At 36.7% G+C, this 72,089-nt stretch overlaps 3 protein-coding genes and 2 pseudogenes across 4 annotated transcripts in view; 1 reads left to right on the top strand and 4 right to left on the bottom strand.

Moving 5' to 3' along the window:
* LOC143636653 (MMS19 nucleotide excision repair protein homolog) overlaps positions 1-4,950 on the top strand; it is a 5,560-nt gene extending 610 nt beyond the window's left edge. The window contains exons 3-16 of the mRNA XM_077104193.1: positions 75-129; positions 236-333; positions 1,082-1,240; positions 1,326-1,385; positions 1,464-1,652; positions 1,740-1,790; positions 1,872-2,960; positions 3,061-3,134; positions 3,233-4,136; positions 4,229-4,340; positions 4,418-4,494; positions 4,575-4,655; positions 4,747-4,826; positions 4,911-4,950. Coding sequence (XP_076960308.1) covers positions 75-129; positions 236-333; positions 1,082-1,240; positions 1,326-1,385; positions 1,464-1,652; positions 1,740-1,790; positions 1,872-2,960; positions 3,061-3,134; positions 3,233-4,136; positions 4,229-4,340; positions 4,418-4,494; positions 4,575-4,655; positions 4,747-4,826; positions 4,911-4,944 — 3,063 coding nt within the window. The 3' untranslated portion in view covers positions 4,945-4,950. The remainder of the gene's footprint in view (positions 1-74; positions 130-235; positions 334-1,081; positions 1,241-1,325; positions 1,386-1,463; positions 1,653-1,739; positions 1,791-1,871; positions 2,961-3,060; positions 3,135-3,232; positions 4,137-4,228; positions 4,341-4,417; positions 4,495-4,574; positions 4,656-4,746; positions 4,827-4,910) is intronic.
* Positions 4,951-11,046: 6,096 nt separating this feature from the next.
* Positions 11,047-13,575, bottom strand: LOC143636627 (protein PAF1 homolog; annotated as a pseudogene). Its single transcript, XR_013154272.1, has 9 exons — positions 12,756-13,575; positions 12,593-12,661; positions 12,231-12,338; positions 11,958-12,141; positions 11,789-11,862; positions 11,591-11,709; positions 11,417-11,522; positions 11,241-11,327; positions 11,047-11,148 (listed from the first exon to the last, which is right to left on the bottom strand). The product of XR_013154272.1 is annotated as a protein PAF1 homolog (transcript).
* Positions 13,576-15,072: 1,497 nt separating this feature from the next.
* On the bottom strand, positions 15,073-20,543 carry LOC143636625 (histidine-containing phosphotransfer protein 4-like). The gene is made up of 6 exons (XM_077104173.1): positions 20,332-20,543; positions 19,922-20,052; positions 19,695-19,835; positions 19,536-19,608; positions 17,777-17,816; positions 15,073-15,245 (listed from the first exon to the last, which is right to left on the bottom strand). The coding sequence occupies exons 1-6, from the start codon at positions 20,392-20,394 to the stop codon at positions 15,073-15,075; spliced, it is 621 nt and encodes a 206-aa protein (XP_076960288.1). The 5' UTR covers positions 20,395-20,543.
* An 8,980-nt stretch (positions 20,544-29,523) lies between these two features.
* Positions 29,524-30,395, bottom strand: LOC143636624 (putative protein phosphatase 2C 68). The gene is made up of 5 exons (XM_077104172.1): positions 30,315-30,395; positions 30,023-30,134; positions 29,720-29,936; positions 29,639-29,672; positions 29,524-29,535 (listed from the first exon to the last, which is right to left on the bottom strand). The coding sequence occupies exons 1-5, from the start codon at positions 30,393-30,395 to the stop codon at positions 29,524-29,526; spliced, it is 456 nt and encodes a 151-aa protein (XP_076960287.1).
* Positions 30,396-31,096: 701 nt separating this feature from the next.
* On the bottom strand, positions 31,097-35,946 carry LOC143636623 (protein phosphatase 2C 56-like; annotated as a pseudogene).
* Positions 35,947-72,089: the final 36,143 nt, after the last annotated feature.

Raw genomic sequence — 72,089 nt, 5'->3', positions numbered from 1 at the left:
ACGCTAATTTAATTTGTATGTTAACTTTTGCCAATGTTGATATTAGTTAACTATTGTTTTTAACTTTCTTTTAGGTTAGGGAAATGGAGATGTATTTAACTACTACGGATAATATTATTCGTGCTAGAGGTGATTTATATATTTATTTATTGCTGTTTAATTGCACAATTTAGGTTTATTTTTTATTTATTGAGCTTGTGATTGATGCTAGTTTTTTATTTACCTTGCTGTTTAGGCATACTTCTGCTTGCGGAGTTGTTGACGCGAATGTCATCGAAACGGTTGGAGAGTAATACAATTCATAGTTTGATTGGGTTTTTTGCTGATAGATTGGTGAGTTTAATAGAGTATTACTAAATTACGGGTGGAAATGAGCTGAGTCGCTCGCGAGCTACTCGAGATTAGATAGATAAAAATCTTGAGATAAGCGTGAGGCTCAAATGAAGCTCGTTCAGTTATCGATCCCGCTCTCGAGCCTTGTGTGTGCTTAAGTTTTACCTCTTGTGGATTTCTATGCATTAATTTCACAATGCACAGCCGAGTTCGAACTGAACTTGGCTTGTTTAAGGTACCATACGAACTCGAGCTGAGTATTGGTTCGATTAAGGCTTTCTCAAAATATATATAAAATATATAAAAACATGTAAAAATTAATGTAAACGAGCTAAACCTGGCTTTAAAAAAGACCCACGAACTGAACTCGAGCTTACATAAGTCAACGAGCTGAACTCTAGATTATTTGAGATCAGGCTCAGCATTAACTAATAAGTAATAAACAAACCGACCCCGAACTTGAAAAAACGACCCACAAGCTTGAGCTTAATTGAGATTTGAGGTCAGGCTCAGCATTAACTAATAAGTAATAAACAAACCGACCCCGAACTTGAAAAAACGACCCACAAGCTTGAGCTTAATTGAGATTTGAGATCAGGCGCAACTTGGCTCGTTTACACCCTTATCCCTAATTTAGATTTGACTAGCAAGTGTATACCACAATTTATATTCAAACACATTAATATTGTTTGTTGTCTTATACTGTGGTTTCACTATAGTATATAATATAAATCTCTAATATTATCAGTCAGATTGGCGAGCATTGCGTGGTGCCCTTGTGGGCTGTTTGGCTCTAATGAGGAGGAAAAGTGACATTGGTGCAATTAGTGGCAGTGATGCAAATGCAATTGCTCAGTCGTTTATGCAGAATCTGCAAGTTCAATCTTTAGGACAGCATGACAGGAAGGTGATACATATGCACCAATTTTCATCCTTTAATCTTCACTGGCTTGACCTTTTGAATCTTTATATAATGCTTGTTATTTCTTCAGCTTTGCTTTGAGATTCTGGAATGCCTTATAGATTCTTATCCTGATACAGTGACGTCGATGGTAAACCTAAGTTATTCAGGATTTACCTTTTGCTTAACTATACGTTTCTTATGTGGTTCTAATATATTAATTGTGTAGGAGGATGAATTTGTTTATGTAATATGTGAAGCTATAGATGGTGAAAAGGATCCACAATGTTTGTTGCTCACATTTCATCTTGTGGAAAGATTGGCACAAGTGTATCCGGAATCTTCTAGTTCATTATCAAGCTATGCTGAGGATCTTTTCAACATTTTGGGATCTTATTTCCCTATTCATTTTACACACGTAAGCCTACTTAAAAATCTTTTAATTTACAAAAACACCCGTTCTGAGCATCATACTATCATCTCATGTTTATCTTTTCATTTTCAGCCAAAAGGTGAGGATGAAGTGAAAAGGGAGGAGCTTTCGAGGGCATTAATGGTATTACGCCGTTACTTAGTATTTTTTAACCGTTATAAATGTTTTTGTTTTACGGTTTATAACTTGTTTAATCTATTTCAGCTGGCTTTTGCATCTACGCCCCTCTTTGAGCCATTTGCTATACCCTTGCTTCTAGAAAAACTTTCTTCATCTCTTCCATCATCAAAGATTGAATCCTTGAAGTATCTTAACAATTGCATGGATAAATATTCTGGCAATGGAATTCATGAGCAAAATGAAGCTCTTTGGTCATCATTAAAAGATATAATATTGACTTCTGCACCGTCTTTATTGACTTTTGGCCCAGGACACCAGGAGAATAAAGTTGCAGATGAAGCTCTTGTTGTTGTACAAAAGCTTATTCAGAAAGATAATGACTCAGTTTCGTTTCTAAAGTTGATTTTGAAGGATGTGGACGTAAACACGACTCTAAACAACCTTTCAAGTTATAGTAATTATGATAATATTACCGTGACAGATAAGCAAAGATTAAACGCAGTTAGTCGAATTCTACATGTGTCGGCTGCAGCTTCTGTTGCTTCTTGTAATGCAATATTTCAAAGTTTTTTCTCGGCATTAGTAACTGGTTTGCAATCAGCTTCTGGTGGACCTAAGTTCGGGCACCTTTATGTATGGGTTGACTTACTTACCGCTTGCAGAACTTTGGTCAATCCTGCAGAAAAAACCGATCTTGACAAAGAGACATGGTGCACCATGCTTTATAACTTCTGTCCTTTGTTAACTTGTTCATTTGTCAAAACTATGAAAGAAAGCACTCATGATATTGCAGTTACTGGTTTAAAGATTTTGGCTTCATTTCCAGGAAGTTTCTTGCCTGTGTCAAAGTCAACGTTTGAGGAAATTTTGGTGGAATTTACTTCAATTATTATTTTCAAGTTTAGTAATGCATCTAGTTGGAGATCTGTACTAAATGCATTAGTTGAAATTGGCTCACTTATTGAGAAATCTGATGATTTTGAGAAAATGGCAAGCTTTGATATTATTGTTGTAGAGAGAATGTTGACTTTATTTTCTTATGATGATTTATCAATGCCATTTTCACTCAAAGTGGAAGCAGTATCCAAAATTGGTACGACTAATTTGAAATATATGCTGAAAATTGTCCAAAAGTTTAACATAGCTATTTCTACCGACTTACAAAAATATTGGGTATGTAACTATGTATTAAATCCTATACTTTATGGTTTAACAGAATTTCTTTTATTCATTTATTTTTTCGTTGTTTTATTAATGCATTTTGTTATTATAGCTTGATGGAAACTCAAACTCAGCTGAACATGCAATGCTTCTTTTGGAGTGCTATGTTGACAAGGTGTTTCCGTGGTAAGTTTTTTTTTCCCTTTTCATAATGCCCTTTTTATAGTATATGTTTGACTTTGTTGACTTCTGGAAGTAACATGAAGCAATGATTCAATGACTAGGTTTCAGAATATGAAAGACACAAACAACGTACCTACGCAATTTGCATTAAAAATTTGGAGTGAAATAGAACACAACACACGGTTTTGTAACAGCCTCAACGAAAAAGTAAGTATGTTGTATAAGAAGCTTATAGAAACAACCATGAACGGAATGAAGCACGCAGTAGCAAGTTGTTCAGAGGATAGTCAAAGCATGATTCTTGATAAAGCCTTTAGCATATTTTCTTCAAGCACAAGTTTTCAAGTCAACGGATCCACACAACCTGTTGACTTTTCTTGCAGAGACGAGTGGGTTATATCATTATTCAATTCAGTAATAATCGCACTTAATCCAAAAACACAAGTAAAGAACACGAAAGAAATATTACATAATATCATGAGAGCTCTTTCAAATGGGCATATTCCATCAGCTCATGCATTGGGATCTTTATTCAACAAGATGCAGTATTTTAGTTTGGAAGAAGCCATGGATATTACATTTAACAAGTACATAGCGGGTAATTTAAGAATAAGCAATGATATTATTATTGGATTAGCCTGGGTCGGGAAAGGGTTACTTATGCGGGGCCATGAAATAGTGAAAGACATGATCAAGTTTCTTCTCAATTTCTTGATTTCAAATGAAAGCATAAGTTTGTTTGAAGACCGTGAAGACCTAATGAGAGCTGTTGCAGACTCGTTTAATATTATAATGAGTGATTCTGAAGCTTGTTTGAACAAAAAGTTTCATGCAACCGTTAAACCACTTTATAAGCAACGTCTTTTCAATATGGTGATGCCAATATTACTGTCGTCAATAGTGAAATCGGATTCATCAGTACGTTATAAAGCCGTTGTGCATCGAGCGCTTGCACATGTCATATCTAATACTCCACTGAGTGCCATTCTTGGTGAAGCTAAGAAAGTAAGTTTATCTTTTATTTATATAATATTGCTTAGTTTTACTTTGATAATGCTTAGTGCAATGAGCTAATGATGGGATTTTTAATTTTGCAGCTCATTCCGTTGATGGTAGATGGTTTAACGTGCCTGAGTGAAGATGTTGAAAACCGAGACATTGTCTATAGCCTCCTACTTGTTTTATCAGGAATATTGACTGATAAAAATGGTGAGACTTCTTATATGTTCTTTTTAATATTAATTAAACTGGGAGTTTGTTTATTTATATATTCTTTGCATGTGCAGGTCAAGAAATTATTGTGGAAAATGCATATATGATTATTATGTGCCTCAATAAACTTATATTCTACAAGCACATGATGGTATGACATTTGCTTTCGACTTGTTTTGAAGGCCTAATCTATTTTTATAATTAAAATTTATTTGTTTGTGACATGTGCAGTTGGTACGTGAGACGGTGGTTCAGTGTCTGACTGCAATGTCTGAGCTGCCCTATTCTAGGGTATATTGGTTCAGGCCAGAGGTTGGATTCTGTTACTAATCACTAACTGACTACTGTCAAATTATACATTTTTGTAATGTTTCATCAAACATGAATTTGTTTATATTTTCAGGTGCTACAAGCATTATCTCGAGCACTTGACGACCCAAAAAGAAGTGTCAGGCAAGAAGCGGTTAGATGTCGGCATGCATGGTAATATATATTAATATTATACTTGATAATTTGTTTTTTAAGATTAATTCAGAGATATAATTGTTTCTGTTATTCGTTAATCAGGGCCTCAATCTCATCTAGAAGTCTTCATATTTAAAACTTGGGTAAGATTTTCTATCCTTCATAGACAGCCCGCAGATCCCAAACTCACCGGACAATGTACATAATTCATTCTGTTATTAAATGCTGCAGGCTCATCATCTAATACTGAAATGTACATAACTCATGCATCTAGCTATAACAAATTTGGAGGGTATCTGTTGCTGCATATTCGTTTCCTATTTATGTAATTTCAACTTAGATTCTTTATTTTTCCCAACTATTTTTTTTTGAGTTTTAGCTTTGAGTGAATTATTGTTTTTGTTCGAGTCATTTGTGTTGGTTCTCGTATTAAAATCAAAACACATGCGTTGTTTGCCTGTTTTGTTTGTGTTGTGCGTTTGTTTCCGCAAAATGACTTCTTTCATGAATAGTATTAAGGGTTATAAACGAGCCAAACCCGCACTTGACTAAACTTAAGTTCAACTCGTTCAACTTGAGAGCCCGAACCTGACCATGTCTGAGCTCAACTTCTGACCACAAGCCATCTCTACCTACTTTACGAACTTGATTCAACTTAATTACTTTTCATGTAAATTACCTAATTATTTATAGTTAGAAAATTGACTATAGTTGTTTGGCATTGAACTAAATGGTGGTTTGTATTGATATGTTTTCGAGCTGTCGAGTGACAATTGATCCATCTATTAAGAAAGGACGTGGGGGCCTGCTTTATAATAAAGGGGGCACTTTTTTCTCTTATGTGCACTATATTGTTGTGTTTTATTCCTGAAGGAGTGATCTGTGATTAGGCCACGTGACGACACCTGCCAAGGCCCTTTCATACGGATTGTAGTACGAAAATAGTTCTTCAGCATCTGAAAATCTAGTGAATCGGGTTCCATACTCATGAAAAGTGGGGTTGAAGCATGTTATGCAACTAAAACAACTTATCTTAATCTTACTAATACCATTCAAGACCTATAAACAGAAGCTTATCAACCTACCAAATATCACTCGTAGCAAAAGCTAATGGTAATTTTTATCATAGATTAAACATACTTACATTTGTATTTGTAAACTAGATTGTAATATTTGAGCTTGATTCAACTTTTAAGATTGTAGCAAGCTATGTAGACCCGCAATGGGTACGAGACATGGGTACGGTGACGATATGGGTACGGTGAATGACAAAACACAATAATCTAAGATACGGATACGACAAAGGTATGACAAGAAAAATAAAAATAAAATAAAATAAAAATATATTAAACTAAACAAAGTCCAAAATAGATATATATTGATGTAAAGTGCAAAGTGTAAAGTCCAAAAACACTATATCAAGCATAGGTAATTAATTATCAATAATCAAATCATTTTCAAATTCTGGTTCATCTAGCGAGAGATTGGCAACCTCCAAAAACCCAACATCTTCCATTGAATCAAAAGCATCTCCACCCACATCCCACATCTTTACATCTTCATTTGGATTCCTTGACAAAAGTATTGTGGATGTATACCAAGTCATGAGCATGAATTGTAGTCAACTTGTTCCTCCTAAGCGAGTGAATAAATGCATTAGTACTCCAATTACGCTCAACACAAGAAGAAGAACTAGGTTGTCCAAGTAATCTAAAAGCAAAGTCTGGAGAAAAGGAGTTTGGGCATCAAAGTTAACCCACTAATTCTTGGGTTCCATATTACCCATTTGTGTAATACTTGTTAAATCCTCAAAAGGACCAATCTTCATTGAAATCATTGCTTACTTTTAGAATCCTCAAGTAACTATGCATCACTATAATATCTACAACATTCAGAAGTCGAAACGTAAGTAAATAATAGAAATCAAGAAGCATATAGTTTTAAATCATATACCTTGGATTTAAAGAGTGAGCTAAACAATGTAAGGGAGTGTTATTCTTCGCCCATCGAGCCTGTAAATATAATGTGCATCATAAAAGAGACTTAATTGAGATGCTGGGCGTTCTTTCTTATAGGTCTCAATCTTCACATTCTCAACCATCGAATCCCACATCTCATACACCAAGGGTAAACATGGCTTGTCGATGTCACAAACTCTAATCATCTCATATATAGGTCCAGTGAAACTAAGAATATATGATACTTTTTCCCACCATTCATCATCCACAATCTTTTCTTAAACAAAGTTTGCTTTTATAGTGTCATCTTCTCTATAAGAAGATCATTCTTCGCTTGTGACCATAGCTTGAAGACCCATTTTGATAAGTTTCAATCTCTTAAGCATCACAATGATGGAGGCAAAGCGAGTATCGACAACCGAAAGCAGTCTAATAAGAGAAAACTTGGTGAAAATTGAGAGTCTCATGTCATGGTTCATGATGAAATTTTTTATTGCAAACGCATCTGCAGGAACTTCTTTATCCATTTGCACACTTCACATGGTGTTGCATTTGTTTCCACATACGTTGGTGAACAAATGTTCTTCAAAGCAAGATTAAGCGTTGTAAGGCCCCCGACCCTAGGTGCCCTACCTTAGTGTTGGATTTACTCATAAACTCAGTTTGTTACAGCGGAAGTCTATACAAATCGCAACGGAAATTTAAAATTTTTATATAACAACTTCCTTCTCTATCTATTCTTCAATATAGATAGCCTCGTACGCGCCTCGAGCTTGTCACGTCATCACAATATATGCATGCATACTAAAAGTCAGCTATACGCTGAGTGAGTTCTAACGTTTCTTTACTTTTCATAACATACGATTTGCAAATACATCACATCTTTCATACATTTACACATAGCATAACGTTTATAATCTTTATTACTTTCTCTATGTCTGTCTATCAATCATTTCATAACTATATTCATATGCGCTTGCTCCTAAACGAGCCTCCTACTCTTGATCATAACTAAGCCTCCTATTCTTGCTCATAACCGAGCCTCCTATTCTTGCTCATAACCGAGGCATATAAAGTTAGAGGGATTTTTCATCCTAACTTATTGTGCATGCATGAGGCCCGAAGGCTCTACGCATGAATGTATACACATTCTTCTATACATAGCATTCATACTCATTGATATTCATGTAATATTCCACGCAAGCATTAGTAGGATTTGTTCCCTAACTCTTTCTATTCTATCAGCTATCATTCAAACCTTCAAATATATATTAATAACTTACTATATAAACACGCTCCTACAAGATATATGCCATTAACTAAAGTTACATATATCTATTCTTTCACATTCGAGTATGCATACAGCCCTGAAAACGTTTAAAGGAAAAAGGGGGCTAGAAGCCTAGAACTCACATATAGTTGATTTCTCTCTGAGTTAATGGTAATACCCCTCCTTAGTTGTGCACGGCTAACTGTGTAATAATTACAAGTATTAATTAACTACTTCTAAACAAATCATACGTCTAGGTTAGTGAAGTCCCTAACAAACGGGGGTAAAACATTCTCATGAAAACGATTCTCATGGAAACCATTCTCATGAAAACAATTCTCATGGAAACCATTTTAAAGCCATATTTCTTCCGAGGTCCTTCCTTAAGACCCGATTTTACCCTTTTTATGGGTTTTGGGCCGTATCAACTTTGTCTCCCCGTGTCTTACAAGGTCCGAACATCACCTTTTTGTCCTACATCGCACTCGTTGGGTTACGGCCTACCAAATTTATATTTTTCTTACATCCCACAGCCCGATCTACTAATATATTAGGCTGCATGTCGAATCCGACCTTAAAAACTTAACCTTTTTATCGAAACTCACCTTTTTTGTTTCGGGTTTGGGTTCGAATATGGACAACCCGTGGATCTTAGAAGTGTTTCTTGTTGTGGGTGATGCTTGAACACGAATCTCCTTGATTCTCTAGGATTTTTAGAAGAATATGAGTTGAAGAGAGTTTGTGTGTGTTTTTGAGTGTGTAGGGAGAAAGAGATGATGAAAAATGAGGGGTGTTTGGGAAATTTGAGGTTTATATAGGGGATCCATGGGCCCTATGGCCCATAACTTTCTCCTAATCATTCTCAAGCCCAAATCCAACACAATCCAAACACTATCACATAATTAAATTAACATGATATCCTTTACTTATTAACAAAAGTAGGATGTTACAAGTGTATGAACAACACACGGGTCCAATAGATATGAGGAAACTGACTCTCTATAATCTCTCCAGCTGCCTTACAATTTGCTACATTGTCAGTAATGATTTGCACAACATTTTGATGACCAATTTCGTTGATGACTTCTTTCATCAAATCAACAATAAAAAATCTATCTTTTACTTCCCCAAAACAATTCACTGCCTTAGAAACAAAGGACCACTACCTTAGTAGCCATGAAATTGATTTGAGGCTTTCTTGTAGGATCACTCCAACCATCACCCAAAATAGTCACACCTTTTTCCTTCCATGAAAACATACCCGGTTCCAATAGCCGGTGAACATTTTCTTTTTCTTTTAGTAGTAAGGTTGTTCTGAGCTTATTATAATCAGGAGGTATATAACCATCAATTTTGTTGGCAACAACAAACTGAAGAGCCCTGAGATAGTGTGGATTTCTACAAGATTAAAAGGTAAACATACTGTACAAAACATTCTTGCTATTTCTTGATCCAGTTGGTCCTTAATTTCAATATCAAAAGCTCTTTCAATAGGTGATGAAATACCTTTTCTTTTCTTAAATCCAACACTAGCTTCACATGGCAACCTGACTTCTTTCGCTTTTGATTGGGTTTTCTTCTCTTCATGCGCATCTTCTAACCGTTTCATCTCAAGTTTGTCACCCATTGTTGATTTCTTGCAAACACTAATCCCAGTACCTATATAAACAGAAAAATAAAATGTTTTATGTATAAAACTGTCACTAGCTGATCATTTAACTGCATATAACAACCCATAACAGATTACCTCTTATACCAAGCAAATGTGCTCTAACCATTGAATATGATTCTTGTCTGGTTTCATCGCAAATGTTAGCACTTAAATTTCCAAGTTCCTCCTATTACACCTTGCATTTTGATTTTAGTCGCATAGTCCCTCAATGGAGGTTCTTTGTAGATGATGATAATCCTTGTGTTTCTTGAGAAGCCATAATCAATGATGATTTGATGAACTGAGAATTCAGTAGAGATGATAAATTGAGAATTGAGAAGGCCGATGGTTGATGAGTAATGTATCAACGATGTATGGGAACGGGGAAGAATAGAATGGCCGTTCATTTTAATATACGTTGATATATAGGAATCTGAACAACTAAAACATAAAAACCCTAAAAACCATATGAAACGTCTCTGAAACAGACTGTTGACCATCCCCAATGGGCCGGATTCGTTTGTTGACCGTCCCCATTTAATGGATTCGTTAAGGAAATGTTTGCTGTTTCGTTTCCCAACCGTTTCCGTCCCCGGGACCGCCTCCTTGCCGTCCCCGTGTACTCCACACAGTTATAATAGTATTATAAAATCTACTCCAAGTTCATGTAAATAACATTAAGTATATGCTAAATGGCTATTTCACATGCTATACCCCCTATGCTTAATGCACACCTACCACCACAAACAAAATTTTGCAAAGTAACTTTATCCACTGTTAAACAATTATACCCTATTTTCTCCTACCCTTTCAACTGATTCCAAACACCTCTATATCATCTTCCTTATGTTAATCACCCTTACATTATTTATATTTTACGAACACTTTTGCAAAAGTAGATGAACGAACATGAAATGCCCTTATTCGTGTTCAAATTTTATACACACACTTTTGCAAAATTTAAGAAATACACGTCCCTCAGGTTTATTCATTTCAACTGAAACCGTTGATCTTTGCCTTACTGTTACACTTGCTGGAACAGGGAAATGCTCCACCTCATCACCGGTTTTTCCTTCTCTAGCTCTCTTTTTTCTTAACATGAGTTTTGTTGGCAAAGGCTGAATAAATAAAGTCGAAAATTTGTCACAAAATGTTGCCCAAAAAAAAAAAAAAACTATAATAAGAAAGTCAAAATCTAGTTTTTTTTTGAAATTATTATTTTACCATGTAGCGAGCCTCCGATTCACCAAATGCCACGAGGTAATTTGTAGGGTCATTTGCATCCTCACCGCGAAACTAATAAACAAACAAACGTAAATAACGTCGCGTCAGCTTCAGACATGGCCCACAGTATTATTTTTAAAGAAACAAGTGTAAATACAGGTTACATACATCCCAGTTATACTCGCGAACCCATGTGTAAGAAATATCCTCTTTTTCATCATACGCGTCCTTGGATAACTGCAATCATTAGTACAGTTCACTATGAATTAAAATGAAAAAAAAAGTAAACAAAATAATTAAATATAAAAGTTAATAAAAAACTAATTTACCTCACCGACAGAAGGAACCATATAAGCTAAAAACTTGTCCGATTTAGCTGAACTTGAAGCGCTCGTCACAAAACTTTTCATTATTGCCTGCAAGTTTTAGAAGCTTAAATTTTTAACCATATATGATCACCGATGACCGAACTTCTAAATTTGTAAAAATAATAATAAGATTTTACCTGAGATTCATGGGCGTCACGAACAAACTTGTCCATCTTATTATAGCTTTCGTAATCAGCAGTTGGAGCAGCGTCAAAGGTTGCAAGAACATACTGATCATTCCACCTGTCAAAACACGTAAAAAATTAGGTCAAAAGTCAACAGCATATCCAGCATTAATTAAGCATCCTTACTGTTCAAAATCAGGGTATAATGGTAAAATCTCCACAGGCTGCAGCTTTCTATTAGTAGCATGAACAGGCGTGATTTACACGCCTCAAACGAAGCCTCAACATCCTGTATTTTTCTTTCCCTGTTACAAGTCAAATGCCGGTTATAATTTGCAAAAACAACACGCCTTAAATTTCCTTAAATATATAAATAATAAGTACCTGCTATCAAAACTGTGTAGTAGATTGTGTTCACGGGTTTCCCTGAATCATTTTGCTTGTTTTTCACTTAAAGACTGCGAATTTCAATAAAGAACATGGCAAACCACAACATTTTAATTTCAATACAGAAAAAAGTTTAATAATATACTTTTTACACAACTATACGAACCTGTCTGGTGGCGTCTGTGCTAAGCGGGGATATATATTGTGTTTTTACCAACCAAGACATGCCTTTATCTGTAGGACGTTCCTTTCGTTTTATGCCGTCTCTTTTAATAGGCGTCACCGAAATATCTTCTTGCAACAGTTTTTCATCCTCTGGATCAATATGCAATATTTCATCTTTCGGAGCACTAATTCATGGTTGAAAATAAAGTTAATAAAGAACGCACTTTATAAAGATGGACAACTTGTAAAGAATATATACATAATTAGGTATTACTTGTATACACCAAGATCAAGTAGGTCAAGCGGTATTCCAAGATCTTGCTCAACATGCAATTGAGGCTTGTGCACTTTTTCCAATGAAGTGATGGTGTATTTAGCGGCTCTGTAAAGATCAATTGCAAAATATATAAAAACAATCATGTGCTAAACAACTTTTGATTAATCGATGTACATTTCATTCAATCATTCATTGATTAAAAATGAGTTTATAAGACGATACTGCGCATAGTTATATAGATCTTCTATTTTAATATTTATACCATAACATCGTTATATATTAATAATTATTCAATTATAAACTAATAAACGCATGTATTTATGACATCAAGATTTGCGGTTTCAAATGTGAATGCATACCTATCTTTGTCTCTTCTTAAAGACATAAGCTTTGGCTGCGCTGACGTATCTGGCAACCCATCCCGGAACCTTAAAAAGAATATATTGGCTTACTAAATGATCATATTATAAAACAAAGCAATAATAGATTGTGTATATCATGGATGTAATGTAGCATACTCACTTTAGCTTGCAGACAAAAGTTGTCGCCTTCCTTAACCGGTTATCAGCCAGTTGACCACCCAAAGAAGATGCAGCCTTCTTCTCACCTGCATGAGAACCGCTGATTGAACCATGTGGTCTACTCTTCTGAGATTCCTTTAACTGCTGCCGATGTTTTTCCTCATATCTTCGTTTCTCCACTTCTCTCTTCTATCTTATCCTTCTTTCTTCTTCTGTCTCAACCTTGTTCGTTGGTTTTGCTGGAACCGGAGGCTTAGGATGTTGTTCAGTAGAAACCTTGCACTCTGCAGACTCTTTATTGTCACTCTGTCTATGTTCCTTGGTTTGATTAGTTACACTAACAGCGACTGACGACAGAGGAGGTGGAAGTGGGGGCGGTGGTTGTGACGGTGGCGGCGGTGGCGGAGGGATTGATAACTTAGGTGGAGAGGAAGGCGGCGGTGGTGGCGGTGGTTGCAGAGACTGGTTATTGAACTGAGTGAACTGCGAAGGTGGAAAGTACATCTGTCCTGGCGGTGCTAGCTGCAAAGGCGGCGGTGGCGGTGGTGGTAGGTAAGCCAAGTCCGGTGGCGGTTGCGTCGGCTGCGGTACCGGTGGATACGATAAATACTGTTGTTGCTGCTTTAAATTAGGGTTTACAGGCGGAACCGAGTAATTTGCATAATTCCACATCTGGGAATACATATTTCCCCTCGGCTGAGGTGTTGGTGCTAGCGGCAGCGGTGGACCAGGCGGCGGATGTAACGGTCGGTACGACGTCATATAGAAACCCTAATGCCAAAAAAAGCTGATAACTTTATGCTGAAAACACACGAATATGAAGATGAAATTAACTTCAATGAATGCAGTTTCATGTACATATGATTACATTCTAACCAATTAAACAATCAAAACAACTTCATATAAAAACCCTAAATTTGAATATAAAAACCCTAAATTTAAATTCTTTATTTTTATCAGATGAAGATGAAATTAACTTCTGGGTATTCAAATTCATGAATATATATGATCATAACTTAATCCAATTGAACAAATAATCAACTGGATTGTTCGAATTTGGAAACCCTAGCGTATAAACTTAACAGTTTAATTTGGGTTTAATTGATGGATTTAATGAATTAAAGAGTTAATTGTGAGATTGAATTGTGTAAAAGTTGAAGCGGACTCACTTCTTGTGGTGGTGCCGGAATCAATAGCTGCTGCTGCACAGTGAATGTTGCAGAGGAAGCTTTAAGAAAGAAGAGGGGTTAAGGTTAATATAATAATATTGATTTTAGTTATGATAAAACAATAATTAATGGGAAACTATTTTTAGAAGAGAAAAAAATGGTTAATTCATGATAAAACAATAATTAATAGAAAACTATTTTTAGAAAAGTAAATGGTGAGTTCATCAAAATATATATATATATATATATAGTTATAAAAAAGGGGGACAAGTAAAATAGTAATCAACTTTTAAAAGTTTTCTAATTAAGTCAATCAACTTTTATGTTTGATTAAATTAAAAGTTTTAATATGTTTTTTAGTGTTTTTCTTTTTTGTTTCACATGGAATATCTTTTTATCTTTTTTTTAAGTTGACACCGAGTGTCGACGTAAATTTTATTTTTTATTTTTAAATTTTAATATAATTAACGTTTTTTAATTTTTTAAATTTTTTTAAATTTAACTACATATATTGCAAATTTCGACCCCACATCTTATCCTTCATTTTTTTCTTGACGCACAAAAAAATCGGTGAGACTTGATTTGAAAATTTGGTGACCCGATTTGAAAAAAACTATGTATCATTGACCTAACTAAAACACTTTTGAAAGTTATTTATTATTATATGAGATTTTCTTAAAAAAAAAAGGTAGCAAACATTGAATATGTGATTAATTAATCATTTGAATTTTGAGTTTGATTAAAAGAATTCAATTGGTGTTTGGTATATGCTACATGATGACGGTTTGATGTTTGTGATTTTAAGGGGGTTTCTTATAATGGTAAATTTCTTATTTAAGGTATTTATTTGTGTGTCAAAATCAGAAATCAGTATAAATGTATGAAGGTGAATTTTCTTAGGAATGCACGGCTAAGTATTGAAGTTAACGTTGTTAAAAATAATGGATAGTGGATATTAATAATTCAAACTTTAATCATTTTTTAATCATTTGGTGATATTAATCATAACTTTAAGAAATTTCCCACATTAATTCCAACTTTGACTCTATTGGTCTTCATTGAATATTTTCTTAATAGGAACTAACCCGTTTAGTTTTAAAGCAAAATACGTCATTTCTTCAAGTTGAGAGAGACAAATGAAAATGTAATTTAACTTAAAAACTCAACACCATTGTCGCCGCCCCTACCACCACCACTATATCCGCCACCGTCGCCACCGCCGCCGCGGCCGACACCGCCACCACCACCGCGACCGCTGCCGCCACCAATGCGACCGCCGCCACTACCACCACTGGCACCACCTCCGTCGCCGCCACTACCACCTGTTTATTAACGATGGTTTGAAAATGGGATATTGGATTTTATAATCCAAACTTTGGTCTTTTGGCAAGCAATGATAATTATATAAATTTTCAAACAAGCGGAGGTGGGATGACGACGGTCACGACGGTGGTGGTGTCACTGGTGGCAGTGGTGGCGGTGGCGGCGGCAGCTGTGATGGTGAGTTTTTAAGTTAAATTACATTTTTCATTTGTCTCCCTCAACTTGGAGAAATTACGTATTTTGCTCTTAAGCTAATTGTGTTAGTTCCCGTTAAAAAAAAAGTTCAGTGGAGGCCAAGAGAATGAAAGTCGGGATTAATGCATGGAATTTTTTAAATTGAGATTAATATTGGCCAGTAGACCAAAATTTAGATTATAAAATCCAATATTTGTATTTGCAAGTTATAATATGAAACTGCGAGTCTTATTATGTTTTATTAAGTGTGGGGTTGATAAGGTTTGATTTAGCGTCAGTGAAAGATGTATCTTAATTTGTAACGGTCAAGAAAAAGACGGTTTGGAGGTTGTGTTATTTGTGGGGATAAAGGACAACGTTCTAAGATAATTTACAATGCATAAGTGTGTGATTGTGTATCAAAACCATTATAACATTTAAACATTGTCATTTAATACATGAAGATATACATATTAAATGAGTAATAAAGTAAAGTAAGTTCTTAAAGGCTGAAACACTTTCATAAAACTCAATTGAGTTTTTTAAGTCAAGATTTAAACAACATAAGAAATAATGTTATTTTTGATTTTTTGTTTTAACTACAACGACAGTCAAATACATGGTTTGATCAAATAGATAAATGACAGCCTCTTATAAAAAAGTAGTGATACTTAGACTATGTGTTGTGGTTGTGAAAGGGGCGTGAGCCTAGCACCACGTCGGGCAAAAAGGTGTGGAGCATGGGGAATTGAAGGCTCTTGTATGAACAACAGGCTTGAAGAGTCATGGAAGGTAAAATCATTTATGTATACGTGTGACAATTAGGGATGAGCTCGGTACCGTACCGGTACTGAAAATACAGATCCCGAAATTCACAAATTCTTGGTACCAGGACCGGCACCGAAATATTCGGTTCGGTACCGATACGGTACCGGTATTGAAGGTAAAAATTCGGAAATACCGGTACCGGTACCGGTACCGTACCGATCCTGAAACTCAAAACTTTGGTATCGATTCGGTACTGATTTTGGTACCAGTACCGATACTAATCGGTATCGTACCAAATTTGTCCATCCCTACGTGACTAACACCTTTTTTTGTTCACACTCACATGACTATAACACGGTCTTGTGTATTTATCCCATTTACGTAGTCCAAGCTCACTTTTAACACTTAATCTACTACCAACACTAGATAAAAAAATAAAAATAATAAAAAAGTAAAAATTTGTGGTAAACCTAAGTCTTTACTTGTTTTCCAAAACAATTTGGTCACCACTAAGCATAAGATTTGTTTTTATTTATCTTTTAATTTTATTTTCTACTTTTTAATCACCTGAAAATCATATCTTAAATTTGATTTTAATCAACATAATGTTACATAAAACAATGATGTTTAATTTTGTAAAAGAACTTCTAAATCACAAAGTTTCCAAAAAAATTAGCAAGAAATTTGGTTTGTGTATTTAATCCATTTCAGTTACCACTTTCTAAGTAGTTCAGAGGTTTAGATTTTACCTTTCGGAGTCGATAATTTGGAAAGCTATGAACGATCAACATGTTATTTCCTCCAAATTAATCAACAAAATCCGCATGTAATGTGAGATGAGTGGATAACATCAAATCTAACATTTAAAATGTGCAAAACAAATAAAAACCACAAGAACCTAACAAAAATTAAACATTTCAAATAAGGAAAAAAAATATATATGCTACGAATTCTTTTTCGATTGTTTTGCATAATTTTACTTTGATTCTCAAACCGATTTTAGTTAGTATGCATCGATGTTACATTAACACCTACCAGATCTATGACTTTAAGTCTATAAAATTGCTAAAACAAACAAAAAATTGCAAAACGATGCTTTTGAAAACAAGCATATGAAGCAAATCAGATCAGATAAAATAAAATAAAATTGCTTACATCGCCAATGATGAAGAGATGCCATTTTTAGGGCTAGGTTGTGTATGCGTGAGAGAAGCAAGGTTGCGGCGCCGATTAAGTGATTATAAGATTTGTTTATATAGAGAGTGTGTGATTACCCTAATCTTATTTACAATAAACACCCTAAGCATTTTAAAAACTTTCAGTTACAACTCAACTATTATAAAGAATAGCATTTCGACATGTCATGATGCAAATTGTGCTCTAAATTATTTTTAGTGATCTTAGATCTAAAAATACAATTAGATCATCCTATGTTAACTTCATATTCACCAAACTAAGTTTCATAGAATTCTGTTTGCCCGTCTTTATATCTTTATGACTAATATGCTAAAAGTAGTTATATAAAAACACGCTAATCTAGACACTAAGTAATAAATTCTAGACTCTTAAACTTAACTAAACTACTAACCGGCAAGTGAACCAGTTGACTCTAGTGCAGCTAAGTAAGTCTGGATATCGAACCCACGAGACTCTTTAAATTACGTAAATTAGCTAATTAGACTCAACTAATATTGACACGACTATTTGTTTATTTGTTTAAAGGGGGGGGGGGGTTACTAAAATATTAATTTTAAACTATTATTAATAACTAATTAAGAAAAACAAGCAATTTAAACAAAAACAAGCTCAATCCTGATCCTCTGGTTCTCCGGTTTGGCTTGTTTTAGCTCGTTTTTCGCCCTTTTAACTACGAACAAGTCCAGGGACTTACATTATACAAACATGTTAGTAGTATACAAATTCTAATAAAAACAGAATAAAAACTAATAAAATATACAAAGGATTTATATATATTTAACATTATATCAATGACTATTAATATGTGATCCTTTCCGAACCTAAATTGAGGGTGAAATAGTTTAATCCAAATTTTTTTTATCATAACTTTTAGCCATGTTAATTTTTAGGTATTGTCATATTTTTTCAAGGCAAATTGGATTTTAATGATCTCGCATTTTTGCAGTTGACTGATTGTAATCTTACCTAAAAATTTCTTACCAACAGTCCCACCTTTCGGCAATTTTTTTTTCATTTATCCCCCGTCTAAACAAAAGAAAATTAACAGAAACTTAACCCGCAAATTTTATTTTTTTTGTTCACACTCACATGACTATAACAGTCTTGTGTGTTCTAAGATTCTAAGATAAAAGTTAAAAATATATTTTTTGGTTTATTATAACACATAAAGATACGAGAGATAAAATGAAAATAGATCATATATAGTTGTTGAACGATCCAACTATAACACCGACCATTCAAGTTATGATGAATACTTAGATTCTTTCTATCTCACATTTTATTTTTAAATAACTTTTTTTTAGTATTTGTAACGCATATTGAAAATTTGAAATCACAACCTGAATCGGTGACCTCTAGCTACATAATTACAAATGAAACTATACACTAACGATCTTCGATCACCATCTTATATAGAAGATTAAAACTACACTTGGTGGAAGCTCAACTAGTGGCTGTAATGCAGATTTGTTAACACTCACAAGTCACAATACGCCGTTATGTTTGCATGTTATGATATATTTATATCTCTTTCGTATTTGCCTATTTAGACAAATAATCCATTAAGCTGTTATCAAACTAATGACAAGATTCTTATAAATTTAAAAATAATCTAAGAAGTATGATTATTGATACCGTTATTTGGCCTACAGACTATCCTACGAACTATCGTGAAGACAACCACTTTTTGGTTACATGCTCAAGTACATTCATTATTAACTTTCACAAGAAAGAAACGTAGCACAAAATTACAAGTTAGACGGTATGAAATACATGGACGTTCAAAGTAGAATTAATAATATGAAAAACTAGTAATCCTGTTTATAGATTAATAGTAAGATTAGTTGAAACCAAAAAAGAAGTACAAGTAGATCACCACATCATACCATCCTATGAAGCATCCACCCTATTTCACATAAGACCTCGTTTTATGACAACATATAACTACTAGTCCACTACTACTACCATGGTGAGGTCCGGCCAACGGGTTGTTATGCATAGTCTACTACTTAGGGAGAAACTATCTAGACCGACATGCTGTCTCAGTAGGTCAAACTTGTCTTGAAATCTGACACATGGATAAAACATCTAAAGTTTAGAATATTTCAGGATAAAAGCGATTAGTGGCGCTAATTACACGTTTAAAAGACCTGAAAATAAGCTTCAAGCTTCTTTCTAAGAGTTGTATACTCTTTCTTGACATTTTGGAAGGTCCTCTTGCATCTACATTATGTAACATTTGATTATTTTTAAATAATAAAAATAAAAGTTAAAACTTAAAAGGGTAGATAACTGGTAAATAATGATACCCTTCAGCGTTTCTAGCATTGCAATAATTTCTGAAGTGTGTGCACTCAGTTTTGACCTTCTTAGCTCCAATGCTAGTGCTACTACTCTTGAACTGATGCATCAAGCTGTCTAATTTATTAAAATCCAAAGGCCTTTTTTCCCTGTTTATCATAACTTTCATTGATTTAAATCACACTTAAAACAAGACTTTATTTCAAATTTACAAGAAAGAAACAGAGTTTCGTACAAAGCTTGATCAAGATTCGAGAGAAAACGAGCAGAATCACGATAGAACAACGTGACAACTTCCTCTACAAAGTTAGGATTAGAATTGTCTTGCAACTCCTCCAATTGTATAAATTGTTCGTCGAGATATCCCTAAACATGCAAAAAATAAAAAAAATAAAAAAATAAATAAAATCCTTATAATAATTAAGGGAATGCTAAATATGTTTAGTTAACAAATGAAATGTTTCTTGTTCTAGTCATATATATATCAAAAAAATCGATTCATTAAAGAGTAGTGTTTCCAACGAAATAGATGATGAACGGGCAACAAGCTGACCGCTAAACTTTTTTGGATAGTAACAGTAATTCGATTAAAAATAACATTCATAGATCAACAGAACACGCATGATTTATGAAATTAAAACTAACCTGGTCGAAAAGAGATTTGCGAGTGTTAGCAATATGCCTATGCATTTGATTTCTTTGATCCATTGAAATGAATTGGAATGAATTGATGCTAAATTATGGAATGAGAGGATGGGGTTTTATAGGCCCATGAAAAAAACAGAAATGTCATGTCACATATGAAATAAATTCCTTTTTGCAAGCATAGCATCCATAAAATAGTTATGATACTATTATTTTAACACATATATGGAAAAATATATGTAACATATTGGATTTTTTTGTCCCAAGAAAGAAAAGCCGCTTATCCACTTTTTGCATACGAAATTCCTATTCCAATTAATGCAAGAATAATGAATATATATATATATATATATATATATATTTTTTTTTTTTGAAACAACAAATTTTTCACCTAAAATCCCTCTAACCTTGCACTTGCAAGGATTTGAACCCACCACCTCCACTTTAAAAGGTGGACACCATACCACTAGACCATTATTTCACTTCAATGCAATATAAATAAATAAAAATTATGGAATTGGAATATGTACATTTATTCAGTTAGTTTTAAGAAGTAAGCAATGGACGAAAAATGGAATGTAAAAAAAGGATGGTAGCAAATGACAATAATAGTATGTGTTTGAGAACATATTTCAATTCCTCAACGGAATTGGAATATTATGATTTATTATTATTTTAGTATATTACCCTGCATAAATCCACCAATATATCTTATTCTCTTTACAACAAAACTTTATAGTGAGTTGTACGATCAAGCTATTAAAAACTGCATTAATACTTGAGATTTTAAGCTTTCATCTTTAAAAGCTGATTCAAGGTGGTGGGGGGGGGGGGGGTTCTTCCTTGATTGTGTTCTGAGGTGACTCAGACCTGTAGCGTCAAAATTCGTATGGACGGCCGACATCCCATCTCAGGTGCTCTTAGGTGACATGTTTGTTTTGTTCCGATTGTACCAGCTATGTTCTCATTATACTATTTTACTTTAGTTAAGATATTTTTAGTGTACCATCTATTATTGTATCAAAAGAAATATTTAGAGATTTATGATTTATTTGCAAGTTTGTGAATTATAGTTGTTATTTAACTTTGATTTAATGTAATACTCCACTTTATTTATTATTATATTATTCATAAAAATACCAGTTACAGAATTTAAGTTGTTCAACCCGTATAGATCGAACATGAATACCTAACATAGTCATTAACTAGTGTTTTACCCATCGGTGCGTTGCGTCGAATAGGTCGGTTAAACCCGAGCGTTGATAAAACCCAAGTGTTAAGTTGGTAAGTCAACGCGAATTCGGTTGGTTTCAATTAAGTGGGTTATTGTACCGGTACTAAAACCAAAATTTTCGACGTTTATTTGGTCGGTAAACCCAAGCGGTGGTAAAACCCAAACGTTGTTGGTCTCGACCGTTAAGGCGGTAACTCGGCACTAATTCGGCCGGTTTTGATTACGTTTGTTACGGTTTAGAGCTAAAAAAAGGACAATTTTAAAAATCGAGGTGGACAAATGGGTGGTGTCGGTTTCAATTATGTTTGTTCGGTTACTTTCGTTATGGTGCCGGAGCAAAGAAACGGAAAAAAACATATATATTAAAAAACTAAGGTGGACCAATAGGGTGGTGTCGGTCGATAAACTCAACAATTGGTAAAACCGGACCATTGTCGGTTGCAAACATTGAGACTATGATCCTACACGAATTTGGTCGGTTTCCGTATATTCATTACGAAACCGAACTAAAACAAAAGTATAAAAAAAAATCAATGACCATATGGTGCCGCCAAGTAGCCTAATAAGGACTTGACGGCACCAAAATTCTCAATTGTTATAGATAATATATTCAAGACGTACAAAGCCACTAGCTTGGACAGTTGGAGTAGTGGCAAAAGTGTATGCCTAACTTACAACGTATTGGTAGTGGGTTTTCACTTGAGACATAGGGTGAAAGGTAGAAAAAGTAATTTGCTACTAAAAAGAGAAAAAATATGTTCAAGACATACATTTGTTTTCTACATCATAACATGATAATTTTGTTTGCCACCACCATTTACGGAAATCTTGTAATGTTTAAGTTAAATTTCAAATATGTCGTAAACCAACAAGTGTTAGTAACGAATGAACTACCTTAAATATCATCAAAACGTTTTTGATGTTCAGATGTGAAAGATACAAGGACTTTATTGACGAATTTAGTGTCATCAATATCATTTAGAATAAATGGAGTTAATACCAAAGTGAAATTATAGCCTAAACCAATATAATTGTTAAAGCACCTAATGAGGGTTTTGCCATTAATTAGTAGCTGATCATCAATAGCAAGTTGATCATCAATGGTAACTAGTCGTCAGTAATAAGTCATTACTGATCAAACAATAACTAGGATAAGTAGTACCAACCGAATAAATGCCCACAAGTATAATCGACAATCAGTGGCTAAAAAAAATCTTTTTTTGTCCTATATGAACTTTAAGGTGTATGAAATTTAATATTTGATTTTTAAGGAGGGCGAAAATGACACACTTCTTCATGAAGTTACGTTGTTTCAACTTAAACGCAACCCGTAAAAGGGAAGTCTTTGGCCTATTTAAATTAAACACGTGAACAACTTCTTTTTTCACACATTCTCGTTTCATTTGGTGGCGGATCTAGAAACTAATTGCAGGGGTAGCATAATTTTTTTTTAACCGTGCATTAAGAACATTTTTTTTTACGGTTTTGCATTTGCGGGGCTTGATTACGCGTTTCGCGCGTAGCGGAGCCCAATAACGCGTTTTGCTCGTGCATGTGTCTGGTTACACGTTTGGCGCGTCCCGGCCTCAGCTTTGTGTTACAAGCGTATCGGCGCCCGGTTAGCCCATTTGAAATAGCGGATCAAAACAAGTTGGTTTATAGTGGGCGCATCAAAATAACCTAAACTTGCTTGCTTAATGATATTGTAAAATTATTCAAACTTATAAACTTACTAATACATGATTTTTTTGATATCTTTCGATCAGATCAAACATATATTGTTAATGAGTAGTTTTAAAGTTTACTCAACAAAAATATTAATAAACACAATATTTAATTAAATAAGAAAACAAAAGAGTTGTACATGTTTGAACTTGAAGTTGGAATATTTAAACTTGGTGATGAACCGATGTCATCGTTTTCTTTACTTTGACGTTAAAAAAGTTGCTAATAAGTGGTTGTTTATTCATCTTCAAAGTTCTCTAAACAAAATTTGAACCAAAAACCTAATATCAATTCCAATTTACGCATAAAACTAAAAGCTAAATCTCTAATTAATTCAAACTAGTTTTTAGACCGGCGGGATCGGTAAATGGAAAAAGATAGACGTAAAAATGTTCAACCACACCGCAAAAAACAGACTGAAACGTATAACATAGAAAATAAATGACAGGACCGTTAAACCTTAAAGCGCATACCATGTCCCGTGATATATGCATTGACCTTACGCAGTTCAATACAGAATGATAACCTTTAGGCTTTCCACAACACATGCCCGATGTCTCCATGTTTGAGGCTTCATCTTCAAGTACAATCAAACTAAGGCTAAGGGTAGTGGGGCTTGATCCAAGCCCAAGTGATCCAATATATTTACGATACGTAGGCGCTGACGTGGCACAGGATCAAGCCCCAGAGGGTGTAGTGATCCAATATATTTTTTTTTTGTTTGTTAAACACAAAAATACTAAATTAAAACATTTCATTAAAACATAAATAAAAAGGAAAATAAAAACATTAATTTAAAATGCAACAATCTCTAAAAAAATACATAAAAATAGCGTTTTTATTTTTTTTCATCAATTCCTTCCGAATACGATCCTTTTCTTCCTCCTTTATCGCTTGGTCAGGTGGCGGTAGGTGGCTAAAGTCTTTGGCTAGAAAAGCCAAACTCTTGAACCGGTTTTTGTATGTCGAGCTTCACCAATCGAGAAGAGGCCACTTGACAATTCCTTAATTTCCTTTTTAAAGTCGTCATCACCAATCGGTTTTTTCTACCCGGGGGGCGGCTACAACCTTGGTCTTTCAAATGACCTTCGGACAAGTTTAGGTCGAATTCAATTTGATTCTCCGACCCGCTCGAAGAGACGTATGTGCCGGACAAACTAGTTTTCGTACGTTTTGCCCTTTCGCCACAGTCATCCGCACATTGTTGCATCCATTTCGAGCACCTCCTTAACAACTCCCACAAGTAGCCCTCGTCAAACGTCTTTACCATCCCGTACCTCCTAAACATCTCTTGTTTCCATTCATCACAAGTGAATTGGTAAGCCGAGAGATCATTGGTCCCACTCGGCCGCATTCGGACCGCATTTTGGTTATGTAGGTTGGTAAACAATCCTACAAATTTACGAATATCGGTCCATCGACCCGATATCATATTTTCGGTACGATCTGTACTCCCCACTTGCTTATAAAAACATTCCCGAACCTTGGCCCAAAAAACTCGACGTCTTTGAAAGTCGACTACAAAATAAATAACAAAAAATGTAATAATTGCATACAACACTAAAAAGATATATTGAAAAATAAAATTCGAAAAATAATTTACCCGCGTTCCGATCTTGGGATATTTCAATCCAAGCATTTGCCAACGCGAGTTTCTCTTCTTTAGACCACGGAGTAACCTTCTGCTTAACCGATGCCGATGAACCACCCGCTTCTCTGGTTTTCTTCCCTCACCTTTGTGAGATCGTTTTGCGGGTTTAGCCGGCACCGGTTCCGGCTCCGGTTGTGTGTCCGGGACCGAATATTCGGATTGTGACATATCGGAGAACACGAAATCTTGAAACGATTCGTCGTCCAAGTAGTTCAATCATTCGGAAAATTGAGGGTCGTTGATGTTGAAATTACCGAAACCGAACCCGACATGGTGTGTTATTTTTATAAAATGGGGTTGTTATTTATAGTGGTAGTGGTAGGGTTTGCAAGTAAAAATTAAATTATTATTATTTTTTTTTAAAACTTGGCCCAACGGCTCATTTTTGATCAAACCCATGTCCAACGGCTAATTTTTGTCCCATGGTCCGGCTCGCCTGGTCCGTTCGCGCCCCCGATCACTAGAGGGTGGTAGTGGTGTGCGCGATCAAGCCCCGCTGCCACCTAGATCAAGCCCCTTGGTTCACCCCATTACCCTCAGCCTAAACATTGGTAATTAATTTAAGAAGTACTTCACTTTTATCCATCGAAGTTGGTGTTTCTGTATTTTATTGCAAAACTGTAAGGTATTTAAACACCGACTCTTTTAACTGCATTTGGCTTCTTTTACATAATCTGTCTAATATAATTTGTCCTTAACAACTATACTTAACTTGATATCATGTTCATCACACCATTTGGGGAATTATATCCTTGCTAGTGAACTGAACAAACAACAAACAAAAAATATACTGTAATATTGTTCAAGCAATGGCTAAATTCATAACCCTAACCCAAGCACTTACCGTTCGCAAAGGTAGAAATAACGCGAAAAAGCCTCGACCAAAACAATCACTTGCGGACGCAGATACCGGGATGAGAGAAGGGATAAAGATGGTGCCTGCGATGATAACGACTCGGTGGCTTGCGACGCACTGCCGATGTACTTCCTCCGCCCCTCTTGACTTCCCTACCTCTCTCTCCATTAGTTCTTTCGGAGGTTGGTTTCAGCCACGTCTAAAAACACGTGGACTGCCACCAATTATGTGGGTTGTACCTTATGTTTGATCAGTTGTAACAATTAAAGCATTGAGAGAATGCATTTTGTGCTTACAAAATTGTACAGAAAATGAATAGTAGCAGAGGCTACCCCTCTCATATGGTACATCCGTCACTAGTTCCATTGAACTTTCTGTCTTATCCGTTTAAGATTTCATACCCACAAAATACTTTAATTTAACAATGAGATTATACACAATTAAAAACCTAATGATGAAGAAAACATACTAAGCATACATAAGACAAACTGGAGGCTAATGAAATAGACTGTTGATGCTAATATATGAGTGGCACTCAACATTAAATCATGGTTCATTACACGTCAGCGCTTTCATCAAATTATATCATGACAGGACCTTATAAATTCCCACTTTTCTTGTAATGTTTTTCTTTTCGAAATCAGATTACACCCAGCAGACGAATAAACACCTAGCAACCATTCTGCCTATATTATGCTGTCAAATCTTATATATTATGCCTATATTTTCTTGTAGGATATATACCAATTAATGCCTATAGGCTAAAATCAGTTATGCTGTGTTTGGGAAAGGAAATAATAATCATAGGTGTGTTTTGAGGATAAAAGCTTTAAAATTATTGAAATATGATTTTGTGATCTAAAACGAAAGTAACGGACAAATAGAAACATAAGGATGAGATCCAATACTAATAAACTTAGCATACTAAACATAAGAATAACTAGAGTAATTATGTTATAAAAAATAAAATAGCGTAAAATAATTACTCTAGTTTAAAAGTTATAATTTAATAATAATAATTACTCTAGTTATTTGTATACTTCTCTTGATAAAAGTCATTTGCATTTTATCCAAACTCTAGAAACATAAATGGTTAAATGATTATAAAGAGATATCGATTAACTTGGTGAATGAATATCATTACATTGATTATTACATCGACAAGGTCTTTAAATACATGTGCATACGTTTAAGTAACTGTTTAACGGCTAGTTAACGCTTATGGTAGTAATTAACTGTTAATGGCCATATCGACCGGTTAAGAATGTGCAACTAATGTACTATTATTAATTACATACCATAATAATAATAATAATAATAATAATAATAATAATATTATTATTATAACAATTAACAGTGTTTAAATTTAATATTAACAGGAATGGGGACTCAAATGAAACAAAATTTAAACTTGATTTTGCTCCTGGGTAACATCTAGATGCATGAACAATTTAGATTCTGCTTTTCCTCATGTGCAAAAGAACAAAGATTCCATAGTTCTGTATCTATACCAGATTGAACATGAAATTAATTAGCTTACTCCACTGTTCACTTTTTCTCTAAAAATTTTCAGAAAAATACTTTTGGCAAACTTTGGTGTTTTATTTTAATTATTTATATCATAAAATATGAGAATAGAAATCATGCCATCTTAAAATTATCTTGAGAAAGTTCAAATAACTTTTTTATATATTAGGTGGTAACAATGTTGCAAAAATCCCGTCTAGGCACCGATTAATTCTCGATTAATCGCTAGTCCTCACTTTAATGATTAATTTTGGGCTAGTCGGTAATCAGTCAATGGTCAAATCCAGCCAAAATTGATGGTTTCTGGCGAGATTCCGACCAAAATCAGCTGTTTCCGGAGAGATTTTAGCAAAAATCAGCGGTTTCCAGCGAGATTCCAGTCAATTTCCGGCCAAAATATGCATGTGTATGTATAAAACTGAAAATTACATATAAAAATATTTACGTGTATATATAAACCTGAAAAATATACATTAAAGTCCGATCCGATTAATCCCGATTAATCGCTAGTCCCAACCCTATCACCGGACTACCGACTAACGATTTTTAAAACAGTGGGTGGTAAGATGAATAAATTGAGGAGGTCGGGCTGGGTTGACCAAGAAACATTTTTTAATCGTTCTAAAAATCAGCATCACTTGCATCACTTGATGCTCAAATCATGATTAAAAATAATGTTATCACAAAAATAATCTAAATAACTGATTATAAAGATTTAAGAGTTTCGAACAATTTTAAACTCCTACGGTTAGCTAAACTTGTTTTTTTAAACACGGCACGTTCATATAAGTCGAAATTGTGACTTCTGTTCATCAAGTATCCGATGATTCGCTCTCATATTTTTTCCACACTATATATTGTATGGTCACATCTATTGCTTTTGTTAAAGAACAAAAGCTTGTCATAGGTGGATGGGAAGGGTTCAGAATATGATTTTGTGACTTTTAGGGGACAAGAGTTGGAGAATATTCCCTTTCTCCATCATATAATTGCATTCTTTTAACATGTACTTTCAGATTTAGTACAGCCACCAATCCACCATTCATAAAAGGAAAAATTCTAAAAATGATATAAAACGAGAGAGAGGTTTTCATAATAGTCCTTGAAAATCTAATAAATAGTCTATCGAAATCAATCAGAGCCGATAGATTTGTAACAAATCCGATGGTTTTCGCCAGCCAATATAAAACTGCCAAGTGTCCCACTATCCAACTACCCTCGATGGTTTTCCAATGAAATCCGTCTAGACCAATAATTTTGGAATGAAAATAATCTTCCCATAAAAACCATCTCAAAAAATCATGAAAATCCGTGTTTTTCTGAAATTCATCTGAGCCGATTAATTTCAAATGAATTTCGTCTTCGACGATAATTTTCAAAAAAAACATGCACCACCACCACCACCACCACCACCATTATGATCTCCATTTTCCAGCCACCACCCCACCCCACCCACCGCCGCCGCCGCCACCACCACTCCCACTTTTCCGGCAAACATCACCTCCATTACCCGCCCATCATCATCACACCTTTCCGGCCACCACCCCACCCACCACCATCACCATTCCCACTTTTCCTGCAAACATCACCTCCATCATCATCATCATCATCATCATCATCACCACTTTTCCGGCCACCACCCCACCCACCACCACCATTCCCACTTTTCCGCCCACCATCATCACACCTTTCCGGTCTTGAAAATGTTGAGCTCTTGGAGTTCTTCGGGGAAGGAGATGGGTGGCGGCAGCGAAGGGAGGATGCGACGAAGATGGAGATGAAGATGAAGAAGGTGAAGATGAAGATGAAGATGAAGATGATGAAGGTGATGAAGGTGACGAAGAAGATGAAGATGAATATGGTGTTTTTTTGAAATTCGTCTCCAAAGATGAAATTCACATGAAATTCATCTAGTCAGACGAATTTAAAAAAAACACAAATTTCGATGGAGATGATTTTCAAATAAAGATGATTTTTCAAAAATGATTTTTAAATGAAAACAATCTGGACCGATCCATTTGAGGGGAAAATCAATTGGGTAGGTGGGTAATGGGACACTTGGCAGTTTCTTAGTGGCTGGTGAAAACCATCGGATTTGTTACAAATCTATTAAACTCCGATTGATTTCGATGGAGTATTTCTGGAATGTTAGATTTTCAAGGACTATTTTGATAATCTCTCTCTTCTTTTGGATCATTTTCAGAATTTCCCCTTCATAAAAAGAAAAAAAAAACATAATAAACAAAAGTGTAATAAATTAAAGAACATTTTAACACAAACTATATATTGTCATGCTACAGTCCTCTTAACTTACCAAGATTGTACCAAACTGCAACATGCCTTTAAGGCTGCATTTTTAAGTTCACAACGATCACGGAAAAATTATCACTGTTACATCTCATACACGCTTGTTGATAAAGAAATTTTGCAACATATTTTGTTGCATCCTCGCTTATGTTGAAGCAAATTAAAAGCCACACTTCCCACTTCCTCGATATTCATGGATCCCACAAACCCGTCACTTGCAATTATCAAGCACTCGTCCTCATCCGTCCTGGTGGTACAAGTCACCTCAGGAACCACGCCTACATAAGGCTTCATCGACCGGTCTCCTGAAAATATTATGCCATATACATTGACCATGAATATCAATTTAAAAAAATAAATAAATAAAAATATGGGAAGAATAATATAGAACCTATTGCCCTTGTCATGGCAAGAACACCATCAACTCTCAATACAACACACGTGTCTCGTACTACAAAACCTCCACTTCCGAGAATCCTTTCCTCCTCATATAATCTGTTACACTATTAAAACATTACACTTGTAGGATTTTAACAAAATAGCTAGAACCCAAAATACATTTTATTATTGAGTGTAGTACAAGTCATTTTTGTTGATAATCCAAAAATTACTGATGTGATATATTATGCATCATATAGTATATATGTATGTTTCTGGTTGCAACTGATGTGATATTTACTAACCAGCTGAATTGTTGAGCCCGGGCTCGAATTGTCAAAAGCTTGAGCCGACTTGTTTATTATTAAAATTTGTAAGATACACATGATACAGAATCTATAAATTGCGAAAATCATTATTTTCATATTTTAAAATTTGGTGTGGCATGTATAAGAATTTGGGTTTTACTTTTATACGAGCCAAACGAAAGGTTTTAAGATCAAGAGAATAATTAACTTTTCTTTTAAGTCACGAGCGAGCCACAAGCGGCATAGAACTTGGCTCCGGCTTGGCTTGTTTACAAACGACTTCAAAGGATCTGTAAGCTTTTTAAATAACCCTATTTTGGTCTTTTTTTAATTTCCGGTACCCAAGCAGTTTTATTATTTATGTCATAAAAAAATTACTGTGACATATATCATGTTATCAAATATACATGTATGTTTCTCATGACAATTGATGTGATATACAAGTTTCAAGTTTAAGTTCTAAATATATACATTTTTAAAACTCATAAGTAACTTTAATTTAATCTTTTTGTCAAACAAGTATTTATTTATTTATTTTTTTTTGCATTTCATCACATTATTATAGATTAGTAATTTAATAGGCATAATATTTATGTCCTATTGAACATAAGAATAATGAAACATGAGAAAAAGTATATATATATATATATATATATATTTCTGTATTGAAAAGTCTATAATGGATATAATTCAACAATAAACTGTACTTGTAGATCTAGCAAAGCCATCATTTTAGAATAAACAAAAGAGTAACAAGCCTCAAACTTTTTAACATATCCTTAAGGATGCATTTTTAAGTCCACAACAATAACCGAAAAGTTATCGCTGCTACATCTTACACACGCTTGTTGATAATGAAATTTTGCAACATAACCTGTTGCGTCTTCTCTGCGTTCCCGCGTGCGCTGAAGCAAACCAAAAGCCATACTCCCCACCTCTTTGGTGGACATGACATCCCACAAGCCATCAGTTGTAATTATCAAGCACTATTCCTCATCGGTCCTAGTGGTAAAAGTAACCTCAGGAACTGCGCTTACAGATGGCTTCAATGACCGATCTCCTGAAAATATATCATATATATTGAAAATCGATATCAATTAAAAAATAATAATAAAAAAAACATGGGAGGAATAATACTGAACCTATTGCTCTTTTCATGGCAAGAACACCATCAACCCTTAATACACCATACTGGTCTGGGACTACAAACCTCCACTCTCAATAATCCCTTCCTCCTCATCTAACCTGCTAGGCTGTTAAAACAAAACAATTGCAGAATTTTAGCAAAATCGAAACCAAAATACATTGTATTATTGATTGTATGTAGCTATGAACCGCCTCTTCAACCGGTGGCAATTCATTTTTTGTTGATCATCCAAAAATTACTGACGTGATATTTACTAACTAGCAGAAATGTTAAGCTCAAGCTCGAATCGTCAAAAGCGCGCATTGAGCCGACTGTTTACTATTTAGCTTTTACTCACATCGATTTTTATAGAAATTAAAAACCGTATTCGTAAGATACACATAATACAGAATTTATAAACCGCATAAATTACCATAAATCACTTTTTTTTGTTTGATGGTTTCATATTTGGCTTGAAACACAAATTTTATTGAAATTTAAGACAAGGAAGGCTGAAAGAAGCCTTATGATCTACCGTGAGCGGAATGGTGTAGGAACCGCGACACAGAATGGCCCTGCTATCACCACAGTTAGCAGCGACAATCTGGCAAGGGGAAATAAGCACAACAACTGAAGTGGATTCGGATGAAAAGTCATTTATGCAAACTTGATCGATATCCTGATAAGCTAGAGAAAGCGCAGACTCCCACTTTCTAGTCCATATATTCGTATCGCCTTCTCATTCCCAAGCTTCTTTCACAGCTTGGTCCATTGAGTGAGCACAATATTCACTCACCTGTATCACATTATCAATGAGTAAAACCCTTTAGATCTCCATACTATATTTTCAAAATTATGTACGTTCTTTCTAATGGTGCACTTAATATAACAATTTTTGAAAGATAACTCTTTTATATGGGATATCTTAAATTCATTCATACAAGCAAACCTAATAATATAAAGACTCAAAATTGTTACAGTAAGATCAAAATATGTATGATGATTTTGGTGGTTGTACTGTGCTGGAATCTAAATAAGTATCCAGACTTTAATCCTAAACAAAGAAAAAGTAGTAATACTTAGACTATGTGTTATGGTTGTGAAAGGGGTGTGAGCCTAGCGCCACGTTAGGAAAAAGGAGTGGAGCACGGGGAATTGAAGGCTCTTGTATGAACAACAGGCTTGAATTGTCGTGGAAGGTGAAATCATTCATGTATACGCGTGACAACTAGGGATGAGCTCGGTATCGGTACCGAAAATACGGATCCCGAAATTCATAAATTCTTGGTACCGGTACCGAGACGGTACCGGTATTGAAGGTAAAAATTTGGGAAATACCGGTACCGTACCGTACCGATTCCGAAACTTAAAAATTTGATACCGATTCGGTACCAATCGGTACCAGGACGGTACCGGTATTAAAGGTAAAAATTCGGGAAATACCAGTACCGTACCGATTCCGAAACTCAAAATTTTGATACCGATTCGGTACCTAATCGGTATCAGTACCGTACCGAATTTGCTCATCACTATGTGACAACACCTTTTTTTTGTTCACACTCACATGACTATAACACAGTCTTGTGTGTTTATCCCATTTACGTAGTCAAAGCTCACTTTTGACATTTTTTTTCAGCACCCACTAGATAAAAAAATGGTCATGAGGTTGGCTTAATCTACTACCAACACTAGAAAAAAAAATAAAAATAAAAATAAAAAAAGTAAAAATTTGTGGTAAGCCGTTAAGTCTTTACTTGTTTTCCAAAGTAATTTGGTCACCACTAGGCATAAGATTTGTTTTTATTTATCTTTTAATTTTATTTTCTACTTTTTAATCACATGAAAATCATATCTTAAATTTGATTTTGATCAACATAATGCTACATAAAACGGTGATGTTTAATTTTGCAAAAGAACTTTTGAATCACAAATTTTCCAAAAAAATTAGCAAGAAATTTGGTTTGTGTTTTTAATCCATACCAGTTACCACTTTCTAAGTAGTTCAGAGGCTTAGATTTTACCTTTCCAAGTCGATAATTTGGAAAGCTATGAACGATCAACATGTTATTTCCTCCAAATTGATTAACCAAAATCTGCATGTAATGTGAGATGAGTGGATAACATCAAATCTAACATTTAAAATGTGCAAAACAAATAAAAACCACAAAAACCTAAAACAAAATAATTAAACATTTCAAATAAGGAACAAAAAAATATATGCTACGGATTCTTTTTCGATTGTTTCGCATAATTTTACTTTGATTCTCAAACCGATTTTAGTTAGTATGCGTCAATGCTACATTAACACCTACCAATCTATGACTTTAAGTCTATAAAATTACTAAAACAAACAAAAAATTGCAAAACAATGCTTTTGAAAACAAACATATGAAGCAAATCAGATTAGATAAAATAAAATAAAAGCACTTACATCGCCAATGATGAAGAGATGCCATTTTTAGGGCTAGGCTGTCAATGCGTGAAAGAAGTAAGGTTGCGGCGCCGATTAGGTGATTATAGGATTTGTTTATATAGAGTGTGTGGTCACCCTAATCTTGTTTACAATAAGCACCCTAAGCATTTTAGAAACTTTCAGTTACAACTCAACTATTATAAAAAATAGCATCGACATGTCATGATGCAAATTATGTTCTAAATTATTTTTAGTGATTTTACATCTGAAAATACAATTAGATCATCCTATGTTAACTTCATATTCATCAAACTAAGTTTCATAGTATTCTGTTTACCAATCTTTATATCTTAATGACTATTAATATTAGGAGAGGGATATTTGGAGAATCTTGTTAAGTTTTAAGAACTTAAGAAATTCATTCTTGACCACACATTTAATTAAATAGGTTAGATTATGTGGTGAAGATTAAATGTGATTAAAAAATTAAAGTAGGAGAGAAAATAAAGATGTAAAGTGATTACACAAATTTAAATGTACGTTACACATATGTAATAAGTCGACTCGGTGCGCAAAAAATTCTGTAATTTTTTTTACGTATTTGTAACCTACATATGTTACGTATTTGTAAAAAATATTCAAAAAAAATAAAAATTGTTACGTTGAATTCTTTCGAGTTCTTAAAACTCAAAGTGTTTCTCATTTGAAATCTCCCCATGTGATCCTTTCCTAACCTAAATTGAGGGTGGAATAGTTTAATCGAATTTCTTTTATCATAACTTTTAGCCATGTTAATTCTTAGGTATTATCACATTTGCAAAATTGGATTTTAATGATCCCGCATTTTTGCAGTTGACCAATTGTAATCTCATCTAAAAAATTTCTTGGCACTAGTACCACCTTTCGGCAATTTTTTTTCTCATTTATCCCTCGTTTAATAAAAAGAAACTTAACAGAAACTTAACCCGTAAATTATATTTGTTTTGTTCACACTCACTTGAATATGTCTTGTGTGTTCTAAGTTTCTAAGATAAAAATTAAAAATATAGTTTTTTGGCTTATTATAACGCATAAAGATACGAGAGATAAAATTAAAATACATCATATATAGTTGCTGAACGATCCAACTATAACACCGACCATTCAAGTTGTGGTGTATATTTAGATTCTTTCTATCTCACACTTTTAAATAACTTTTTGTATTTGTAACGCATATTGAAAATTTGAAATCACAACCTGAATTGGTGACCTCTAGCTACAGTATTACAAAGGAAACTATACACTAACTATTAGGTCCCTTTTTGTTTATTAAGTCTTTTGTATTGGTTTATTATGTATTGGGCCTTTGATGTATTTTGTGTTTGTATTTAGGCTCAAGGGAAGTTGTAAAGAAGCCCATTGGGCATTTGGAAATAATATACTACTTCTTATCCATGCTCCTCTATAAATAGAGAGCATGCCATAAGAAGACAAAACCTTTTGCCAAAAACTCTATCTTACTTATTCACTAGTTCTCTCTCTCTCTCTCACTTCTTCCAAAAACCGAAAATAACTCTCAAGATCCGAGACCTCTTAGGTGACTTAGTGTGATTTCCGTTAGCACTAAGTTCGGTTGATCCAAGACACGTTGTTAGATCCACCCACGCATCGGGACCTACAATTGGTATCAGAGCTTCGGCTCATTAGTTGAGGGTTTTGGATCACAACCTTGGGTTTTGATCTTGAGAAAGTAGAAGAAAAGTTCTTGCAAGAAAACTACATAAACACAAAAACAATCGGCTTCAAAGTTCATAAACATGTCTTATAAAGTGTTCTTGGTAAAAACAACAAGTATATAAGCTCTAGATCTAAAAGATTTGGGTTTAAAGGTGTTAAACTTAAACTTTCGGGTTTTGAAATTGTTAAAAAAATTGATAAGTTAAAGTTTTCGCATCGCATGAGAATGGTTGTTGTACTTACCTTTGACCAGAACTGATAGAATTAGGTGAACAGGTCCCTAGAAAGATTGTTTCCGGAAGATTAGTGTTTTTGCTTCGCTTACCTTTTTCGCTTCGCATAAGAATCGGTTTCGCTTTGCAAAGCTTTTTCATTTCGCACGAGATTAATTTCGCTTCGCTTGAAGATTTTTGCTTCGCATTACTGTTCATCATTTCGTTTCGCACAGGAAACCTTTTCGCTTCGCCTGGCTTAGAACTTTTTCGCTTCGCACAGGAAACCTTTTTCGCTTCGCTTGAGATCGTTTCGGGCAAAATTGTTTTCTGTTCAGAATCAAAACTGTTTAAGGACCGAAAGTGTTTGAGACTGCTGAGACCATGGCTAGTACAGATTTTGAGTTGTTGAAGGGGTACTTGTTACTTGAGAACCAAGTGGGAACACCTACAAAACCTCCAAAGTACATGACTTTAGATGATAACTTTGCCGATTTTAAATGGAGGTTCATGAACTTTATCTCGTTGACTGACTCTGATCTAATGAGATACTTTGAAGTAGGTCCTCATGTTCCCATGATAGTCACTGCAAATGGGGAACGAGCAAAACCCATTGAAGATTATGATCAAAATGATAAGACATTAATAGAGCAAGATAAAGTGCACCTTACTTTAACTGTTTGTCTTTCAAATGAAATCACTATAACTCTACGTGAACACAAAAGTGCAAAGGGTTTGTGGGATGCACTTGTTGAGAAGGTTGAGGGAAATGTTGAGATTAGGGAAAATAAGACGGCCCTGTTGAAAGAAGAATTCAATATGTTCAACCATCGTCAAGGTGAAGGTATGTTGGACTTGGTGAAAAGATTTGAAAAATTGATGGTAAGAATCAGAGCCGCTAGTGTCAACATCACAAACTCTGAAGTTAACCACAAGTTAATGAATTCTTTGCCTTATAGTTGGAGCACCAACACTGTGACAATCAAGAGAACCACCAACCTGAATGCAATGACAAACACTGATTTGATTTCCACTATCAAGTCATTTGAAATGGATGAGCAGATGAGAATGAACAATCATCTGAGTTCTCTGAATCAAGCTAGGGTGAGTACTGCATTATCTATGCCAACTGCTTTTATTAGCAAAACTCAGCAAAATGTGTATCAAGTGACTACTCCAAAGTACTCATCATCTGTGGCTCCATAAGAAACAACATTTATCTCAACCGGCAACCAGTCTGCTTCATCCGGTTCAAGCTAGTTGATAGTGCAGTTGAACAAGCCTTGAAAGCTCATGGGATTTCCTTATCCTCAAAACCCCAACCAAGTAAAATTTCAAGCTACTGTGAAGCTCTCCTAATGCTGAATGACTCAAACATTTCACTAGTTCATGCATTCCTGTCAAGTCATGAAGAGTTGATGCAGGGAAATTTGTTGCCGCCTCTGTTTGAGACAGGAGATCTAAAAGACATCAATCAAAAGGATCTTGAGAAGATGGATATCAAGTATTAGATGGCTATTGTGACATTTGAGCCAAAACAAGGTACACCTCAGTACGTATTTACCGATTAAGCAAATAAACGCCTTTTGCGTAACAAACGAACGATTAACCGAACGGGTCGGGTTATGACCCAGATATCTCGGGGGGCCATCTATAAGTGATATACGATCTATACAAGCTTAAATATTAGAAATATGGTCTTAGTTTGATAGCAAACAAGTTAAACGAAAACATGCTCGTTTAACTACTCGCTATAGATTTAAACGCAAAAGATAGTTACAAACCAAGCATTGTATTATCCGTTAAGCCGAAAAAGACTTACCAAACACTTACTTGAAATGTTTTAAGCGATCCGTGAAAATATTTTTGATTTTTTACAAACATATAGTATGTTTTTATAATTTTACACAAAACTAGCCGAAAAACACTCGTTTTCGCGCTGTTTAACGCACCCGATAAGTTTTTCGCGCCAAAAACCGAACCCGAACTAAATTTGGACTGGGATTTTCATATTTGGGCTTGAGAAATCAGAATATTGGGCCAAAACAGCCCAAAGGGAAGCCCATGAAGCTTCCGATCGGACAGCCACACCCCACCCCCATTTTTATATAAAACTTATTCCACAAGCTTGTTTATTCATTTTGGTTTATAAAAATTGAGGTCCAAGCAGCTGCAAGCTGATTTTCCAGAAATCCTTCAAACCCTAAGGTAAGGAGCTTAAATAAGTAGCTTTTGTACTTGTTTAACCTTGATTAATGACATAAAAACATGTCTTGGTTACTAAATATCATTCCTAACCATGTAAAAATCCCAAAAATGGTCCATAAACATGTTTTGATCATACACATGGTAAGGAACCTGTTTTGATAGTTTTTTTGGCCATAACATGGATGAAAGGGTTGAAACGGCGTTTTTACGGTTCAAAAGTTCGTTTTTGTGCACTAGCCGAAACCCTAAGTTAAGGGCTGTTATATTGATGAAAAATTGCTTGGTTTGTGATATAGGACTTGTACCTAGCTTGCTTAGAAGCACAAGAACCTGAAAACTTGATTAGAAAGTCGGAAACGAGCCAAACCCGCTAAGGTAATGCCGAAACACTCGCTTACGGGTTGTTTAGGTTAAGGTTGTGATGTGCATATTTTTAGGCCTTGAAATTTTGCAGAGACATTAGGGACCATGTCAATGATTCCCTGTTCAAATTTGGTAATTTTTCGACCATCCGAGAATATTTGGCGAATTTATTACCAAATTGGAACGTTTAGTTGGGAAAAATAGCTAAAATGCTTCAAAAATTATGAAAATTTTCTGGGAACTCAGATTTGATGTATTTTGATCACATATGAATTTTGGGATCATTTGGAGAAGTCTAAAGGTGTTTTGTGTATATGCGTTCGTGTGAATTTTTATAGCCGAATTTGGGCCGATCGCACGAACTTTTTACATTTTGCAATTGATACAGGTTGTTTTGGAACATGATTTGAGTATTCAGGAATTTTTGTGGAATTTTTGGAAATTGTTTGGGGTAAACGGACGATTTTCAGGCAAAATATAGCTGATAAAATGAATTTTTATAAATTAATAAATCAGTAATTAATTCCAGAAATATTTTTATAAAAATCGACATATTTTAATTGATAAGTTTCTAAATTTTCATAATTTAATGATTAACGGTTAATTAATTATGCTAATTTAAATATTAAACAAATTTAGTTTTTATAAAAACCGGCAAATTCGCGACTAGCGAACCTGCAGGAATATCAAAACACCAAGAGTGATCAAAAATCATATTTTTGGACTAATTAAGTAAAAAAAAAAGAACTTTTCTATGAAAAACCTGGACAATCCGGATGAATTGTGCTCGTTTCTTCTTAAATCAAACTGAATAAACGGAAACGGGCCCCGTGGCTAATTCGGGACCCCAGTATGTGATCCTTCTTTATAACTTAACCATTTTATTAACCAATACATTTACCCATGCTTATTTTCCCATAACTGCTTTCTGAACGCGTAAACGAACAACTTGGCCCAGCTGGGAAAACGGGAATCTGAGCCAAGTTCAGTTTTAAGTATTAGACATTGAACAACATCACAACTGAAGCCTATTGCCACTTTCTGGGCATTCCAGATATACCCAGATTAGTTATACAGCCCAGTTTAGTATTGAGATTATAATAATATTAAAATATTAATATTATTATAATATTGATTATAGGAACTACTGATAAGCGGACCGAACAAACTACGAGCTGATACAGTACTGATTATCTACTAAACAGTGAGTTTCATGACCCCACTTTTAAACTGTTTTACGAAATTTTGGGGTGAAAAGCATGTTTGATTACATATACATACCTGAAACATGTATTGATGTGAATTATCTAAGTGCTAACACACGAAAGTCCCCACGATCACAGTGATTAACTTCGAGCCGGTGGCTTGTTAATAGTACTATTGGTTTGACAAACCCAAACGGAATCGGCATGGTTGCCGTGTCACATAGCGCCGTTTGCACATGACCATATTTATACAAACAGGCTATGTAGTGTTAGACATAGCTACCGGGGCATGTTGTGGGCGGAAAGGGGCCACAGTGGTTGATGGAGCGTGGGAAATGGATGCACGCAGCACATGCAGTCAAGGCTTCACTGTAGCTTAGCATAATTACATCATTTACATACATACATACTTATTTCATCATTACAAGTGTTAACTTGTGAATACTCATTACTGTTTTCTTGAAACTCGTGAAACTCACCAACTCTAGTAGTTGACCCGTTTTAAACTGCTTTTTAGGGGTACCTAAGTCGGAATGATTTGGTGATCTGTTACTTGCTCAAGGTGTGTGGTTGATGCTATGTGAATAGAAGCAGGGGTGTTAATAGTAAGAACGTTTAGTTAACGAATTAGTTTTGTTTGTATCACTTGGACTGTAAAACAATGATAGAACAAAGAAATGTAATATATTGTAAATTAGTTTGTAATGTTTCTTTATAAACAATGTGTTGATACAAGAGGTGTCTGTTACATTCCCGTTTTACGCTTCCGCATTCTGCTAGTCGGGGTGTGGCAGCTATGGTGGTACACAGAGCTAAAAACTTCATGAAGTCATATGGGAAAAACAGTTTCACGGATTCTGACAGAAAGAGAATTGGCTTTGATAAGGATAAGCTTCGATGCTACAACTATGGTGAGATGGGTCACTTTGCAAGGGAGTGCACAAATCCTCCCAAACCAGAAAATGACATTCGTGTGACTGAGGTGACCGATGAAGAAAATAGCAAGTCAGCCGGGAAGAGGCATGAAGTGCACAAGCCAAATAGCTCTGCTCCAAGAATAGGAGGTCATCCATACAAGGGCAACTCAAGCTCAAACTCAAGAGCCCTTGTCTCTCAAACAGAGGTCCAAACTGTGGATTGGGATGATCAATTTCAGGAGTTGAATAATCCACTCAACATGGCAGGAATGGCTTTCTCTTCCAACAATGATGCTTCTTCATCTTCAGCTGCAAGTTCTGATGCATCACCACTTGATGAGGTAAATCACAATCTCTGTTCTCAAGCTTGCATTAACAAAGTTACATATTATAGACATCACCAAAACGAAGTCTTGAAAGAAAATGCAAAACTTCGAGAATTAAATACTGAGTATGTAAAGGCTGACAAGATTTACGTTGAAAGGATTAAAACTCACCATAATGATGTGGCAAATCTTAAAGTTAAAATTTTTCAAAAAGATCAAGAAGTAATTTACTTTAAAAACATAGTTTCAGAACTAGATGAAATTGAGAAATTAAATTTGATGCTTCTAATAGAAAGAAATAAGAAAAGATAGCATCATCTGAGCAATTAGATGATCTTATTGGAGCCCAGAGAAGTACTAAAGTTAAAGCGGGGCTGGGGTACGATTATACCACTGTACCTCCTCCTTTGAATGATAACTACACCAGTTTGCGCCACTTTAGTTATAATACTTTTCCCGAGGAAGAAATGTCATATGGGATTTGTAGAATACCAAAACCACTGAATTTGTTCCTGCAACGTCAAAAACTGCTGCTCCAATTCAATCATTTGATAAGTCTAACGTCAATGTGTCTTGTGAAGCAGGTGATGTAATCAATGGTGATTGTAGGAAGGTTAACTTGGGTTGTAAGCCAAAAGGAGAGTTAGAACCACGTTTTAAGTCTTGTGTAGATCTAACCAAAACAATTAACAATCCAATTTGTAATAAAGTTTATGAATCTATGTTGGGAAGTCTAATGTCAAAAGATGTATTTTGTGAAACTTCTAGTGATGAAAGTTGTAAAGATGTTTGTAATGAAACTGAATGTTCTTCATCTGATTCAGAGTGTGAAACAGTTTTTGATGAAACAATTGAAGCTAAGGTTGACGAACAGACTAGTCCTAGTTGCTCATCAAATGATCATCGTGTTGAGAATTTGAGAAAACAAGAATCAAACTTTGAAAATGAAAAACCAAGCACTTCCTGTAAATATGTGCCACCTAAGAAAACCACTTTTTCTCAAAATACAAACTATAACAATAATTCTCAATTTTATGATCAATTGATAGTGCCTATTACTACTCTCGACAGAAACCTAGGCAATCAAATTATTTTGCAACTCATCATTCAAATGTTTACAATTATTAGTCAGATAAAGGTTACCAACATGTTAACCCGACTACATCACCTTATCCCACATATCTCAGTGAGCAAGATGTCTATAAATGCAACCAAAGAAAGTGTTGCTTTGTTTGTGGAAATTCGTCTCATCTTGCTAGACATTGCAAGAACTGGCACAAACAACAAAAGGATTTAAACAGTAAGTTTGGTCAGACATTTCCTAAGGTTGATCCAAAACCTCAGAAAATGTCTAACCAAACTCACTCCACTGCCAGTGAGACATATTTCAAACCTAAAAGCGAGAAGAAAACAAAGAAACCATTTTGGCTAACCCAAAGAGAAAGAAAAAGGTTAGCAAAGGGTTCGGATGCTGAAAAGCCGAAGGGCCCTTCAAATGTTTTCAACAAGAAACACACCGAGGACTTTGTTGTTAAGTCCAAACCAAAGCGAAGGCAATCCAGAAAACCTTTCCAAAACCAAGGAAATCATAATTCATGTTCCTCGAGGGATTATTCTTTAGATAGTGATTCCCCCAAAGACTATATTTTTAAGAATCATAAAATTAAACTGGGTGATTTTCTATTTAATTTTCCCGAGACAAGTGTGTCTTGGGGCCCCTCTACTAACTAGTTGTTCATGTGTGTAGGGTCAGCCTGGAAGGCCTGTCAATAATATTTGGTACTTGGACAATGGCTGCACCCGACATATGACAGGAGATGAGTCCTTGTTGTTTGACATCAAACCATTCAACGACGGACATGTCTCCTTTGCTGGTGACGTATGAGGAGAAATCACGTAGTTTAGCTTATTATCGAGCTCAATATCATCAAGATGCACATGAGCCTCTTTATCTGCTAAGCATTTCCTCAGATGGGACACGCAAAAAGTAGGATGAATCACCGCGAGCTCCTCGGGCAATTCCAGCCTATATGCTACCTCACCAACTCGGGCCAAAATACGGAACGGACCAATAAACCTCGGACTGAGCTTTCCCCTCTTACGAAAACGAATAATGCCCTTCCAAGGAGAAAATTTCAACATAACCCGATCTCCAGCCTCGAACATAATAGGTCTTCGCCTTTTATCCGCGTAAGACTTTTGTCGGCCATAGGCGGCCTTCATAAACGCCTAAATTTTATCGAGCTTCTCAGTCTTAGCCTCAGCTACCTGCAACTACCCAACTGTTTCTGTCCAATGGAACCCCAACAGACTGGAGTCCTACACCTCCTACCATACAGCATCTCAAACGGTGGCATCCAATCGTGGCATGATAACTGTTATTATACGAGAAATCTACCAACGGTAAGTGACATATCCTCGAGAGTCTGAATGGTCCTCTCGGACTGACCATCCGTCTGCGGGTGATAGGCAGTACTGATGAGGAGTTTGGTGCCCATCTCCTCGTGAAACCTTTTCCAAAACCTGGAGTTAAAACGCGTATCCCTATCCGAAACAATAGATACCGGCACCCCGTGCCTAGAAACGATCTCACGAATAAACACATCGGCCAACTGCTCGGAATTTAAAGTCTCTCGGATCGGCAAGAAATGAGCGCTCTTGGTCAATCTATCAACAATTACCCAAATGGTGTCATAACTACCCTTAGGAGTACGAGGCAATTTTGTCACAAAATCCATAGTGAGATGCTCCCACTTCCACTCAGGTATTTCTAAAGGTTGAAGCTTCCCGAACGGCTTTTGATGCTCGACCTTAACTTGTAGACACGTCAAACACTTACTCACGTACTGAGCCACCTCAAACTTCATCGCAGGCCACCAGTAATTTTTCTTCAAGTCTTGGTACATCTTGGTCACGCCCGGGTGAATAGTATAGCGTGAATTGTGTGCCTTATCCAAAATTTTATCTTTGAATCCCCCATACTTCGGTACCCATAAACGACCATCCTTATACTTCACCCCGTCGCCGACGTCTTCCAACGATTTCTCCTGAACCCAAACACGTTCTGACATTATCCATTCTACCTGCAAAGCCTCATTCTGAACGCTGGCTATTTGCTTCAAAATATCGGGTTTAAGGATAAGCTGGTAAGATTTTACACGAATCGGCTTCGGTCTCTCCTTCCGGCTCAATGCGTCGGCCACCACGTTAGCCTTACATGGATGGTACATAATCTCCAGATCGTAGTCCTTAATCAACTCAAACCATCGACGCTGTCGCATATTTAGTTCCTTTTGCTCGAAGAAATACTTTAAACTCTTATGATCCGTATAGATGACGCAAGGAACCCCGTACAAATAATGCATCCACAACTTAAGTGCAAACACAACCGCCGCCGGCTCCAAGTCGTGAGTAGGATAATTCGCCTCGTGAGGCTTCAACTGCCGTGAGGCATAAGCGATGACTCGACCTCGCTGCATCAAAACACACCCAAGCCCCTGATAAGAGGCATCAAAATACACTACCAAATCATCGGTGCCATTCGGTAAAGCTAAAATCGGTGCATGCGTCAACCTGTTCTTCAACTCGAGAAAAGCCTCCTCCTGCTCAGTACCCCAAACAAACTTAATACTCTTCTTAGTCAACCTTGTCAGCGAAGAAGTAATTTTTTGAAAAGTCGGGAATAAAGCGGCGGTAATACCCCGCAAAACCCAGAAAGCTACGGATTTTAGATGGAGACTTTGGAGACTCCCATTCATTCACGGCTTCCACCTTTGCAGGGTCAACCAGAATACCACTCGGGTTAATAACATGACCCAAGAATTGAACTTCATGCAAGCAGAAGGAACACTTAGAAAATTTCGCATACAGTTTGTTCTTCCGCAGAGCCTCCAACACTTCCACGAGATGGCCGGCGTGATCGGATTCACTTTTAGAATACACAAGAATGTCGTCGATGAACACAATAACCGAACGATCGAGCATCGGTCTACACACCCGGTTCATAAGATCCATGAACATAGCCGGTGCGTTGGTCAAACCGAAAGACATCACAAGAAATTCATAATGCCCATAACGAGTGCGGAAGGCAGTCTTAGGAATATCTTCATTCCAAATCTTCAACTAATGATACCCAGACCTAAGGTCGATCTTCGAGAACCAACTAGCTCCTTGGAGCTGATCAAATAAGTCGTCGACCCTCGGGGGCGGGTACCGATTTTTAACGGTGAGCTTATTCAACTCACGGTAGTCAATGCACATCCGCATGCTACCGTCCTTCTTCTTAACGAACAAGACGGGGGCACCCCAAGGCGAGATGCTCAGTCGAATAAAGCCCTTATCGAGCAAGTCTTCCAACTGAGCCATAAGTTCCTTCATTTCGTTCGGCGCTAGGCGGTAGGGAGCTCGGGCAACGGGTTTGGCGCCCGGTACAAGGTCTATCTGGAACTCGACCTCGCGATCCGGCGGCACATCTGACGAATCATCTGGAAATACATCCAGGAAATCCTGAACAATAGGAACATCACCGACGGTAGCCATCTCGGTATTCACATTCATAGCATACTCCAGATACGCCCCGCACACCCGCTGCATCAACTTTCCCGCCTTAAGCATGGATATAATATGTGGCGTCGCAATATTCCGATCACCGAAGACCGTAATATGAGTCCCATCCGGGGCCCTTAGACGAACGAGTTTCTGACCACAAATGATCTGAGCATCAACATTCGCGAGCCAATCCATCCCGAGCACCACATCGAAACAACCAAGCGGCATCAAATACAATCGCACCGGAAATCTATACCCAGACAACTAGATGGAACAACCCTGAATAGCCCTAGACACGGACACGGATTTTCCTACGGCGACCTCAACCTCAAACACATCGACTACGCGCCCGGGTGATTTATTCAACGAGGAACAGAAAGCGGTAGACACAAAACTTCTACTGGTGCCCGAATCAAATAAGACTGACGCCGGTAATTCATCAAGTAGAAAGGTATTTGGGATAACATCACGCTCCTACTTAGCTAAACAGTTGCTCATACATTCTTGAAGGAGCGAGGAGTTTAAGCGGTCAAGTACCAAGGAACCCAGATTGACAGTATGCTAAGCCTCAGCTAAACAATTACGCGCAAAGCGTTCGAGAGGATGGGAAATGAACAGGAGCATTTAGGGAATAAGATAAACTTAAAGCTAACGACTCGAGAGTTAGCCAAATCCTATCCCTACAAAGACGGAACCCTAACATAGTCAGACACAAGTGGTATTTAAAACATGGAAGGTAAGGGTAAACCGCTAATAACGTTGATCAAGTGTTATTAGTCGTTTACTTCACCGGCCCGTTTTAAGCACCCCCTGCCCCTACCCACATTAGCATTCTATCTAACACTATACAATTAATCACATACTGAAAACTTTCAAATTCAAAGGAATAACTAAATAATTTAAAGTTACCTCTTGGCGTGCAGCTACTCGCGGCAGGCATACTAGTTTCTTTTCTTACAGTTCGAGTCCAAGCATTCGGGGATGCTCGGATCCCTCGAACCATGGCTCTGATACCAACTTGTAAGGCCCCGAACCCCAGGGACCCCACAGTTGATATTCATTCAAAACACTCGTAAAAATAATTAAACTTAAAAACAATTCTTTTCATTAAAATAAGAATCACAAAGTATAATTTGGCGGAAAACGTAAATAAGTAAATGAGTTCCCAAAACCCGGGAATTTTGCCCAAAATCAACATAATTATCTTTAAAAAAAAACTTTTAAAAATAAATGTTTAATAATAAAATCTTCAATTATCGTATGCCCTTCACCGTCCCAAGTAGCTTCGTGCACATCCAAGCGATAAGGTATCATCTTCCTAACCTGAAACTCACACTAACATGCAAACAAAGTCAGCTTAAGCTGAGTGAGTTCAAGTTTTAAATAAATAACAAAAGTCTTAATAATCATTCCAACGGTTTTAAAACGGTAAACGAAAATACATCAGTTAGGTCCCCACATTCAATAAATAGTCATCCTTACGTATGAGCATCTCTTTACGTGCATTCCTATATATATCAATATATATATATATATAACATTCAATAATAACATTCAGGGCCGAGAAAACGTACAACCCAAACACGTAACATTCAGCGCATGCAAACGCAAAGTAGGCATACGCAACATTCAGTAGTCGAGACGACTACAATCTTCGCCAAATATTGGCCATAACATTCAGGGCCGAGAAAACGTACAACCCAAACACGTAACATTCAGCGCATGCAAACACAAAGTAGGCATACGCAACATTCAGTAGTCGAAACGACTACAACATTCGCCAAATAGAGGCCAAACAATAATTTATATATATGTATATATGTTAACACTCCAAGGCCTACCCTATTCTAGCAAGCCTACATAAAATCGTTTAAAACATTTCATCCAGTAGGAAAACACTTAGGTGTGCATACTAGCCCAAAAGTTAAAAAGAGTTAAAAGGGCATCATGAACTCACCTGAAATCGATCGAACACCTGCAACGAGCTAGGAAATCCCTAAGTGCACACTCACAAGTAAGGGCCTGTAAATAGTACACAACGCGTTACTAAACTAGACCGTAAGAAAACTCTTACCTAATGATCCGTTCAAGCCCAACACTTGGACCTTGCCCAACACGTTGGCCCGAGGCCCAACACCTTGGCCCGAGGCCCAACACCTTGGCCCAAGGCCCAACACTTGGCCCAAGGCCCAACCCATACCCAATTACTTTACCTCAGCCCCTAAAACCTTTCAATTAACCAAATCCACCGGTTAAGCCTAAAACGAACTTATCGATTAATAACGAGTAAAACGAGTAGATTTTAGCATGCGAAGATGCATTTAATTACGTAGGATAACCTTTGAAATAAATTATTAAATTTTTACCAGAATTTAATAAATGTCTTAGCTTTATAAAAATATTTTTATTATATTTTTCTATTGGACACAAAAATTATAAGAATTCCTCCAACACAGCAAGGTACGCGCAGCTATTTCAGTGCGCAACAAAATGGTTTTATTTTTATAAAATTCATTACCAAACCAAATTAAACGATTCCAATTGGGTTTGGTTCCTAACTCAAAATACTAACTTCCAGAAGTGGAACCAACCAATTTGGATCTGTCGAAAAAAGGTTATGACGTCGGGAAGACAGACCAGAATCCGTCATCCCGCATCAGCTTTGACACTCGATTTTATAAATTCATAAAAACATTCAAATCTCGTCCAAAAATTACGTATTATACCTTTCTGGAAACTAGACTCAAAGTAGAACATCATGGAATCAGGAATCGATCAAAAGCAGTGGATTATCATCGCGTTACAGACCCTACAATAAACGTATACGAATCTGTCAGCAAACTGTTATCATCAAAACTCAACCTTAACGACCAATAAGCGCGTTAATAAGATCAATTAAGGTGTAAAAGACATGGGGAATCATAAAAGGGAATCATAAAACCGACCTTGAATTGAAGTTTTCACGGCTGAAACTTGGCGGGGCAGAAGAAAAACGAGCAGGGGGGGTCTTGAGGTCCGATCGGCAGCTAGAAAGGGTTAGGGGTTAGGGTTTATTTGTTTTATGATATAAATAAAATAGTTACATCCAAGTCCCTCCAAATTTAAGTGTAAGGAAAAATGGAAGGAAAAGTTAAGTTCTTTAACGTACCGGGATAACGTAAAGGCTTTCGAGAAACGTCGGATAAATCCCGAGAATTATACATACTCTTCAAGCTTTAATTCTTGGAACCGGAATTAACGGGCGTTACATCAAGAACATTTGGTTGATCAAGATGGAGGTGCAAGTGAGCATCAACCAAATTCTCCCGTCAATGTGACTACTGTCTTTCATCCCATAGAGAGCTTATCAATTGAGCTTGAGGCAACACCAGTTGAGCATCTCGAGCAAATTCCACAGTTACCAATTCACCGACGACATCCGACTGAGAACATCATTGGAGATCCGTCCGCTAGCATTCAAACACGCAGCACTTTTGGTACTATTAACAGATGTCTTTTTGCTTGTTTTATTTCACAGGTGGAGCCCAAGGACTACAAGGTTGCATTGAAAGAGAATTCTTGGGTGGAAGCCATGCAAAAGGAGCTGTTACAGTTCAAGAAGCTGAATGTTTGGAGGCTAGTGACCAAACCAGAACATAAGAAACCGATTGGAACAAAATGGGTGTTCCGAAATAAAAAGGATGACAAGGGGGTTATCATCAGAAATAAAGCCCAGCTTGTTTTACAAGGCTTTTGGCAACGTGAAGGACTTGATTATGATAAGGTTTATGCACCCGTAGCCAGATTGGAAGCAATTCGCATCTTTTTGGCATGAATGTCAAGACTGCTTTCTTGTACGGGAAAGTGAAAGAGGAAGTCTACGTCAGTCAACCTCTAGGTTTTGAAGATCCAGATCATCCTGGTCATGTTTATCAACTCGACAAAGCACTTTATGGTCTCCACCAAGCACCTCGTGCCTGGTATGCCACACTGGCTGACCATCTAGTGAAGAACGGATACAAAAGAGGAATCGTCGATCAAACATTGTTTGTCAAGAAGGTTAAGGATGATCTGATTTTTGTCCAAGTGTATGTTGATGATATTATCTTCAGGTCCATGAATGAGAATCTGTGCAAGGAGTTTTCGAAATTATGCAACAGCGATTTGAGATGAGTTCCTTGGGAGAAATGATTTTCTTCCTGGGTTTACAAGTTGAACAAAAGAATGACGGAACTTTAATTCATCAGGAAAAGTACGTTCATGACATTGTTCAGAAATTCGGATTTAAGGACTCATCTGCTTTCATGACACCAATCGCCACGCGACCTGTTCTCGTTCATGATCCATTGGGAAAACCAGTCGATCAACACCTATATAGGTCCATGATTGGTTCCCTGATGTATCTCACTGCAAGCAGACCGGACATCATGTTCCATGTTTGTCAGTGTGCCAAATATCAGTCAAATCCAAGAGAATCCCACATGACAGCTGTCAAACGTATTTTCAGATACTTGAAGGGAAAACCACGTTTGGGTCTTTGGTATCCAAAAGAGTCCTCCTTCGAACTTCATGCTTGCACCGACAGTGATTATGGGGGATGTAACTTAGACAGAAAGTCAACATCGGGTGGATGTCAATTCCTGGGAGATCTGTTGATTTCTTGGCAGTGCAAGAAGCAAGTTACTGTGTCCACCTCCACAGCAGAAGCTGAGTACATTTATGCATCCAGCTACTGCTCTCAAGTGATATGGATCCAGCATAAGCTGCTGGATTACGGTTTGAATTTCTATGATACAACGATCAAATGTGATAATGAGGCGACCGTTGCGATAGTTAAAAACCCGGTCCAGCACTCAAAGACAAAGCACATCGACATCCGAATACACTTTATTCGTGATTGTTTTGATCGTAGGCTTGTCAATATAAAAAGGGCCCATACTGATTTTAACTTTATTGATCTCTTTACCAAAGCATTTGGTCGTGCCCGATTTTTATTTCTCGTTGAGTCTTTGGGCATGATTTCTTTTGAGTAAATTTTATCTTTTATTTTAAAATTGTAAATATTTTAAATATGTCACAATTTTAGAGGGAGAAAATGAGTTAACTTTAACTAAACAAAAAGATTTTAAATTTATTTTAAGAAAAACAAAAATCGAGTCACTTGACTTAACAAAAGGATTATATTTTTATATATAATATTAATTTCATCTTTACTCCTATTTAAGAAAAATTTAAGAAAATTCAAAAAGAATTATCTCATTTAGAGGGAGCTCCTGTTTAGAGGGAGTCGGATATTTAAAATTTTCAATTAAGAATTTGATCCGACCTTATAGAAAATGATAGTATATTGATATGCAATGATCCTAGCGCATGAAAAGAGTAGATCAAAAGTCTACAAAATCACTCACAGATGTGTAGATAGGCTTGATAAACAAGTAAGTGTCAGGTGATATAAACCTAAATTCTTGCCGGTACTAGTGGATATACGCTTATGAAGCGGTTGCATGATTTCGTTAAAGTCATATTCATGAAGGCAGAAATGTAATTAAACATGTCATACCCAAGCCTCTGTTTACTTGATCACAGTTGTCTTATGAAATAAGTGTTAATTTTTAATTTTCATTGAGTCAAGAAAATAGTCAAGTAAAGCATCAAGAAAAGCAAGAAAAAGAAAGACAAAAGAGTTAGAAGGAGTCAGTACTAGGGATTTTAACTTCTGTTTTATTTCTTCATTTATTTTATGACTCAAGCTTTGGACTTTCTCCTGCACGATAATATGGTATTATCTGACCTGATTGTTAAGGCCCTGAGTCTTATGCTTTGTTTTATTTTCTTTCTTTTGTTCAAGCATTGGACTTTCTCTGCGCGATAATATGGTATTATCCGACCTGATTGTTATTGCCTGAACTTCTACTTTATTTTAATCTTTCAAGATCGAGTCAGGTGTGCAAAGCACAAAGTGTCGAGTGTACAAAGACAAAGTGTCAAGTATGTTAATAAGGGTACTGTGATCAACTAAGAAAGGTATAAATCAAGTTGAGGTGATATGTCAACACAAACTAGGCCCGAGATATGATGGAATCAGTAGCATGTCTGACTAAGTGGGGACCACATAAGTATCGTGCTTAATTGAACCTTAAATGTATCATGTTAACATCTAAACATTTGTCAAGTTAAACAGGTGGACAATATCTACAGTCGATGATGAATTTGTGTCACAATAACATCAAAATGGAAACATGATCTAGGGCTTTGCAAATCAATATGATTCCATGTTGTGATCGTTCTTAAAGAATTTATGTAAATTAATTTAATATTAATCTTATTTTAATCCCTCTAAATAGTTGTTTCTAAATTTTAAAATCTTAAAAGGTTTATTATTTTAATTTTATGTTTATTTTTATTTTTGTAAAATATTATGTACATTAATATTTTAATTTTATTTTTAATTTTACTTTTATTTTTTACTTTCATTTTTATTTTATTTTTATTTTTTTTAGTTTTATGTTATTTAAATCAAACTTTACTTTATTTTATTTTGTTATGTTAAAGAGATCGCTTTTGCAAAAGTTAAATATGTTATGGACCGACAAAAAAAAATTAAGAAAAATAAACAAGTACTTGGATTCGGTGGGTAAATGTTTTTCGGGTTTGAATGTGCAAATGTTTTTAAAGACCGAGGACCGAGAGTGTATTTTTGGTGAATACTCGCGATGTTTTGACCTTATCGTGAGATAGGCTGACCCTATATATATGGGTCACAAAAAAAAATCTCTTTTACTATTCACCAAAAACTTTTCACTTTCCACTCTCATTTCTCTCTCTACTCTATCCTCTCAAACCCTAATCTTTCTTCAAAATCTTCAAGATCCTACCTCAATATCACACTTTGATCCTGAATCAAGAACCCACACCTTCGGTACAACATCTCAACACCTTCAATCGTCTGTTCATCTCTGTTTCTGGGCTCACGCGGATTGAGGCGGCGGTTCTAATGAACCGTAGGCTAGATCAGTAGATAGATCTTCAGATCTGTGTTGTTATTCTGCTTAAGACCATCGATTAGGCTTTAGTTCATGATTATCATCATTGATTTTTAGATTTTAGGTTTATTTTGCATGGTTTGTAAATCTAGGTTTTGTTCAAAGGTTCTGGGGTCCAATTGACCAAGAAATTCAAAGGGTTTTTATCTCAAACCTTCCAGATCAGCAATTCGGGTCTAGACGACCTTGTGAAACTCAAAAAGAGGGTAAAAAGGGCTAAGTAGGCTTTTTCGCATAAACAAGATTTTCGCTTCGCATCATCATGCGAAGCGAAACACCTTTCTGTTTCGCTTCGCCTGGACGTGCAAAGTGAAACACCTTTCTGTTTCGCTTCACCTGGACATGCGAAGCGAAATACATTTCTTATTCGCTTTGCACCCCATGCGAAGCGAATGATAGATCTGTTTCGCTTCGCATTGTGACTCATTGCTTTGCAAACATTCGTGGAGGATTTGATAGTATGAGAGTCGACTGGGTGCACATTATGTTTGCTTTAACAACTCGGGAGAAGTTCAACTATTCGAGGAGGATATTCTTGTGCATGATGGATGCAAAGAACGACTCTACATGGCTTATGTACCTGAGGTTTGTGTAGATGCTGCTAGATGATGTGATTCCTGATGCTCCCAGGCCACCTCACAAGAAGGCTAAAGACAAGAAGTCCCTTCCCGAGCCATATCATGTTAATGAGATCAAGCCGTCAATTTTTGGTGTGTTGTTGAGCACAAAAGGCAAGGGACATCAGTATGAAGGACCAAGACCGGGTCCTAAGTTTGGTTTGTTTGAGGAGACTGAGCCTGCTGGGGATGAGGTTGGAGTTGAGAGTGAAAAAATTATGGGTTCTGATGCTGAGGTTCAAGTTGAAGTTGAAGCAGAACAAGGTGATTCATTTGAAGAGGCACCTGAAGATCTGACAAAGGCCAAGCATGATCTGAAACAGAAGGCAGCCGACAAGCCTTCTATTGGTGGTTCTTTTGGCAAGGGCAAAGCTAAGGAGGTTGAGGAAGAATAAGAGGAGGAAGACGTGCAGCCCTTGAAGCGTTTGAAGAAGCTTGGAGACTCCCAGAAGTCCTCCAAGCTCATTGTCAAGCTTTCCTCAAAAACCAAACCTTCCCCCACACCTGACCCTCTAGTAGTCTCACCTAGGACTTTAGCTAAAACCCTTAGGGACCTAGACGTCGCTAAAATCAAGATACCTGTTTACAAGAAACCCAAACCCCGAGTCAAAACCAAAGCCAAACCTAAGAAAACCATGCTACACGACTCACCCGATGAATCACCTGAACCCTTACTTAAAGACCAACCCATATCCACCTTCCTACCACAAATACCACCTTCACCACCTCAATCACAACCACAAACGTCCACTCCACCCGAACAACCATCCCAAACAACAACACCACCCACACAACCAACCACTAAACCCACACCTACATCAATAATCACATCTTCTATATTTAGCTCACTGATGTTAGACTGTTGCTATCTAGTCAAAAACAAGTTAATCAGTGTCCTAATCACCTTAAGCTAGTCAGGGTTAGTAGGGAGTCGAACCACGAGGAGTATGTGGTCAGTGTGCAGTGAAATCGATTCCTAACATTATGAAGTGATTTCTATCAAAGTGCTGATCACACTAGCAAACAATTTAGTTGTATCAGAAACGAACAAGTACTCAAGATTCAGTCAATCAAATAAAGCAAATCACACCCGGGAATCCAAGTAAGCATTCAAACAGCAATCTCATGCAACTTAACAGATTAACTATCTTGTGTCAACTACAGACTTACTAACCGGTTAAACCTTAGGCATCCACGCTCGCTAACACATGACATTGGTTATCAAACGGTCCCTGCCAGTGTGACTCAACTAAGGGCAAACGTATGCTTTATTGCAATTAACAGGTCAAACAATCATATGAGCAATTATTATAGCAATCGAAAACTAATCGTTCTGATCGAAATAAACCTAAATCGATTGAGTGTACGAACATACTAAACATCAATACTCATAGATTAACATCAAAACAATTACAATTAGTTGTTCTAGTACATGAGAAATAAACTGAAATATTACAAACTATACATCCCAGGTATGACTCGAAGGGTCTAGCCGTGTCTCGGCATCTCTCGGTTTTTGATTCGGATGATTTGGATCATATCTATGGCCTTGAGATGAATAGGAATGAAGGTTTTCTCCTCTTGCTGCTCTAGAAGCTGCCTGAAACTAAATGGGGGCGTCTAAGGTCGTCAAAACAAGATATAACATCAAACCCTAACTTTCCCGTCGGTGGAGACCATCGCGTAGCGCGATGGTCACCCTCCCTGAACCATCACTCTACGCGATGGTCCAAGACAACTTCATATTTAGATTCCTCTCGTCGAGAAACCCAAAATTCATATATTATGGGTTTCGTAACTCATTTTCTAGCCCATGATATGCTCGTTTTACTTCCTGGTCGCTTTTTGTAAACCCATCTTGTGGCATAGGTTTCTTATCCAAACTCTTCCTGAATCCTTCGAACACTTCCTAAGACTTCAATTTATGCTTTGGTCTTCCCGAGATATCATTCCATGCTCGTACAAGTCTCCAATTTAGCATCTTTAACAATCAATGACCTGAAATACAAAAGCACGTATGAAGTACCAAAGTTCTAACAATATACTAAACAAAACTACATAATTAATACACTAATATATATACAAAATACCCGAACATCACATCCCCACACTTATTTTTTGCTTGCCCTCAAGCAAAACTCTAAAGCAAACATCAACCTCCATCATATGTATATCAATTATCACCATTAATACTAGCAAGGTTTAAGGTCATACCCAGTTTTCCAGACTGACACTTTCTAGACTGACAACCCACAAATAAAGTTAATGCTACAATAAACTATAGAATCACCTAGACAAGTGTACTTTGTTTCCGGTTAGGGCATATATTTTCATACCCCTCACACTATCAACACTCCACTCAGTTCAATATCTGGACTAGCAAAAGATGTGCTAGTATATGTCTCTGCCCTCAAAATACCTAATATGAGCTACAACTTAATACGCTTGCAGGTCAGTCTTATCTCCTCTCCATTACCCACCGGTTGCATAAAGAATCGGACTAAGGGTTTTGCTGAGGCTTAGGTTTGGGTGCAGATTAGGCATATTTAGTGACTCAGGTGGATGAAACCCAGTTAAACAAACCAATATACAGACTCACGAATACAAACGAACTAATTACACAATCAACTGCTAATAACAACTGAAATACTAAACTGAAGATTTCTTTTTGTCTTTTTGCTGATTTTTCAGTTTTTTTTAAACATCAATAACTGATAATTACAACTCTGAACTTTACAACATCACAACTCGTCTGACTAAGTACAATTCGAAATATATACGACTCGATAACGAACTGGATTTCATCACACGGGTTAAAATAAAATAAAGGCCAAGGCTGAAATGGTGTGTAATGTTCAGTTTAACAAATGAAAAAGGATAAGATCTAAACGGGCTCCTAAGGGATAATGTCGGGTAAGGAATTTATTTAGTGAGGAAATATGTACGGAACGGGTTTTCTAAAGTCCTAATCTCCATACAGGTGGTAGTATTAAGATCTCGAAAAGCATGTGACAAGCAAGTTCTAATTCTGTAAAACATACCGGTTTCCCTCAATAAATAACGACATGTTTTCTATCTATTATATAATATGTGTATTAAGTATAGGGGCTAATCTCACAATATGTCTGGAAATAAAGGCTGCCGATATGAAACATGTATACCCGTCCACTTGACTCGTTATCCCCGCCTTAACAATTCCATTTTCAATTTCTCATTTTAAAAACATTTGTCAGGAAAACTATCGAGAAGCTGAAAAACTAACCATGACCAAAAACCTCTAACTTGCCATTAATAGAAATAAGTGACGGTTAATAACTTAACTTTCTGAATACTATTCGAGGTACTATCGGGCAAAAATTTTCAATTTTCCCCCATCCCCACACTTGAGGTTGACATTGTCCTCAATGTTAAAATAATAAAACAATTAATAAACATTTAGGGACGGGGTTGAATTGACAGTTTAACTACTTAAAAACTCGGGGAACAAATGTGATGGGTTTACGCAAATTCTACAATTACGTTTCTAAAAAACTAAAAAGAAAATATAAAAAATAACAAAACAGTTTATGAAACCGAAATCACCTGATAATAATGACAATGCAATGCTAAACTCGGCCCACAACTCTCACATACTCGTGACACACGTCTCCATAACTGATTAATACTGACTAACCACATCTACACAAATCTCGAGACATGTATAAGCAACCACTCACAAGTATACATACTTAGGTCTTTTGAGAGTTAATATTATTATATTATAAAAATCATTAACGAGCCGAGTTAGTTAGTTTCATAAAAAGTTGTGTTAATTAATTAAAAATAAGAAAAGACCTAACTCACTTTCGTAGGAATCACGGTTGCATTTAGCGTATGCAACAAGCCCTTTAAACCCCCTGGTAGCCCGGGTGGACGAGTGAGGTCTCGTGAGGGTTTATAGTGAACTACACCCACAAAGTTCCAATACAACAAAATATACACGTACCTGGATAGACGTGAAATTAACCAAATGCTTACCAAACTTCCATGACTTGCACTTCACCAAAACCTCCCCACACTTGGGATTGCTGCACAAAACTCGAGACAGAAGTCAAACAACGACTCAACAAAAAGAAAAGAAACTAGAACACACTTACAAACCTCGGGTTGCCTTCTGGTCAACGCTGAATTGCGTGTCTACAGCTCGACAATGCCTCGAATGCCTCAAGTATTTTCATAAGCCGATGAGGTCACCATGGAACTCATCAATTCCTTTTCTCTCCTTCCCTTCCTTGCTGTCGGTTTCTCACTATCTTTCATCTTAATGACTCTTTCATTCCATCCTTTTCTCTTCATGCTACTTTTCAGCTCGTTCCTGTCAATTACAAAACATCCCTCTCTTGTATGATTTGTGCATGATGGTACACACTTTTCAACAAGAGGGTTAGTAGCATTTTCAAACAATAATAACCGCTTAACACGGTTCCTGCACTTAATGCCCAAAAATCCCTCAGCACAATCAATTACCGCATGTGCTGTTGCAAGGAATGGCCTACCCAGTATGACTTCAGATTATTTAATATTACCCTTAGTGTCACACCCCGACTAGCACAATGCGGAAGCGTAAAACGGGAATGTAAAAGACACCTCTGATATCAATACATTGTTTATAAAGAAACATTACAAACTAATTTACAATATATTACATTTCTTTGTTCTATCGTTGTTTTCCAGTCTAGGTGATATAAACAAAACTAGTTCATTAACTATACATTCTTACTACTAACATCCTTGCCTCTATTCACATAGCATCAACCACACACTTCAGGTAAGTAACAGATCATCAAGTTACTCCGATTTAGGTACACCTGAAAAGCAGTTTAAAACGGGTCAACTACTAGAGTTGGTGAGTTTCACGAGTTTCAAGAAATCAGTAATGAGTATTCACAAGTCAACACTTGTAATCATGAAATAAGTATGTATGTATGTAAATGATGTATGTGATGTAATTATGCTAAGCTACAGTGAAGCCTGGACTGTTCTTGCTGCGTGCCTCCATTTCCCACGCTCAATCAACCACTGTGGCTCCCCTTCCGCCCACAACATGCCCCGGTAGCTATGTCTAACACTACATAGCCAGTTTGTTTAAATATGGTCATGTGCAAACGGCGCTATGTGACACGGCAACCAGGCCGATTCCGTTTGGGTTTGTCAAACCAATAGTACTATTCACAAGCCATCGGCTCGAAGTTAATCACTGTGATCGTGGGGATTTTCGTGTGTTAGCACCTAGATAATTCACATCAGTACATGTTTCAGGTATGTATATGTAATCAAACATGCTTTTCACCCCAAAAGTTCGTAAAACAGTTTAAAAGTGGGGTCATGAAACTCACGGTTTTGTAGATATTCCGTACTGTATCAACACGTTCCTATAATCAATATTATAATAATATTAATATTTTAATATTATTATAATCTCAATACTAAACTGGGCTGTATAACTAATCTGGGTGTAGCTAGAACGCCCAGAAAGTGGCAATAGGCTTAGGTTGTGATGTTCAATGTCTAATACTTAAAATCGAACTTGGCTCAGACTCCCGATTTCCCAGCTGGGCCAAGTTGTTCGTTTACGCGTTCAGAAAACAGTTATGGGAAAATAAGCTTGAGTAAATGTATTGGTTAATAAAATGATTACGTTATAAAGAAAGATCACATACTGGGCTCCCGGATTAGCCATGGGGCCCGTTTCCGTTTATTCAGTTTGATTTGAGAAGAAACGCGCACAATCCACCCGGATTGTCCAGGTTTCTCATAGAAAAGTTCATTTTCACTTAATTAGTCCAAACATATGATTTTTGATCACTCTTGGTGTTTTGATTTTCCCGCAGGTTCACTAGTTGCGAACTTGCCGGTTGTTATAAAAACTGAATTTGTTTAATATTCAGATTAGCATAATTAATTAACCGTTAATCATTAAATTATGAAAATTTAACCACTTATCAATTAAAATATGTAAATTTTTATAAAAATATTTCTGGAATTTATTTACTGATTTATTAATTTATAAAAATTCATTTTATCAGCTATATTTTGCCTGAAAATCGTCCGTTTACCCCAAACAATTTCCAAAAATTCACCAAAATTTCCTGAATACTCAAATCATGTCCCAAAACAACCTGTATCAATTCCAGAATGTAAAAAGCTCGTGCAATATTCTTTTCGGCCCAAATTCGACTGTAAAAATTCACACGAACGCAAATAAACAAAACACCTTTAAACTTCTCCAAATGATACAAAAATTTATATGTGATCAAAATACATCAAATCTGAGTTCTCAGAAAATTTTCATAATGTTTTAAGTATTTTAGCTATTTTTCCCAAATAAACGTCCCAATTCGGTAATAAATTCGCCAAATATTCTCGGATGGTCGAAAAATTACCAAATTTGAACAGGGACTCATTGACATGGTCCCTAATGTCCCTGAAAAATTTAAAGTCCTAAAAATATGCACATCACAACCTTAACCTGAATAGCCCGTAAGCGAGTGTTTCGGCATTACCTTAGCGGGTTTGGCTCGTTTCCGACCTTTTAATCAAGTTTTCAGGTTCTTGTGCTTCTAAGAAAGCTAGGTACAAGTCCTATATCACAAACCAAGCAATATTTCATCAACATAACAGCCCTTAAGTTAGGGTTTCGGCTAGTGCACAAAAACGAACTTTTGAACCGTAAAAACGTCGTTTCAACCCTTTAATCCGTGTTTATGGCCAAACAAATTATCAAAACAAGTTCCTTACCATGTGTATGATCAAAAAATGTTTATGGACCATTTTTAGGATTTTTACACGGTTAGGAATGATTTTTAGTAACCAAGACATGTTTTTATGGTATTAAACAAGTTTAAACAAGTGTAAAAGCTACTTATTTAAGCTCTTACCTTAGGGTTTTGGAAGTTTTGTGGCTGAAACAGAAGTGGTGTCCAGAGTTTTCCAAGAAATGATGTTAAAAATGGCTTGAACCTAGTTTAAATGTGAAAGAATAAACAAGGGGGGGTGGCGGCTGCGATCGGACCATCATGGCCCCCCTTTGGGCCCATTTTGGCCCAAATTTCTGATTTCTCAAGCCCTAATACGAAAATCCCGGTCCAAATTTAGTTCGGGTTTGGTTTTTGGCGCGAAAAACTTATCGGGTGCGTTAAACAACGCGAAAACAAGTGTTTTTCGGCTAGTTTTGTGTAAAATTATAAAAACATACTATATGTTTGTAAAAATCAAAAATATTTTCACGGATCGCTTAAAACATTTCAAATAAGTGTTTGGTAAGTCTTTTTCGGCTTAACGGATGATACAATGCTTGGTTTGTAACTATCTTTCGCGTTTAAATCTATAGCGGGTAGTTAAACGAGCATGTTTTCGTTTAACTTGTTTGCTATCAAACTAAGGCCATATTTCTAATATTTTAGCTTATATAGATCTTATATAACTTATAAATGCCCCCCCGAGATATCTGGGTCATAACCCGACCCGTTCGGTTAATCGTTCGTTTGTTACGCAAAAGGCGTTTATTTGCTTAATTGGTAAATACGTACTGAGGTGTACCTTGTTTTGGCTCAAATGTCACACTTAGCATAATCAAGTACAAGGAAGTCAAGTGGGTAACTAAATTCATCCACTTGAACCAATACATTAGTGACCATGCCCCGAGCTTGTGTATGAGTTTGATTCGCCAACACCACGCTGGTGTTTACACTTTCTAACGTGCCAAACTCATACTGATCATATAAACTGCCGAGCATGACACTAACACAAGCTCCAAGATCTAGAAGTGCCCGATCAGTTTTAAAATCACCAATTTGAATTGTTTAAAATGGCACTACCGGGTCTTGGAGTTTACTTGAAGTGGTATTATCCTCCACCTCCTCATCTCCCGTGTTGGTCAATTTGGCATTTAAACATTTTTCACAAGTGCAATTTTCACAAAAAGTTGATTCATCTGTTTTTAATTTCACTTCATTTTGGAAAACCATTTCATTTTGACCAACACATTCATTCTCATCACGAACATCATTTACCACTGCCTCAACAAACTGCGGTGGTGACTCAACTTCAACACAGGTAATTTCAAAATGAGGTACAAGACTTACCGCGTTGATGTGCACACCATTACCTTTCTTAGAGCTTGAACTAGCATGTTGCAGGTTTGTTGTAGTATCACTTGGTAACTGGCCCACATTCTTCTGAAATCTCGCCACGTCTACTGCGAGCTGACCAATCTGCTTTGACCTTGCCTCTGAAGACTTATCCCTTAACTCGAACTGTCTCTGCGTTTCCTTCTGATTACCTGACACAAGCTTCAACAACGCATTGAGTTTTGAATGTATCGACTTGTTTGAATTTCCTGAACTACCCTTCTGCTGGTCATGATTCTGATTACCCGACGAACTGTTACCCTAGTAACCATCTCTGTTATAACCTCGACTATCACTCTGACTGTTCGAACCTTGCTGATAACCGCCCTGGCGGTAGCTGTTCTGCTGTCGATTCTGAATGGACCGCTGAAAGTTCGGGTTCCACTGACTCGACGCGTTCCCGTATCTGAAATTCGGGTGATTCCTTAGGCCCAGGTGATATGTATTTGAATTGAACCCTTGACCCTTAGAATCCTCGTACGCGTAACTGACTTCCTCATGTCGGGGTACTCGTCATCATCATCAAACCCGGGGTAATTTTCTGTCTTATGCCCCAACTCGCCACAATTTGCACAAACCGGGAATTTCACCCCGACTTTACCAACCTCTTTTTTTTTCTCTTTTCGATAACCCGCAAGTTCACGTTCTAACTCATCAATTCTGTTTGACTCGCTCGAGGCTGATTTAACCGACCGGGTGACCCCGTGTTTCTGCCTTCGGTCTGCAGCTGCCTCTGCCTTGGAATCTTCACACATAAATTCCAAAAATTCCCAATCATCTTCCTCGGGTTGATTCAACAACTGACTATTACACGAAGCTTTTAAATGTTTTCTGTCATCATATGTCAACCCGTCTACAAAAGACTTAACCAATTCCCACAACTCGATCTGATGGTGCGGGCACTTCCTTATCATTTTCTTGTAACGAGTAAAAGCCTCATGAAACAACTCACCCGGTAACTGTGAAAAGTGTCTAATCTCCATTCGGGCCTCAATGGTCTTCGACTGTGAATAATACTCGTTAAGGAACACTTGCTGCAAGATACACCCCTAGTTCAAGCTTCAAGACCTCCTGCAATTGATCCCGTCTCTGATCCAGCTGCCGACTTGCCACAAGCAACACCAAAGAGGAAAAGAAAGACCCACATTGTGTCAAGTCGTGCCTATGCCCGCTCGCTCAACTACCCTTATCATGATGATACGCTGATTGTCTATGCGAAGTACAATAAGGAGAACGGTTGCTGGTTTATAAGAAGATATAGCGGAGATCTGATCTATCTCAACCACCACGAGCTGAAGACGTTACCAGAGCTTGACATCAACTATCTTCGAAAAGCTCTAGGCCGTGGTGAGTATGATGATACATTGGAGGGCTGGGTCATCACTCACTTGCATCATCAATCAAAGGTGGACTACAAAGACTTCGAAGTAAATAAGGGTCGGAAATACAAGAAGCCGAATGAAATCGACCCAGCCACCGGAGAACCACGAACTATGTGGAGATATAGGGCTCCAAAAGACTGTCACGTTATTTATCATGGCGAGCCCTATATTCCAAACATTCTCCGAGATTTCATCGGTTGGGAATTCGATAACAAGATTTGTGAGGCCGTCATCCACTGCCGAAATATGCCTGAGGTTAGTATATTCGACGAGCATGAGCTTATGGGTTTGCACATGGAAGAAGTGAAGAAGCTCTACAACTCACTATTGCGATTCGTCAAAGATATTGGTCGTCAAAACACCGAACGGATAGTTGAAGCCTTCAACAAGTTCATCAGGAAACTTGTTGAACTTCCACTACCCGAGGACGAATGGATGGAGTGCGATACCGACGGATTCCAATACTAAAGACTAGAGGGAGATTGTTAGTTCGCTTTTTGTTTATTAAGTCTTTTGTATTGGTTTATTATGTATTGGGCCTTTGATGTATTTTGTGTTTGTATTTAGGCCCAGGGGAAGTTGTAAAGAAGCCCATTGGGCATTTGGAAATAATATACTACTTCTCATGCATGCTCCTCTATAAATAGAGAACATGCCATGAGAAGACAAAACCTTTTGCCAAAAACTCTATCTTACTTATTCACTAGTTCTCTCTCTCTCTCACATCTTCCAAAAACCGAAAATAACTCTCAAGATCCGAGACCTCTTAGGTGACTTAGTGTGATTTCCGCTAGCACTAAGTTCGGTTGATCCAAGACACGTTGTTAGATCCACCCACGCATCGGGACCTACACTAATGATCTTCGATCGCCATCTTATGGAGAAGATTAAAATTACTCTTAGTGGAAGCTCAATTAGTGGCTGCAATGTAGATTTGCTAACACCCACAAGTCACAACATAGTGTTTGCATGTTATGATATATTTGTATTTAGAGAAATAATCCATTAAGCTGTTATCAAACTAACGACAAGATTCTTATAAATTTAAAAATAATCTAACAAGTATGATTATTGATACCGTTATCTGGCCTAGAGACTATCCTACGAACTATCATGAAGACAACCACTTTTTGGTTACATGCTCAAGTACATTCATTACTAACTTTCTTAGGAAAGAAACGTAGCACAAAATTACAACTTATGAAATACATGGACGTTCAAATTAGAATTAATAATATGAAAAACTAGTCATTCTGTTTATAGATTAATAGTAAGATTAGTTGAAACCAAAAAAGAAGTACAAGTAGATCACCACATCATACCATCCTATGAAGCATCCACCCTATTTCACATAAGACCTCGTTTTATGACAACATATAACTACTAGTCCACTACTACTACCATGGTGAGGTCCGGCCAACGGGTTTTTATGCATAGTCTACTACTCGGGGCGAAACTATCTGGACCGACATGCTGTCTCAGTAGGTCCAACTTGTCTTGAAATCTAACACATGAATAAAACATCTAAAGTTTAGAATATTTCAGGATGAAAGCGATTAGTGGTGCTAATTACACGTTTAAAAGACCTGAAAATAAGCTTCAAGCTTCTTTCTAAGAGTTGTATACTCTTTCTTGACATTTTGAAAGGTCCTCTTGCATCTACATTATGTAACATTTGATTATTTTAAATAATAAAAATATAAAGTTAAAAGGGTAGAGAAATGGTAAATAATGATACCCTTCAGCTTTTCTAGTATTGCAAAAATTTCTGAAGTGTGTGCACTCAATTTTGACCTTCTTAGCTCCAATGCTAGTGCTACTACTCTTGAACTAATGCATCAAGCAGTCTAATTTATTAAAATCCAAAGGCCTTTTTTGTTGGGTTTCAGTGGTGATCAGTCAAAAATTTTATTTATTAAAATCGGTTTAGTAAATGTGACAAATAATAATTAATCTTATTAATTAATAAATGCGCAGCGGAATATAAACTAGTAATCAGCACCGAAACTAAACCCGACAGGATCAGATTACAAAACCATACGAGCACATTAATAATAACAACCAAATTAAATATAAATATACAAACCAACAATATATATTTAATTGTACCTCGGTTAATAAATAACAGGTTGAGACACTGAAGGCTAACGAACCGAGCTAGGTGACACAACGAGATCAACGACCAACGGTGGCGGTGAACGACGGCAACCCGGAAGCGGCGGTGGTGTGCGGTTGCGAACGGCGGCTGGCAGCAGCAATTGGCTGCGGACAGCGGCGATCGACAGAGGCGACGGACGGAGACGGCTGGCAGTGGTGGCGACAGCGACTGGAATTGGCGGCTACGGAGCAACGGCGGTGGTGATGTTGACCGGCGGTGGCTAGGGTGGAGAAGGAAAGAGATGGACTTGTTGATTGGATTAAAGTTAAGGTTAAGGTTATAAAATATCCCATATTTATATAACCCCTTACTAGGTTTAAACTAATCTAATTAGTAATAAACCCAATGGGCAAATAAGTCCATATCTTGCTTAAAAGCCCATTCCATGTATTTTTTTTCTCGTTAAAGTGTCTAACCCGGTTAACTAACTTAAGCAGGTTAATGGTTCGTTATCTCACAGTGTAACTCTCACGGGTCATAACCCGGTTGGCCGTATTGACTTAGCCGAACCGGTCCATAATTCCAACAGTCTCCTACTTGGACGGTTTCTGGTTAAGTTACTCAATACTGACAGCCAGGGTGCTCTAGCTACACATAGCTGCCCCTAATAGGTTATAACATTTTAAATTCATTAACCAAAACTATCTTGGAATACACTATTGCAAGATAATGAGTTTACGGTAATTGTCGTCATTTATCCTTTCTGTATAAGACATCAATTGAACAATGGGACATGGATCATTTCAATCTCATATGGTGTTCAATCATTATTATTCTCGATATAGAATCAAAGTGGTCCAATCAAACACATAGTAAGTTTGGGTGAGGCCTCACACTTCACCAGTTTGAATCAATGAGGGCGTTAAGATGTCTAACTGTTACATATCATGTAAGAGTACAGAATCCCATCTTGATTGCATACAACTCCCAATGAACTTCAGATTATTCCCAACCAATGCCTTTATAGATGGCAGTTGCGCGACAGTGGTTGACACTGATCAAAGAATAGCCTTTAGTAAACGAAAGTTTTAATATGTATCTCAGGTCTAAGGATACTAAGTGAGTATACCAATATCAAAACATCTTATGAGTAAGATCCATGAAGATGATTTGATGCGAGTTACATCCAACGTCATTCATAATGAGGTTTGTGAGTTTGGAAATCAACTCGTCGAGTCCAAAGTCAGAATAGTCTTAATCTAGAGTCATTCCAACGAGTCTGACCGACTACGGATAATTTAGAATATAATATTCATGGATTAAACGTATTAAAAACGAACACAATTATATTATTCAACATTTGAATTTAACCATTAAATAAAAAGAGAACTCAAAAGTATAACTGTTTAAATGTTCACACATCCAAATACTAAATCAAAACAAACTACTAGCTAATCTAAGACCGATAACATCTCTGTGATGATCATGCGTGTCCTTAGTTATTGGTTTAGTGAACAGGTCAGCTAGGTTTTGATCTGTGTGTACTTTGCTTATTATGATATCTCCTCGTTCCGGTATATCCTGTATACAGTGGAACTTACTTAGAATGTGTTTGGCCCTATGATGAGATCAGAGCTCTTTGGTTTGAGCAATGGCTCCTGTGTTATCAAAGATTACGTCGATCGGTTTCAGAAAACTTGGAACCAGATCGAGGTGGGCTATGAATTTCTTCATCCAAGAAAATTGTGAGCGAGAAACATCTCGGTCATTTTGGAAGCTAGCATCAGTGCAACACGTTTCAGTGAGCTCATCTTCCACTCTTCCAAACACAAAGAACATGCCCTTGGTCCTTTTCAGGTACCTTAGAATGTTCTTTACAGCAGTTCAGTGGGCAATGCCAGGATTCAGCTGAAAACGACTAGTCATGCTCAACACATATGAGACGTCGGGTCCAATACATAACATTGCATACATGATACAACAAATCGCTGAAGCATGTGGAATTGCTTTCATGTGCTTAGTTTCAATGTCCGTTGCCATAGATTGCGATTTGTTCAACATGGCTTCTTTAGCCATGGGGACGGCACCTTTCTTGGAGTTATCCATTGAGAAGCATGCCATTACCTTGTCTATGTATGTACTTTGACTCGGCCCTATAAGCCGCTTAGACCTATCTCGGTAGATCTTTATTACAAGAATATAAGCTGCTTCACCAAGATCTTTCATTGCGAAACAAGATCCCAACTGGTGCTTAACTTCTTTAAAACAGGAATGTTGTTTCCAATGATCATAATATCATCCACATACAGGATGAGGAATGATATAGTGCTCCCACTAGCCTTTCTATGAACACAAGACTCATCTTTATTCTAACAAAACCAAACTCTTTGATTTTCTAATCAAAACAAAGATTCCATCTGCGAGATGCTTGTTTGAGTCCATAAATGGACTTATTCAGTTTGCACACCTTGATCGATTTGATCATAGCAATGGACGATAAGGTTTCGCCAAAGTCAACACCTTGAGTTTAAGTAAAGCTTTTCGCTACTAGCAATGCTTTATAGGTGTATACATTTCCATGCATGTTGGTTTTCGTTTTGAAAATCCACTTGCTCCCTACTGCCCGACATTCGGGGGGTAGCTCAACCAAGTACCATACTTGATTGTCACGCAAAGATTGCATCTCGGCGTTCATGGCATCTTGCCATTTCTTAGATTCTAGATCTAAGATAGCAGATTTGTAATTAGTAGGTTCGTCACTTGACTCGGCTACTAAGAGGACCTCGGGACCATCTAGATGCCATAGGTATTTAGAGTTTGGTATGCAAGTCCTATTACTTTTGTGAATGCTTGTGTTCATGTTCGATGTATCAGCAAAAACAACTTGTTGATCAGACGTTCCAACTTCCTCAGCGGTAGTTTGTAGTTCTTGAATTTCTTCAAGATCGACAATATTATCTCCAGTTTCTCGATCAAGAATTTCCTTCTCGAGAAAGTGGCCCTTCCTTTTGATAGAAATCACATTTGTATCAGGATGGAAGAAATAATATCCGCTTTGGTTATAATATCTGACGAAAACAACTTTACGCTGCGAGGATCGAGCTTATCATCAGAATCACTAGTGACATAAGCATCACATCCCCATACTCTAAGGGAAGACAAATTTGGTTTACGCCCATGCCATATCTCATATGTGGTTTTGCTTACCTTTTTAGTTAGAGCTAGATAGACAATGCGGGTGGCGGTCAAAAGGGCAAAGCTCCAAAAGGAGTGAGGCAAGTTAGATCTACACATAATTGATCAGACCATGTTTAGCAGGATTCGATTTATCCTCTCGCTCACGCCATTGTGTTGGGGTGTGCCGGGTGGAGTGAGCTGTGAAACAATTCCACGCTCTTTCAGATGATGTATAAATTTTGAGCTGGGATACTCTCCACCTCGATCTAATTGAAGCATTTTAATAGTTTTCCTGAGTTGGTTTTCCACTTCGTTTTTAAACTCTTGAACTTTTCAAAAGTTTCATGCTTGTGTTTCATAAGATACACATAAGCATATCGACTGTAATCGTCCATAAACGAAATAAAGTATCTTTCATGATTTCTAGACATGGTTCTGAAAGGGCCGTAGAAATCCGTATGTATGAGTCCTAGCAGATCCTTTGCTCGTTCATTCTTATGAGTGAAGGTGTCTTTGGCGAGTTTTCCATGTAAGCAGGATTCGCAGTCATCAAAAGAGTCTGGTCCTGTGGATTCAAGAATCCCCTCATATTAGAGTTTCTTAACTTGTGCCTTGCTTATGTGGCCAAGTCGGCAATGCCATAGAAATGTATCATTGATGCCAAATCTGATACGTTTAGAAAGATTATATACATTATTGTTTATTTGAACATCAATCTCATAAATAACATTTCGAGGTTTAGCCTCAAATTAAAAGATACATTAAAGTAGGCAGAAATAGCAATACCATTAAAAGCGTACTTAAATCCTTGTTCAAATAGTAAAGAAACTGAAATAATGTTTCTGTTCAAACCAGGTGCAACAAACAGTTATTCAAAGTAACTACAAGGCCAGATGGACAAGCAAAACGATATGTGCCAGTTGCAAGAACTGGGACTCTCTTCCCATCACCAACGATGAGTTCCATGTTGGCTTGTTTCAGCTTCTTCCAGTTTTCAGGCTCATGCAAGACATTAATGATGTGGTAACCACATCCGGTATCAAATACCCATGTGTTTCTAGAGACAATGAAAAGTTCAATAACGTAAATGGAAATACCTTTAGATGAGCTTTCACCATTGGTCCTCTGCCTTTTCAACTCAGCAAGATAATCAGGACAGTTACGCTTCCAGTGTCCCATTTGGTTGCACTTGTAGCACTGGCGCTCCACAGGAGGCGGCGGTGGTACCTTTGCAACACCCTTGTTAGTGTTGGTGGCAGACTTGGCAGCAATAGTAAGCTTCTTCTTGCCTTTACCGTTATGACTCCGGTTCTTGGGTTTAGGCTTGACGACCAGCAGATCGAACCATAAGAACTTGATTGTTTTTAGTGGGAATATTCATCTCCGCCGTCTTGAGCATTCCATGAAGCTCCGGCACTGTCTTCACCCAGCCATTCATATTGAAATTCATTACGAATTGGTCGTAAGAGCTGGAAAGAGAGTTCAGGATGAAATCCGCTGCCATTTCATCTGACAGGGGATAATCAAGTTTCCTTAGTTGTTCGATGTACCCTTTCATTTTGATGACATGCGCACTAACAGGTGATCCCTGTTCCATTCTGCAACTGATGAGCTGTTTCATGGTGTCATTGCATTCTTGACGGGCTTGTTTCTGGAACATGCCCTTGAGTTGCTCAAGCATCTCGTAGGCACCAAAGTCTTCCAAGCCCTTAAAAAGCTCATAAGACATGGTGGCTAGCATAATACAGGCGACTCCAGGAGAGTCGTCCATATATTTGTCAAGAACCCTCCTGGCATCAGCAGTATTGTTTTCAAGCTTGGTTAGAACAGGTCCATCGAGAACATAGTGCTTCTTTGCCATCTTGAGAACAAGTCCCAAGTTGCGGTGCCACTCAAGAAAATTGGTGCCATTCAACATTTCTTTCTCAAGGATAGCCTTGAGGGTGAATGAGGAGTTATTATCAGTAGACATCTATTTAAATAAGCAAAAGTAAATTTTAATTATTATTTTCGAAGTTTTAATCCTATTATCAATTACCCAATAACATTAGTAAATAGGAGCTTGAGAATCTGGCTTCCAGTCACTAATAACAGCTGTAGCACACAACATTAGTAAGTGGTTAGACAGACAGACAACGATTGCCAATTGTGAATAGAGCACAACTCTCGGTTGGTTATGAGGCCTATTAAGACAACACTTGCCTAAGTAGATATACGTTTAGCCTTATCTATGCCCACCTTAGTCTCCAGACAGCTGTAGCACATAACAGGAGAGTAAAGTAATAGTCGCCCTAGTATAGTCACTTGTAAAAGAGACAGATGTGTCAACGAAACCCTTTCACCTTGAAGGGATAGTCTAGAAATCAAGTGCAGTGCTGTAGCTCCAAACACTCGAAGTTTCGCGTTATGCCTCAGCTGTGGCTTATAGCAGGATGGCATAGACTATTGATTTTAAAATTGGGATTAATTTCAAATATTACCGAATAGAGTAAAATTCCAATTTTACTGTATTAATCGGGACAAATTGATGAACCCTTTCATCTCTCATGACACTTAGTTTTATATAACCTATTAAAACTAAGTTTGTCGCGATATAAATAATCAACTTTAAGTTAATAGTTACCTATTAAGTTACTAGTTTTGGAAAATCAAATTTAGTTTAATTTTGCAAAACATGATTGGTTATAATTTGTATTAAATCAAACTTTGTTTTAAAGACAAAATTTGACAAGTTGTAAAACCCTTTTTAGAACTTGTTTTATTATGATTGTTTTTAATATTTTAAAACTCCTTTTAAAATATATGTATTGGTATGAGTTTGGTTATTATATAACAATTACAGAAATAAGCAACCACAAAAAGCAATAAATAAATATGTAAATCTATATGGCTAATAACTGTTCAATCTTGCTAGAGCCTATTAGCAAGACCGAATGGGTCACTAGGTCATAACACACAAACAACCACAAGGATGGACTTGAGTGCATCCAATCGTCGTCTTGAGCAACTCTCACTGACTTTGTGATTCCTGTGTAGTTTCCATGCTCTTTGCCTTCGGGTCTTCCTTTATTACAATATTTATAAATGAAATATAATATTACAAAAATAACATAATAAAGGAAAAACCCTAACTATTACAAATTTGAACCATCCATATGGCCAAAACCAAAAACCAAAACCAAACATCACAAACACGGTCGGGCCAGATTTACATATTGCATAACATACAATCAAAATTCGGGCAAGTTTTTGATCAAATAAAACAAAATAAAATTTTGACCAAAATATAAAGTTGCCCTAAAATTAATTAGACTAGAAACTTTAAAACCAGGTAAAGTTTGTGCTCTAATTCCGGTTAAAAGACCGGTAACGACTCGTACGTTATAACCAAGGCTCTGATACCACTGTTGGGTTTCAGTGGTGATCAGTCAAAAATTTTATTTATTAAAACCCAGTTTAATAAACGTGACGAATAATAATTTATATTATTAATTAACAAATGCGCAGCGGAATATAAACTAGTAATCAACACCGAAACTAAACCTGACAGGATCCGGTTACAAAACCATACGAGCACAGTAATAATAACAACCAAATTAAATATAAATATACAAACCAACGATATATATTTAGTTATACCTCGGTTAATAAATAACCGGTTAAGACACCGAAGGCTAACGAACCGAGCTAGGTGACACAACGAGATTAACTGTAACACCGTGAAAATACCCCATCTAGTTTTGGGCCAATAATGTCAAGATTAGAAGTTAAGGGGCTAAAAATGCCAATTCTAAAAGTTAAAGGGTTGGAAATGAAAATTTTGGGTTTTTAGACCCATCGCGCTATGCGATGGTCCTCTGACTAACTTCATCGCGCTACGCGACAAAGAATCACACAATTCAAGAAAAAGGTAGGCGTCGCGCTACGCGACGAAGAAACTCACTGGTCTTATCGCGCTACGCGATGACTAGGTTAAGTAACCCGGGATATGTGGCCAACCACGTGTCAACACGTGGCAGCTTCTGGTTAATTGCGGCGTCGCCCTACGCGATGGTCTGCAAAACTCACCTATAAAAGTGCAGCTACGGGTTCAAGCCATTTCATCCCATTTCACCTTTATTTCACACACTTAACCTAGGTACTCGTGCCAAGAGCATTCTAGGGTGTCGAGAGTCGTTTTCGTGAAGAACCGGGGTGTCGTTACGCTGTTTAATGTGCTGCTGATCTTGTAACGAAGTACAAGTTGAATTGCTGCTGATTTCTTAGCTCTTAAG

This window comes from Bidens hawaiensis, unplaced genomic scaffold (genome assembly GCF_021521415.1).
Source record: "Bidens hawaiensis isolate Kalapana, Puna unplaced genomic scaffold, B.hawaiensis_p1.1 tig00008036_1, whole genome shotgun sequence".
Lineage (NCBI taxonomy): Eukaryota > Viridiplantae > Streptophyta > Magnoliopsida > Asterales > Asteraceae > Bidens > Bidens hawaiensis.
The sequence above is the reverse complement of the archived record's forward strand: the minus strand, read 5'-3'. Positions and strand labels throughout refer to the sequence as shown.

What these genes read in the sequence shown, in the direction of transcription:
- LOC143636624 (XM_077104172.1), bottom strand. Translation starts at nt 30,395, where the DNA reads ATGTGTATCTTACAAATTTTAATAATAAACAAGTCGGCTCAAGCTTTT. An exon ending in CGGGCTCAACAATTCAGCTG is followed by an intron (nt 30,135 to 30,314) that starts GTTAGTAAATAT and finishes ATGTTTTAATAG; the next exon opens with TGTAACAGATTATATGAGGA. An exon ending in TGCCATGACAAGGGCAATAG is followed by an intron (nt 29,937 to 30,022) that starts GTTCTATATTAT and finishes TAATATTTTCAG; the next exon opens with GAGACCGGTCGATGAAGCCT.
- LOC143636625 (XM_077104173.1), bottom strand. Translation starts at nt 20,394, where the DNA reads ATGGATCAAAGAAATCAAATGCATAGGCATATTGCTAACACTCGCAAA. An exon ending in GCAAATCTCTTTTCGACCAG is followed by an intron (nt 20,053 to 20,331) that starts GTTAGTTTTAAT and finishes TTGCATGTTTAG; the next exon opens with GGATATCTCGACGAACAATT. An exon ending in GTCAACTGGTTCACTTGCCG is followed by an intron (nt 15,246 to 17,776) that starts GTTAGTAGTTTA and finishes GTTAATAAACAG; the next exon opens with GTGGTAGTGGCGGCGACGGA.